Below are 72089 nucleotides of genomic sequence, written 5' to 3' on the forward strand. Positions count from 1 at the left end.
GGGGGGGGGGGGGGGGGGTTACCTTTTCTCTTCAATTTCATTGTTTATTTCCTTATTTTCAATTCAAATTTTTAACATGGTCCCATAAAAGTGGGGGGGGGGGGACTCAATTCAGTTCATTTTTTTGTATGTAAATTTAAGAAAAATCTTTGCTGCACAAAAAAGTGGGGGGGGGGGGGGGCAGCCCCCCCCCCCTGCCCCCCTCGGATGCTACGTGCATCTACCTTCATGTATTTATACAATCCCTATAAACCATGTGGTTTTGAGCTAATGAACTATATTATACCTATCCCGTGATGCAGTGTCAATTATCTCTTTGATTATGTATTTACTATACTATACTGGTCATGAAACACGACCGCTTTTCTTACAAAACAAATCAAGTAAATACTTCGTTAAAGCAATCATTGTTACAGTACAATGTACCTACTAAAGTATTTTTCTTCTTTGACGATGTTTGAATTTTTTGTTATTACGGGGTCAACTTTATCACAGTTCAGTTCATTTATTCTCTCAAAACCATATCAAACATAGGGACATAAGGACAAATATACATATAACATTAAAATAAACATATAAATTGGATCAAAGGTACAGAAGTATAAACATGTATAATTATAAGTTGGGAAAAGTTATATAAGTTGAAACTCATGGAGGACAGACTACCTCGTATATCTTTGTTATACACATACACAATTTTCTCAACAATTTCAAAATACATGTTGTCATAAGGTAGGAAATTTAAGCACATTTGGTCTAGCCGAAAATGTTTTATGTATAAACTTTTTCCGGACTTGTGATATTGCATCACATTCTAAAATATAAAAAACCTTAAGTAAACTCGTTCAATATTATCAAGTTTTTCAAAACCCATATACTTCGCAACCATATAGAAATACAGGTACAACCATTTTATCAAAGAGTTCTAACTGACATGTAACTGGCAGATTAAATTGTGTAATTTTTTTAAGACACCATACATTGCCTTTTTGGCTTACATAAATGTTTTTTGGCTTTTAAAAAAGAGCCAGATCTTAAAAATATAATGCCAAGGTACTTAAATTCTTTAACAATTTCTAAAACTCTGTTGTTAAAATAAAAAAAACCCAACTCTTTTACACATAGGTCCTTTGGAAAAAATCAATACTTTTGTTTTATCTCTATTAACATTTAATTTCCACTCTTTACAATAAATTTCAAACTCATTCAGTGCGTACTGCAAATCATCGCCAGACTCCGCAAAGATAACAGTATCGTCTGCATATAGAACTACAAGCAGTTATATATATATACACACAAAATTCATTTTCTATTGATGTGAAAAGCTTTGCAGACCAGTAACATTTTTTTCAACAAGGCTACTTTCTAAGTCCTTGATGTACAATAAAAACAACAATGGTGATAAATTTTCTCCTTGGCGGACTCCAACATTACAAGAAAAAAAGTCGGATACCGTGCCCTTCATCTTGATGAGTGATTTTAAAATTCCTTTACGCAGAAACATTATTGGTAGATATTTCCCTGTACTATTATAATAACCTATAAAATATTTTTAACGTCAATTGCCTGTTATTATTACAGCTTGATTCGTGTTTTGTAATTATGTAATTCGTTTATATATTAAAAATGAGCAAAAATGTTATGTTATGATTAATGTATTAAAAAAAATAAAAGATTAGAAGGAAAACTGAATTATCAATTATTTTAATTTACCATATCTCTTTTATCACGTACAAAGATAATAAAAAAGGAATATATTAACAGCCACTACGTATTTCCTCCTCTATTTCTATAAAAATCGATTGTAATATTTGCATATATTAGGCTATATAGAAATTGACAAGACTGAAATCTTCACGATTTAGTAAAACGATTTTTCCACGTATAAATAAAACACATTCCTTAAACGGATGAAAACTGCTCTCAGCTGCTTTGAACTTTTTTCGAACCTAAAGACATTAATCTTATACTGTAGGTAAAGCTGTGCATAAAAATAAAGACCATGAGACAGTCACATGTGCATCCCACTCGTATTAATTATGGTAAACAGAAAAATTATGAATTCCTTACCACATAACTTTCAAGGTTGTATCAATTAATATCCATTGGGGCAAAAGGAAAAGTCATTGTTATAACCCAACGTTGTATTAGACATTTATGTACATATATGTATTGAAACTCTTATAAATCAACAAAAGATACAAATGATTACTTGCCTTTGTATAGTCATATTTGAGATAGAACATTTTCAATATTTCTATCAATTACAGCTGGAAATCTTCATAATTTACAATAAATCATATGATAACAAGTGCTGTGTCGAACCTACATATGCGATATGATTTCACCTTACAACACACCGCAATGAAAAAAAACACGATTTGACAATACTGCAGTTATGTATATTGATTTCTATTTGCGTATGTACTACATGTATTTTATAGCAATTCAAATAATTTTACCTTCATACCTTGTTGAATTAATTTATAGCAAACTATATCAATTCAATTTACACAATCAAATGCTTTCTGATAGCTATTTAAACTTTCTTTCATCTTTCAATATGATATTGTAAGTCAATGTAGACCCAAAATGGAATGAGCTGTATTGGCGTATAATTTGAAACCAGTTTGTGCATCATTATAATAATGTTGATGTTATCCTAACGATATCGTGTTTATCTATTACCCAAATACTAGTTGAAACTTTGGCCAAATACCTTTAAAAAAATTATAATATAATACCTTGTCATTAGAGTTCATTTTTGTCAAGACTTACATGTAGTTTGGACAACACCGCCGTTTAGCTTTCTTTGGAATAAAAAAAGTTTTTGAAAAGATTTAAAAAAAAAACCCCCACAATTCTTTATAAGTTAAACCATTTATCTTACTAATACTTTCTTGCTTACACTTTACCATATAATGAGAACATTAGGAGAGGGCCAGAACAGGCTATGCCTGCTGCCCAATCCCATTTAATATGTTATGCTGAATAAGATATTGTTAAAATTAATAAAAATAAAGTAAACATGGTAATGTGATATAACTGACACACACAAAGCCTTTTATAGTTAAAACCAAAAGCGAAATTAACAAATACAAAATAAATCTTTAAAAAAAAAATGTTATGAAAATTAGCTGCAGGTCTGTAGCTCCCGGTCTGAAAAAGTCGGATGGACGACAATGGAGCTACAGTGCCGCCCATTGAAAAAAAAATGTATATTTTTTGCGCACAAAAACGTGCACTAGTTTTGGACTGATTAACCTTATTTATACGCAAATTCCAGGTCGTCCATCCGAATTTTTTTTCAGACCGGGAGCTAAAGACCTGCAGCTATTTGAAAATGTGATTTATTGCTTCACTTCATGAGCTCTATTGAGTTTTTAGAAATTCACGCGACGAAAACAAAAACACATGAGAATGACGTCATTTCTCACCTGACAAGACAGCCCAAGCAGCCCCGGCCGTTGTGAATCCCGGGGGTCGGGAGCACTGTGCGCCTACAGCCCTCGTGTAGATCGTGTCGTTAAAAGTCTTTTCAAGGCTTTGATTGTCTTGTTCTTTCATATCTAGGAATAAGTTAGTGCGTCTTTATATATAAATACAACGCACATCTTCGTCGACTTCCTGTAAAAATAAAACTTAATAAAATGATTTATTTTGATTTTTGATTTAATCTTACTTTTGTGAAATTTATTGATAAGGTACATTTCACGTAACTTCTTTTTACGTGTTTATATAACACTGAATAAGCAGCAGTCGCTGTACACTGTGTATCAATCGCTAAAGTCGCCTGATTATGATTATTTTAAAATCATTTCCATGAAATGATAATAAATGTGTTTTAAAACGTACTACCAGTAAGAAAAATATCACAACCTTTTAAAATGAAGGCAAAACTGCCTGGTTTTTTTAGGCCTTTATTATTCTGTTATGAAATTTATTTTTATCTGGAAAGAAGCTCTTTTCAGGAAAGCAATGATTTGTAAACTAACACAACTTACTAGAACAAAATAAAATGATAGTCCAATTTTATTATTATTTTAAGCATTTCTTTGCATTGAATGCTTTACCACAAAAATGTCACATTACATTTCGTGGGTAAACACTGTAATAAAACTATTTTAAATTCCTAGTGCTAAACGTGTACTTTAAAACTAACCATGCATATCGAACATGTACTTTTGAAATAGAAAACAACAAAATAAAATGCAAAACAATTAAAACGTAAATGTTACACAAACAAAATGTTGTATTTTTTTGGCGGATAAAATGCGCGGGTAATCGATTGTCTTTTTCCCTATATCCTACAGATTATGTGATTATGAAGAGGCCCAGCAAACTGCTTAATCCTATTTCTACTACATGATGTATTTATCAAATGTTTAGATTTGATACTATGCGGGCAAAATTAGTGTACATCAACATGGTGTCACATAGCAAGTGGTTTATGTCCTCTGTATATTTGTTGGAAGTTAAAAGAAAATGGGCGAATGAAATGCAACAGACGCCTTTTAAATCATTTCCATTTATGGTAGGTCTGACACTACATGTGCCAAAGTGGACGCTGACATATTTGAAGGCGTTAACCACAGACGTAATGTACGCTACTAACTACATTTCCGGAATAGGCCAGCGGTCTACACGGCTCGTATGATAAAATTCCTTAAGGATAGAGAAATATCCGTTTCCTTGTGTGTTTTTTTAAAAAACCTAAACGCGAAGGGGCACAACGGAACGCTAAAATCAACGTAGCTCTGAGAGATGCGTGTACAATATTTTATTGAGTCCGAAAACTTCTGGCCTAAAGGGATCTCCTGCAGACCCTGGCGTAGCAACAAACAGTGGCAGGACAGAATTGCGCGTTCGGACGATGCCGAACCTGTCAACGAAGACAAGGGTTGATTAAAGAACATTTTTAAGTCTGTTTTTCTGTGTATTTTATCAACTGTTTTACCCATGTCTCATAACCCCAGCATCTTCGCACGGAATGTAAGAGGGACTATGTTCTCTTCATTATGTTTGCCAAATATGCTTGAATATATTAAATGTGATATTGCTATAGTGTCTGAGCATAATCTTAAGTACATCAATGTTTCATATTTGGACTCCGTCTACCCTGACTATCTTAGTTGTAGAACCTAATGGTACCAACACATCTATACAGTGCTTATGCTATTTGGACTCCGTCTACCCTGACTATATTAGTTGTAGAACCTACTGGTACCAACACATCTATACAGTGCTTATGCTATTTGGGTAAAGAGGGCATTGCTATTATGTTAAAAAGGAGCTTGAACTGTCTATATGTTTGTAAATAAAATTAGATTCTACTCGCATCATCGGAATAGAACTCAGACAGTCATGTGACCGATCTGTGTTCATTTTTGGGACTTTTCCCCCTCTGATAATATTATTTAGCCATTTGTATCAGAACTGAATATTGGGGGTGATTTTAACGCTAGCTTTTATGAAGAGGACCTTCAACGTACAAAATTGTACAAATCAAAATTGTGACATTGAAATTTTTTTTCTGATCTTCATTTTATGTTAAATGACGCTGCATCCACAACAAATCCAATTTCAAAATATAAACTATACTTGAAAACCGAACAGACACTAGAAGTTAAGCATTTCCACGATTTCAAACGTCAGTACGTCAAAAACGCAGAATGTGGATAAGCGAAGGACGGCCCCGTGGAATGTGTCATGAACCGTATAAAAACTACCAGCGTGCTTGAACAGATTTTAGGAATTAATTTCAATCTGCACACGACTAATTCATGACCAAAGTCTTCAAGGACATGGACGAAGCTTCTGAATGCAACGTTAGACTCTTCTGGAAGTTGATCAAGCGCCAGGTAGAGATATAATTCGCTGGTGACACATTTACATATTCTAGTGATATTGCTAACGCATTTGCACAACATTTTAAAGATGTTTACAACCCCAAGAACAACGACTCATTCAACCCTATTTCCCCCAATCTGTTGAAACATCGTACAAATCCTTAAAAACCGAAATGATGCTAAGTAACTGTTTTCAGGAGGTGACATCAGTATGGACGAAATATTCACACTTAATTGAGATCTGCAACGCAGAAAAGCTCCTGGATTTTTTAAAATCCAAAATGAACACATCATTTAGGGCGTCTAAGAACTAAAACTCTGTCTCCTTCATTTATTTAACTCTACTATATCAAAATTGGCAAGATCCAAGATTCTTAGAAAAAAGGACATTATTGTTCCCATACACAAAGGAAGCAACAAACCAAAGAAATCATCAGACAGCTATAAACCGATAGCTTTACTCCCTTGTCTTTTAAAACTGTTTAGAAAGAATTTGCTTACTAGAATCCAAACCCATGTTCTATCCTCAACCGACTTTTCTAACACTTAACAACAGCGATTTCAACCCAAACTCGGCTGTCTCACTGCCTGTTTTAACCTAAAACAAACTGTTTTTCACAACGGTATACGTTGCATTTCGCGATACTCAAAAGGCATTTGATACTGTCCGGGAGCACCATGACGGTCTTATGTACAAGCTTCATCGTCTTGGACGGTTATGGATTAGAATTGACGACCGCCATACTGGTACATCATGTTCTGTCGTGGTAAACTACACCAACTCTGTTTGGTTCCCAGTCTCATGGGGAGTTCGCCAAGGAGGTAAACTCTTAACTTCTCTCTACCTTGTGTCGTCAATGTCCTGCTCTAAGAAATCCAAAGTCAATGTTCAAGTACGCGAATCTACAACATCGTAAACTCCAACCCTACACCTGCAGACGATATATCATGCATCGCTTTGACTCATGTAGCCATCCAAATCATCTTTACTACCGCCTTATGGGTACTCAACAATTTGGAGATACAAATTCAATGAAAATAATCCAAGCGTTCCTGGATTCTCCTCTTTATCAATGCGAAACATATCAAATCCCTTAATGACTTTTTGGAAATGAACCTATCGTGTTATCGAAATCATACAATCCCTCAGGAATTCTCCTGCAATTTGTCCAATATCAAAAAATTCGAAAAGACAATCGTATTTCGGTATCAAAATACAGGAACATCTCAATCCCGACACTATATCTCGACTATATAAAAAAGTTGTCACTCTATCTATTCTATACGGATGCGAACTCTGGTGTGACCTACAGCAACGAGATCTCCAAGCACTCAGCACGCTCCAACACTTCATTTGCAAAACCGTTATGGACCTCCACAGACTACAAGATCCGACATTTGTGAATCTCTCTTCGAACTTCTTCCCATATCATCCGAAAAAGAAAAACTGCTCTACTTCGATCGGTTACGTGATCTTGATACTAAAACCCTTACCATACAGATATTTCTACATCGGCTGCTTTCCTACGTACAGTCCCCCAAAAGCAAATAACTTTGCTCTATTCACGACATCATTACTCTCATGCTTAAGTACAATCTCCTTCCCCATCTCACACCTTCAAGCTGGCAACTTTTCCCCGAAACTTCTTAGGATCTTCCACATTGACCAGAGACGCCAGCGAATGCTTTTTTACCAAGATTTTTACGTTTTCAGTAAAATAAACGCAAGTAGGCCACCTTCTGCTATCAAGAAAATCCCATCCAATATTTTCAAAATAAAACTTAATAAATTTAATGTTGAATTATTCGTGTGTAGCAACCACCTTAGCGACGTCTTTGATCACATCTCTAACGCTTGTCCAGGGATGGCTGCATTCCGAGAAGCTTAGTGGGTTACAGTCATCGAAGACTTTGACATCTGTCTTAGTGCTGAACTCAGTGGTCTCTCTCCATGTGACATCTACCTTTTTCTGCTCGGGCCGATGCTTATCTTAAACGTTACAGCTAACTTTGATTTACGCACCTTGCCCATCCTCAACTTCCGCTTCCTGAGGGACACTGCAGCATGGTATAACAGATACCTGCGTTCTATTCAAAACACCATGTAAAAATACCCGTACAATAGTCAAGAAATTTGCTACACTGCGCACGTTGTTATAGCTGTACGTTATATCAATGTATCCTCAAATGGAGACACCTATAAATGTATATATGTTTTTGTTTGATTCCCCCCTCTCTTTTCTTTGGGCCCCTTTTCCCTTCTCCATTTATTGTAATTTTTCATCTGCCAAGTAACGATAGGGTAATATAGCTTTTGTGTATTGATGTTTATATTTTTTCGTTGTAAAATTTCATACTACAATCTTCTATGTGGGAAATAAATAAAGAATGAATGAATGTCAACGAGTATACAGATTATGACCATTACAACATTAAAAACAAGACAACACAACAAAATAGTATTTCATAAAAACAGCACAAGAGTCTATCTAACGTTACATGACTTGTTTTAAAAATAAAATCAAACAAAATCATCTTGGAAGATTCTGCAAGGTATCACTATATACGTGCCTTGGTTGTTGTGTTATCGACAATACAGCCATGTAAAAGACTTTAAGTTTGGCAATATTTTGCTTGCAGGGACGCACTGGGTCCGGGAAATCGTGTCCATGTTGCTCCGAGGGAAAGCCGAGTACTCTGGCGATCCCCTACACTCTATCGACTTCTACGACTCCAGTTACATAGAAAAACTACAATCCCCAAGAATTCTACAGGTTTGATAGAAAAACTACAGGTGTCATACTTACATCTCATCTGAAGACGCAAAAGGTATTTTAGTTTTGTTGAAGATTTGACTCGATTTTTCTTAACTTGCAGTCGCACCTACCGTTTCGCTACCTTCCGAACGAGATCAAACGACAAGGGCGGATAATTCACGTGTCGAGGAATCCGAAGGACACGGCGGTGTCACTTTACTGCATGCTGAAGAAACTCACCTACATGTCCGGTAGTTTCTCGGGATCCTTCCATGCCCTATTACAATGTATATTCTACAGCGACAAATGTAAGCTTTTCCATTTGCGATTAAATATTTTTGAAAAATTGAAATTGGATTTTTTTAAAAAGAGAAACACTCCAGTCGTCTGATTTATAAAGAAAATTTATTTTTTAGTTTCGTATGGAAATTGGTTCGACTTTGTCAAAGAGTGGGATAAAGTTATGCGCCAAGAAAACAGAGGTTGTAAAATACTTCACTTGGAGTTTGAGGAAATGAAAAAGGTAACTTCAATCCCAAGAAGGTGTTGTAATACACAAACTCCCTGCAAGGAAAGGAAATAAATCAATAACATAATTGAAGAAAAAAGAAAAGTATAAAGTAAATAATTTCATCGACAATGGATTAAAATGGAACAACGACTGCATGTAATTCTAGAGAATAAAAAATAATCGGGTGGATTTTTCAAGTGTTACAATTTGAAACTAAAATTAACTTTAACACACAAATTGAAATTCATGAGTTGGGTGTGACATCCTTTTAACATAAATTGAGACTTAAAAGAGCAACATAAGCAATATTAAGACTTTTAAAGCGCTTTCATGAAGCAGACTTATCGGCTTTGCGTAGAATTCTGTACAGTCGTTGATCTTTGTTAATTCTCGACTTCTGCTTAGAACTCGGTGAAGAACACTTGCACTAGCCTCTAAAATACCACATCTACAGACATCTCAACCTGTCGATGAACTCATGTTTACAACTCCCCGATTTAAATTACTTACTTTTGCAAAGGTTTTGTACCAAGCTTCCGGGGTTATGTGCATAAATGTTTATTTTACATTTCATTATTTAGGACTTAAAATCCAACGTGAGAAAGGTAGCGGACTTTTTGAGCGTCGACTGCGATGAAGAATTTATTAATATGGTAGCTGAGAAGTGTACTTTTAAAAACATGAAAAATGGCAAAGAGGCAAATCCCCAACCTTACTGGAAAGACTGCACCTTTGATGGAAGGATGCCCATATTCAGGAGAGGTACGGCAACAGGTTTAATATTTAGCTAAAATTAGTTAAATATATGATACTCAAGTATGTACCTCAACAAAATTTCCCTAATAAATAGTAGACTGAAAGCTGTTTTACAATCAATTTAAACTGTTATACGGATATTTTCCAAGAAAGCAAAATCTGCGTCATATCCTTTTTTTTAAAACGATGAAAGTTTCAAAGAAGTCTCTGATCACATCCAATGCAACACTAAGTAGATAATGAATACCTATGTCTATTACCTGCGCAGGTGATGTGGGTGACTGGAGGTCCTGGTTCTCCGACAAAGAGAACGACAGGTTCGACAAGGAGTACGCTCGCCAGATGAAGGACCAACAGATTAGCTTCCGCTATTACATTTGACGGACGAGCTTCCGGTATTTCATTTGACCCCCCTCCCCTGGTCACACTAGTTGACTATATTTGACTATATTAATTATTGTTTGCAGAAGACTTCCTGAATTCTGTTCAGAAGTAGAAATTTTATTTTGTTTGACGGTAGAGCTTCTGGAATTCTATCTGACTTTCAAAATACTGCAGTCTGTTTCTAGCAGGTTTACAGGTCTATTGTGTTAAATGAAGATTTGTCAGACTAGGTCACTATTATATGTACCTTGTGAATTGTAATTTATTTATGTATATCAATTACCGAATATACATGTATATTTTTTAACATTTTCTAAAAACTGTTTGTAACCTTTTCAAACTGGGAGTGGCCTGTACTTCAGGAGGAGGCATTGTTTGGGTTTTGAATAGACTTCATATTTATTATAGAAACCCTTTTCCTAACATCTGTTCTGTCCAAATCTAATCATTCATACCTCGGTTTAATTTCCTTTGATGTTAATGTAAATCATCAATGTTAATTAAATCCAGTTGAATAAGAATGACTCCGGTGACAGATTCCGTAATGATATGGTTATATTTGCGTTGAGCCCTCCGCACTAGGTGTTGTGATCTAAAGTCTTCAGTGGATTGTTGTTACTCTGAATAAATATTTTTTTTTTTTAGCATTTACCTTAAATCTACGTAGAAAACGATTTTTTTAACCTTGCAATTACTATTAATTACTTGATTTATGAGGTAAAATACGTCAATTTCCTGACAGAAATACAATATTACATCACAGAGTAACACCTTTTGATTATATTTCATCTCTATGAAAGCTAATGTTTTGTCCAGTCGCGTATATTCACTGCGAAAGATTATAAACATGATCATGTTTCATATTGTTATACATGCACACACTTATCATAACAGAGATATGGACATCTAGACAATCAAATGCATTCATGAAGATTTGTTATGTTGATTTGTTGAATAGATTTTATTACATGTACTGCGTTACTTTATAGTGACCTTATTAAATGTTATTGGTTATTTGTGACGGTAATATGAGATTTTGTGCAATATTAAATAAATCGAGAATATTTTTCTCTGTGACTTTTTTTTAGATTGATATATGTTATATCAGGAACTATTTTTCATAATCATCAAAATATCAATAGCCGAAAGTTTACTGCATGCCCCAGTATTCATGGAATCGTGAGATTTTGATTGTTTACGAAAAAAGTTTTGGATTTCTTGGATTTCTTGGTCAAGTGCATTGTAATAGTAAAGTCATACCTTTTCAAATTTGGGTGGCGATAAAGCACCATGAGAATAGGGAAACCACGCCCCCTTTTTAATAATAAAAAAATAAAATCTGGTTGAACAATTTGCAAAAATGTTTTTTAAAAGCAGAGTTTGGATCATTGTCTTCTGATCAATCAAAAAGGTTTAAACGAGTTTGACATCTAATCCAAAGACTGGTACGTATATTTATAATTTGCTAAATATAAGGTTTCACATATTTTTAGTGCAGAAACCATCAGAAATTTTACTCTGGTATTGAAAATTATAATAAATATTCCAGAGAGAGAGAGAGAGAGAGAGAGAGAGAGATGGAGAAGTTTATACTTACCACAGGCAGCTAGCAAGTTGTAGGAATAAATTAGACGATTGTTTATATCTAGATATGACAAAAATACGACTTGCGTTTGCCTCCTTGAAATCTTTCAAGACAGCTTTCTGTAAAACAAACCGTGAATAGAAGATCCATGTAAGTAATCATTGAGAGATGAAATGCTTTTGTTCTTTGCTTCTTAACGTAAAGTTATATTTTCTTCGAAAGATTAAAAATATCGATGAGGACCCGGAAAATAACTACGAATGTGACAATGTTCTTCAAGCTACTTCAGTCGTATTATTGAGTCTGAGTTTTTTGTTTTCTGTCAACTCACACGAGGTGAAACAAACTTACGGAGATATAAAAAGGAAAAATGTTTAATTCTTTTGGCATTCAACCTAATAAAAGAGAGGAAAAATATTAAGATATTTTTTATTCTATCCAAAAAATATTGTTTTATATAAGACATCATTCTAGATCAGATTATCACAAGACCCCAACCGTCATACATCAACTAAAAGATTCACCGAATGCAGTATACTATCCAGCAGGACCTTCCAATGTGAAATATCGACCAGAGAAACCTTCAGTGTCAAAAATCGACCAGCAAAGCATTCAGTGTCAGATATCGACCAGAAAAGCCTACAGAGTCAGATATCGACCAGAGAAACCTACAGGCTCAGATATCGACCATAGAAGCCTACAGTGTCAGATATCGACCAGAGAAGCCTTCAGTGTCAGATATCGACCAGAGAAGCCTTCAGTGTCAGATATCAAACTCCCCGCAAGCGGCCTCCCGAAAGGAATAGATCAGTAACATAATTTAAGAAAAAAGAAAAGTAAAAAGTAAATAATTTCATCGACAATTGATTAAACTGAAATGAAGACTACCTGTAATTATAGTGAATAAAAAAATAATCGGGTGGAAATTTGAAACTAAAATGAACTTTAACACAAATTGAAATTCATGAGCTGGGTGCGACTTCCTTTTAACATAAACTGAGATTTAAAAGAGCAACATAAGCAATATTAAGACTTTTAAAGCTCTTTCGTGAAGCAGACCTATCGGCTTTGCGTAGAATTCTGTACAGTCGTTGATCTTTGTTAATTCTCGACTTCTGCTTAGAACTCGGTGAAGAACACTTGCACTAGCCTCTAAAATACCACATCTACAGACATCTCAACCTGTCGATGAACTCATGTTTACAACTCCCCGATCTAAATTACTTACTTTTGCAAAGGTTTTGTACCAAGCTTCCGGGGTTATGTGCATTATTGGTTTTTTTTTTTACATTTCATTATTTAGGACTTAAAATCCAACGTGAGAAAGGTAGCGGACTTTTTGAGCGTCGACTGCGATGAAGAATTTATTAATATGGTAGCAGAAAAGTGTACTTTTAAAAACATGAAAAATGGCAAAGAGGCAAATCCCCAACCTTACTGGAAAGACTGCACCTTTGATGGAAGGATGCCCATATTCAGGAGAGGTACGGCAACAGGTTTAATATTTAGCTAAAATTAGTTAAATATATGATACTCAAGTATGTACCTCAACAAAATTTCCCTAATAAATAGTAGACTGAAAGCTGTTTTACAATCAATTTAAACTGTTATACGGATATTTTCCAAGAAAGCAAAATCTGCGTCATATCCTTTTTTTTAAAACGATGAAAGTTTCAAAGAAGTCTCTGATCACATCCAATGCAACACTAAGTAGATAATGAATACCTATGTCTATTACCTGCGCAGGTGATGTGGGTGACTGGAGGTCCTGGTTCTCCGACAAAGAGAACGACAGGTTCGACAAGGAGTACGCTCGCCAGATGAAGGACCAACAGATTAGCTTCCGCTATTACATTTGACGGACGAGCTTCCGGTATTTCATTTGACCCCCCTCCCCTGGTCACACTAGTTGACTTTATTTGACTATATTAATTATTGTTTGCAGAAGACTTCCTGAATTCTGTTCAGAAGTAGAAATTTTATTTTGTTTGACGGTAGAGCTTCTGGAATTCTATCTGACTTTCAAAATACTGCAGTCTGTTTCTAGCAGGTTTACAGGTCTATTGTGTTAAATGAAGATTTGTCAGACTAGGTCACTATTATATGTACCTTGTTAATTGTAATTTATTTATGTATATCAATTACCGAATATACATGTATATTTTTTTGACATTTTCTAAAAACTGTTTGTAACCTTTTCAAACTTGGAGTGGCCTGTACTTCAGGAGGAGGCATTGTTTTGGTTTTGAATAGACTTCATATTTATTATAGAAACCCTTTTCCTAACATCTGTTCTGTCCAAATCTAATCATTCATACCTCGGTTTAATTTCCTTTGATGTTAATGTAAATCATCAATGTTAATTAAATCCAGTTGAATAAGAATGACTCCGGTGACAGATTCCGTAATGATATGGTTATATTTGCGTTGAGCCCTCCGCACTAGGTGTTGTGATCTAAAGTCTTCAGTGGATTGTTGTTACTCTGAATAAATATTTTTTTTTTAGCATTTACCTTAAATCTACGTAGAAAACGATTTTTTTAACCTTTCAATTACTATTAATTACTTGATTTATGAGGTAAAATACGTCAATTTCCTGACAGAAATACAATATTACATCACAGAGTAACACCTTTTGATTATATTTCATCTCTATGAAAGCTAATGTTTTGTCCAGTCGCGTATATTCACTGCGAAAGATTATAAACATGATCATGTTTCATATTGTTATACATGCACACACTTATCATAACAGAGAGATGGACAACTAGACAATCAAATGCATTCATGAAGATTTGTTATGTGGATTTGTTGAATAGATTTTATTACATGTACTGCGTTACTTTATAGTGACCTTATTAAATGTTATTGGTTATTTGTGACGGTAATATGAGATTTTGTGCAATATTAAATAAATCGAGAATATTTTTTTCTGTGATTTTTTTTAGATTGATATATGTTATATCAGGAAATATTTTTCATAATCATCAAAATATCAATAGCCGAAAGTTTACTGCATGCCCCAGTATTCATGGAATCGTGAGATTTTGATTGTTTACGAAAAAAGTTTTGGATTTCTTGGATTTCTTGGTCAAGTGCATTGTAATAGTAAAGTCATACCTTTTCAAATTTGGGTGGCGATAAAGCACCATGAGAATAGGGAAACCACGCCCCCTTTTTAATAATAAAAAAAATAAAATCTGGTTGAACAATTTGCAAAAATGTTTTTTGAAAGCAGAGTTTGGATCATTGTCTTCTGATCAATCAAAAAGGTTTAAACGAGTTTGACATCTAATCCAAAGACTGGTACGTATATTTATAATTTGCTAAATATAAGGTTTCACATATTTTTAGTGCAGAAACCATCAGAAATTTTACTCTGGTATTGAAAATTATAATAAATATTCCAGAGAGAGAGAGAGAGAGAGAGAGAGGTGGAGAAGTTTATACTTACCACAGGCAGCTAGCAAGTTGTAGGAATAAATTAGACGATTGTTTATATCTAGATATGACAAAAATACGACTTGCGTTTGCCTCCTTGAAATCTTTCAAGACAGCTTTCTGTAAAACAAACCGTGAATAGAAGATCCATGTAAGTAATCATTGAGAGATGAAATGCTTTTGTTCTTTGCTTCTTAACGTAAAGTTATATTTTCTTCGAAAGATTAAAAATATCGATGAGGACCCGGAAAATAACTACGAATGTGACAATGTTCTTCAAGCTACTTCAGTCGTATTATTGAGTCTGAGTTTTTTGTTTTCTGTCAACTCACACGAGGTGAAACAAACTTACGGAGATATAAAAAGGAAAAATGTTTAATTCTTTTGGCATTCAACCTAATAAAAGAGAGGAAAAATATTAAGATATTTTTTATTCTATCCAAAAAATATTGTTTTATATAAGACATCATTCTAGATCAGATTATCACAAGACCCCAACCGTCATACATCAACTAAAAGATTCACCGAATGCAGTATACTATCCAGCAGGACCTTCCAATGTGAAATATCGACCAGAGAAACTTTCAGTGTCAAAAATCGACCAGCAAAGCATTCAGTGTCAGATATCGACCAGAAAAGCCTACAGAGTCAGATATCGACCAGAGAAACCTACAGGCTCAGATATCGACCAGAGAAGCCTACAGTGTTAGATATCGACCAGAGAAGCCTTCAGTGTCAGATATCGACCAGAGAAGCCTTCAGTGTCAGATATCAAACTCCCCGCAAGCGGCCTCCCGAAAGGAATAGATCAGTAACATAATTTAAGAAAAAAGAAAAGTAAAAAGTAAATAATTTCATCAACAATTGATTAAACTGAAATGGAGACTACCTGTAATTATAGTGAATAAAAAAATAATCGGGTGGAAATTTGAAACTAAAATGAACTTTAACACAAATTGAAATTCATGAGCTGGGTGCGACTTCCTTTTAACATAAACTGAGACTTAAAACAGCAACATAAGCAATATTCAAGCTTTTAAAGCGCTTTCGTGAAGCAGACCTATCGGCTTTGCGTAGAATTCTGTACAGTCGTTGATCTTTATTAATTCTCGACTTCTGCTGAGAACTCGGTGAAGAAAATTTGCACTAGCCTCTATAATACTGCATCTACAGACATCTCAACCTGTCGATGAACTCATGTTTACAACTCCCCGATCTAAATTACTTACTTTTGCAAAGGTTTTGTACCAAGCTTCCGGGGTTATGTGCATTATTGGGTTTTTTTTACATTTCATTATTTAGGACTTAAAATCCAACGTGAGAAAGGTAGCGGACTTTTTGAGCGTCGACTGCGATGAAGAATTTATTAATATGGTAGCTGAGAAGTGTACTTTTAAAAACATGAAAAATGGCAAAGAGGCAAATCCCCAACCTTACTGGAAAGACTGCACCTTTGATGGAAGGATGCCCATATTCAGGAGAGGTACGGCAACGGGTTTAATATTTAGTTAAGATTAATAAAATATATGATACTCAAGCGTGTACCTCATGAAAATTTCCCTAATTAATAATAGACTGAAAGCTGTTTTACAATCAATTTTAACTTTTATAAGGATATTTTCCAAGAAAGCAAACTTCCTCTGCGTCATATTCTTTTTTAAAACGATAAAAGTTTCAAAGAAGTCTTTGATCAACTCCAATGCAACACTAAGTAGATAATGAATACCTATGTCTATTACCTGCGCAGGTGATGTGGGTGACTGGAGGTCCTGGTTCTTCGACAAAGAGAACGACAGGTTCGACAAGGAGTACGCTCGCCAGATGAAGGACCACCAGATTAGCTTCCGCTATTACATTTGACGGACGAGCTTTCGGTATTTCATTTGATCCCCCCCCCTCCCCTGGTCACGCTAATTGACTTTATTTGACTATTTTAATTATTGTTTACAGAAGACTTCCTGAATTGTTTGATTGTAGAGCTTCTGGAATTCTATCTGACTTTCAAAATACTGCAGTCGTTTCTAGCAGGTTTACAGGTCCATTGTGTTAAATGAAGATTTGTCAGACTAGGTCACTATTATACGTACCTTGTTAACTGTAATTTATTTATGTATATCAATTACCGAATATACATGTATATTTTTTAACATTTTTTTAAAAACTGTTTGTAACCTTGTCAAACTTGGAGTGGCCTGTACTTCAGGAGAGGGCATTGTTTTGGTTTTGAATAGACTTCATAATTATTATAGAAACCCTTTTCCTAACATCTGTTCTGTCCAAATCTTATCATTCATACCTCGGTTTAATTTCCTGTGATGTTAATGTAAATCATCAATGTTAATTAAATCCAGTTGAATTAGAATGACTTCGGTGACAGATTCCGTAATGATATGGTTATATTTGCGTTGAGCCCTCCGCACTAGGTGTTGTGATCTAAAGTCTTCAGTGGATTGTTGTTACTCGGAATAAATATTTTGTTAGCATTTACATTAAATCTACGAAGAAAACGATGTTTTTAACTTTGCAGTTACTATTAAAAGGTTATCTTGATTGATGAGGTAAACTACGTAAATTTCCTCAGAGAGATACCATATTACATCGCAGAGTGACACCTGTTGATTGTATTATATCTCTATGAAAGCTGTTGTTTTGTCCAGTCGCGTCTAATTCACCGCGAAAGATTATAAACATGATCATATTTTATATTGTTATTCATGCACACACTTATCATAACAGAGAGATGGACAACCAGACAATCAAATGCATATATGAAGATTTGTTTTGTTGATTTGTTGAATAGATTATATTACATGTACTGTGTTACTTATAGGGACCTTATTAAATGTTATTGGTTATTTGTGACGGTAATATGAGATTTTGTGCAATATTAAATAAATTTGAGAGCATTTTTCTATGTGGCTTCTTTTTAGTTTAATATATGTTATATCAAGAAATATTTTTCATACTCCTGAAAATATAAATTGCCAAAAATTTACTGTATGCCCCAGTATATATGGAGTCGTGACATTTTGATTGTCCACGAAACAAAGTTTTGGATTTTTTTGTCAAGTACATTGAAATAGTAAAGTCATACCTTTTCAAATTTGGGTGACGATATAGCACCGTGAGAAGAGGGAAACCACGCCCCCTTTTTAATAATAAATAATATAATAGATTGACTTACATGTAACAAGTATGTTCGATGTCATCAGAAACCAATTTTTATAATCTTTATCAAATCTAAATAGAATTTTCCTTTTAATTATTTGTCAATAAATATTTGCTTTTTATCCAATATTAAATATTTTTTAAAAAATGTCTTCCTAAAAAAACAGGATTGAATAATTCAATGAAGGGGGCACGTAAAAAAATCATACATCATAAGTTGCTGATTTGATAAAAAAAAAAAAGTTTTTAAATGCTCTACATTTGTATTAAATTGGTTGAACAATTTGTAAAAATGTTTTTGAAAGTGGAGTTCATTTGATCATTGTCTTCTGATCAATCAAAAAGGTTAAAACGAGTTTGACATCTAATCCAAAGGCTAGTACATGTATTTGAAATTTGCGAAATATAATGTCTAACATATTTTCAGTGCAGAACCCATCAGAAATTTTACTCTGGTATTGGAATTTGTAATAAATATTTCAGAGAGAGAGAGAGAGAGAGAGAGAGAGAGAGAGAGAGAGAGAGAGAAGGGGGGGTTATACTTACCACAGACGGCAAGCAAGTTGTAGGATTGAATTAGACAAATGTTTATATCTAGATATACGTTTGCCTCCTTGTAATATTCCAAGACAGCTCAGTGGAAAACAAACCTTGAATGGGAGACGATGTAAGTAATCATTAATAGATTAAATACTTTCGTTCTTTGCTTCTTATCGCAAAGTTATATTTTCTTTGAAAGGAAAAAATATTGACGAAGACCCGGAAAAATAACTATAAAGATAACAATGTTCTCCAAACTACTTCAGTCGTATAATTGAGTCTGAGTTTTTTTGTTTTCTGTCAATTCACACGAGCCGAAACAAACTTGCGGAGATATAAAAAGGAAAAATGTTGAATTCTTTTGGTATTCAACCTAATAAGAGAGAGAAACTATAACACTGTGCCAGATAATTATGTCAGTGCCAAGGTGGCATTTTTGCACCTGTTTAAGCTGCATCTATCAAAAAATTTAAATATGCCATATGATAGACCATTGCTTACAGAGTTAACAACCACCTTTGTAAACATTGTATCTCACCTTTCAAAAACAAAATAATTGTTCCCATAGGAAAAACAATATTCCTATAGGTTATTTGAAATTTCCTATCGGAATACAAGAACTTCCTATAGAAATTTTACTTCCTATAGGATTTGATAAACTCCGATAGGAAAACTTAATATCCTATAGGAAAACTATATGTCTGAATCAAATTCCTACAGGAAATACCATTCTCCTACAGGAAATATAATTCCTATAGGACTTTTTAAAAATCCTATAGGATTGTCAATATTTCCTGTAGGAGAATCAATTCTCCTATGAGAATTTTCAATTCCTATGGAATATTAATTTTTAAATCTTATAATAATTAATGTTAACATCTTACCTGTCAGGTGAAATACACTAAAAACAAAAGTTGTTATATACTCTCTAGACAATGGTCTTTCATTTGGTATAAATGGATTTTTCCAAAACTGCATCTTAAGCGGGTGCAAATATGCCACCTTGGCACTGGTATAATTATCCGGCACAGTGTTCTATACAAAGGAGAAATATTTAGGTTCTATCCAAAAAATATTGTTTTTATCCAAAGATATCTTTGTATATCAGATTATTACAAAACCCCCACCGTCATATATCAACTAAAAGATGCATCGAATGCAGTATATTATCCAACAGGACCTTCCAATGTCAAATATCGACCAGCAAAGCCTTTAGTGTCAGATATCGACCAGAGAAGCCTTCAGTGTCAGATATCGACCAGAGAAGCCTTCAGTGTCAGATATCGACCAGAGAAGCGTTCAGTCTTAGATAACGACCAACAAAACCTTCCAATGTCAGATATCATCCAAAATGACTTCGAATGCCAGATATCAAAGTGACATCATATCTTATTTCTGCAATAAGATCAGTACATATCATTTTTAATAAAAAAAATTCTTAATCTTTCAGAAATATCTCTTAATGTAAAAGATGCATTTCTGAAAAAGAAGTATTTTTAAATCAAAGAAATAAACATTGAATTATTGTGAGGATATTGATTTAATTTAAAATAATTCATGTACTTTGAGATATGCAGAGGTATTTCATTATCTTTATAAGTGATTTTTATTACGTATTTTCTGACTGAATTCTTAAAAAGAGTATTCCTCGAATGTTATATCAAAATTTAATATACTTTAGTAGCAGAAATATAGATATAACAGATTCAGCACAATCAACGAAACATTGCAAAAAAATTGCGAGAGATTTTCATTTTGACAAACAATTGAACCCTAGAATCTGGACATGTACTTATTCACTTATGACGTGGTTTCCTGGTTTCCAGACTCATTTTGAGGTCACTGAGTTAATGGTTACCGACCTCGTTGGTATTATGATCAGCATTGATTATTTTGTAATGTAAAAAAAAAATACTCCATCATTTAGTACGTTCCTTATTTAACTCGAAAATTTGATTAAATTTGGAATAAAGAACTAATTTGGGTGAATTAGTAATGTGACAGCTTTGTTAAATTCATGTCGTTATATTTACATCCACTCAGTATGTGTTTCGCTCTATAGTCCAATCCACACTTTGCAAAAGTTGTTCCCCTTTACGGGGTCAACCCAAAGGTCAAAAGGGAAAAAGCAACTTTTCCCTTCTTTAAGCAACTAAATATTTGGGCGTCCTATGAAGAAATCTCTTGGAATTTGATTTATTTCTTCGATGTGTGGGTTGCCCTAACTTGGGGCAATTAAAATTCACAGCGGAAACGGATTTTTAATGTCAATGACGAAGTAACAACCCTCTAAACTACAAAGGCTACAGTGAGAAATATATGGGTTTTTCCCCAAAGATGGTGGCCAAGGGACATAACTTTTGTAAAGTGTAGATTGGTCTATTTCTCACGTAAACTTCATTGTAATTCAAGTACGCATGACAAGACAGAAGTCCACGAAATCCAAAAACACGATCTATAGTTGTCGGCGTAAAAATATAAGTATTCTTCTAATTAAAAAAAAGAAAACCCTGTTATATATAGATGCGTTGTTTAGCTTTTAAAATTTCAACTTTAATTCAAGTAGCTATAATTGATAATTTTGATAATTTTTGCATCGTTCATTTATATCTTCTCTATACATTTGCAGCTTATTTGCGATGACTGTATAACGAAAGTTTTATTGAGATGACGAACTTTACAGACATGCACGGACTGACTTTCAGTAGCCTGTAGTGGTCATAGCAACCTTTACACACATGGAAAACTGGTTGTTCCTTTTTATAAACGTTTTTAAAGGACAATAATAATAATTAACCTACTTTTACTCATTTTCTATGGATAATTGTCAAAAGGCAAATTTAAGTATAACAAAAAAATGCTTTCATTGGTGCTTCGTTCGGGTTATGTATTTGTTTCTGCAATGCACAGGCACGAAGCATCGTTTTTAAAAGGAAGGGGGGGGGGGCAGACTCATCAAAAAAATCTTGACAAGCAAAGTGGGGGGGGGGGGGGGGGGGGGGCTGGTGTTATACAGTAGTATATCTGTAAATTCAATTTCACCCTCCATTTCTTAAATTTCCTAAATTTTTTACATGCTCCCAAAAAGGGGGGGGGGGCAACTCCATAATAATTCAATTTTTAAGAAAATTCGAGAAAAAGTGATGGTACGTGCCTGATGCAAGCTACCTTCATGCCCGCATGGAGCACAAACAAGAATTTTATTGTTTAAACATGGATGATACACAGCTATCTAGTCATGATGATGAATGGTTGACCACAAACTAGGGTCACAGTGGCAATGCCCCAATATTTACATCCCAATAATTGTAAGGTAACTTAAATTAATTGATTGACACAGATAGATTCATTTGTTTTTTTTTACAATACTGCAGGATGACACCAGACGAAAATAAATTTTACAGCAACAAATTCTTGGGCTGGTCTCATTCCACTATCATAAAATTATGGCTTTAACACTTTATTATTAGTTGACCTATGGTATAAAGTAACTTGCTTGAAATTGAAATTTTGCGCAAATTAACACCTTTTTTTTTAAATAACGCCTTTTTTTCTGAACATGTGAGTGGTTCATAAACCAAAAGATGTCCCAAATTGTGTTACAGCGTATAACACAAATAGGATTTAAATTCATTCCTTAAAAATCGTGTTGAGAGTACATGTAAACAACTGACGACTTGATGGAATAATAAGAGAAGTCAAAAACAAAATATCATTAACAAAACGAACTCTTTTCGCTTATATTGAAAAAAAGTTTAACATTTGTACATTAGACGTATTATTCAGTGGAACCCTAGATTCAGGAATCATCCAACAAAACCTCTCATGTCAGTTATCATCCGGTAGATTCTTTATCTAAAAGAAACTTCCAATGTCAGATATTATTCAGCAGGATCTTCAGTTGTCAGATAATGATTAACGGAACCTTTTAATGTCAGATATCATTCAGCAGGATCTTCAGTTGTCAGATATTAGTCAACAGAACATTTTTAAACCTTTTTAATACCTGATATCATTCAGTAGGACCCCATAATATCAGGTAATATTCAAAACGACCTTTTAATGTCAGATATTATTCAGCAGGACCCTGAATTATCAGACATTCATCAACGGAACCTTTCTATGCCATATAAGTAGGACCTAACATTATCAGATATCATTCATCAGGACCTTGCAATACTAGATATCATTCAGCAGAACCTTCCAATGTCAGATATCATTAAGTAGAAATTTACAATGTCAGATATCATTCAGCTGGATCTTCGTATATCAGAAATCATTCATTAGAACCTTACAATTGCAGATATCATTCAGTTGGACAGAACAATATCAGGACCTTCCAATGTCAGTTATCACTCAGTAACAGATATCAAGCAGGACCTACTTTTGTCAGATATTATAAACCACGGTCTCCCAATGTCAGATATTATCCAGAAAAAAAGCAAATGCTTTGATAGATCTCTTTCAGCAAAACTTGCCAATTTCAGATATTTTCTGAAGTACTTGCTAATTTAGATTTTTAAGTGACAACACCACTTGGTGCTGCATTCACATATTACTTTCTTTAAAAAAACATCTTTCAGATATATATTTAAATTAAAGCGATGCATCTTTATTATATCAATGTATCTCTATAGCTGTATTTGATAATACATCTTTCTTAAACTCTGAGACCTGCAGATTCAAATATGTTTTAGTACTTATAAGTTATTATGATTAGTATTATTTATGAGAATGTTTTCTGTATTTTATAACTTTTCGATAAATCCGTCTTTGGCGGGAGTGAGTTCCAAATAAGAATGCAATATAAACTATTTTTTCTTTTAAGTCAGTGCGATTTTTTCTGGCTCAGCAGGTAAAAAAGCGCAAATAATTATGGTTTGTAAATGTGTTTACATGGTTTATCGTGACAAAGATTCCTGTTTTCTAGAAAATTGTTTATACTGTACTTGCCGAACGTTATGTAATGTAAATAATGTTTTATTATTGCGTTAATTACTGGAATATTTCTACAAATATATTTGTAGAGCAAACATCATGTGACTGCTTTGTTTAATTTATGTCGTTACATTGATTATAAATAGCTAGCCCCAATAATGTATGGGTTACCACAAAATAAAGTTACAGCGCTCCAATATTCACATCACACAATATTTGTAAGGTTACTGAAATGTGATTGGCACAAATAGTTTTGTACTTTCTTACAATACGGAAGCGTGATACGAAACAAATATATGATACAGCAAGAAATACCTGAAGTGATCCCTGCGTCCCAGTGCCGACATGATGGAATAATTGCAGACATTGCGAGATTTCAAGCTGCATGTTGGTTACCCTTTTAATGATCCCCCCTGTCAGCTACAGGAACAGCCACACTGAGTATCTGGTATCCATGATATGCTTTAAACATTTAGAATTTTAACGGATTGCATATTTTTAGTTGCGGAAAGAAAAAACAAACTGAAAAAAATAAAACTGATTGGTAAAAGGACTACATGTAGTTGTTATTGCCTATTTTATTGCCTCTTTATTCTATAAATAGAACCATTTTAACAAGACCTTGGAATTTCAGTAGGACGTAGCTATGCTATCTATTTCTTGCGTCAAAACAAGCTAAAAATGACGCTGTTTCAAGCGAAATATACACAGATTGCGTAGTCTTAGCTTAAAAGCCAGACAAATCTTGTTGATTTCAAAGAGCCATGGCTGAGTCATCTTCGCTAGCCAAGGGTTTTCGGTCCACTTTGCTCCCCATAAACCCTTGGCGGATTTCATTACGAAAACTCGGTGATGTGGTGGCGCTATCTAGCGAGCAACTTGAGTTGCGCCCCTTGCATATTTATATTTTAATCGAATTAAACAACAGGTTATATACACACTACGGCATTAATACAACTTGAAAACATGTTGACTACCGAATATCGGAACATAATTAACGATGCTAATAAATACCAATTAAGTTATAACCTAGGGAAAGCACGAATTGTTTTATTCATAGTGTTTTGTAAGGACCTGTACCGGGAGTGAAAAAGTCGCCGATTTATATGAAAGCTTTCATGCCATAAAATCAGGTATCGTTGTCGTGAATATTGCGGACCAAAGAAATTAAATAAAACAGAGCTCACTGAATTTTTAAAAGCAATAACCATAAGCATGAACGTATATACTAACGGGATAGGCAACTTCTACATTCGCCATGTTTACTTCCCGTGCTATCACGCGAGCCTTGACAAGTTTGTAGAACTATGGTCAATCCCAGTAAAATATATAGGTTTTTAAAGCGATCTGGTTAGACCATCGTTGGGGAGGCACTGTACTCGAGAACTTGTGTCTCAACTTGTTAAAAGCACCGAATGTTTACCAAAGATCACACATGTGTTTTCTTTTAAGTTTATATTTACAAGCACTGCGATTGGATCAGCTACTCGCAGCTGCATCCAATCATAAAACGGAGCTTGTCACCGAGTTTTCGTAATGAAATCCGCCAAGGGTTTATGGGGAGCAAAGTGGACCGAAAACCCTTGGCTAGCGAAGATGTGGCTGAGTGGTCTACAATGAAACAGACAGGCTTACGTCACAATGCTGTTTGACACAACTACCCAAAGTCCAAGCTCTTGTTAAAATGGCTCTATCAGTAAAACCCAGTAAACAAAGAAGTTATTGATACTGTGAAAGGTTGGAATAGAAGCGGTATTAGAGGTGACCTGTTATTGTCAACAAACTTGACATCTGACGTCAGATAACTCAGACCAAACCTCGTTCTGAACGACGTCAAAAAAGATTTATCATTTAAAAGAAAGAACAACCACTCTAAGCTTAAAACAGGAGGCTTAGTGCCACTTCGCTCACCTGAACAACAGTGCATGTATCATTCTTTTTTGAAATTAAGGGAAAAAATTGTAAAGCTCACAGCAATTCTCATATATTCCAAGAATTGACAATACATTAAACAATGCATAAAAAGTGGTATAATTGTTTGGACATCACATCCTTAGATCTAAATTGCAGCAACTGACCTATCTCATTATCCTCTGCCTCAACGTATCAAAGAAAACAAATCGAAAACTGTAAAATAAACTATGAATGATTATTAAAAGTGTGGGAAAATCACTATGAGGATATGAAAATAACTAAGCATGTATTTCTTGAGAAGATGATTTTAAAACCCTTTTCCTCTATAATTCTGTATTCAACTTTGAACCATCTTGGGATCCCAGTATTGATTCAGGGGTCATGGATTTTACAATTTAGAATGTTCACTTTATACACAAGCTTTGGTGTGTATTTGGCATTTTTAGAGCATTGATTCTTGAGAAGAAGATTTTTAAAGACACACCCTATTTTCACTGTTTCGAGATTATCTCCATTTTAAAATGGCTTTCGTCCTTTACATCAATCACCATAACATAAGGATGTTGTCTACTAAAGAAGTATGTCTGTCAAAAATGTGAACAGTTTACAAACAGACGGACGAACGACGGACAACAGATACCTTGAACCTTCGGTTCAGGCCAGCTAATAAATCAAAATTGAAATAGAACAATTTTTGATCGCTGAGAGGATCTCACGTGAACATTTTCACCGTGACACTAAAATGCACCTGCAATTTATGTGTAAAATCATGTTAAACTTTAACATGAAATCATGTGATAAAATATCATTACTGTCTGCATTATTAGTAAATAATATTTATTACTGGACGGCCGCATAACCTTATCCTTTAACAGGTTTGGGTTTATTTTTCTTTGCTTTCAATGCAATAAAAGCTATAAAACATCTTGACATCACAGTGTAATAAAATACTATTGAATAAATATAAAATTCTGAATAAAGAATTTTGAAAGAGCTGCACCGCCAAACTTTTTTTTGGGGGGGGGGGGGGGGGGGGGCAAATTGTAGTGAGAAAAACAAAAGGAATGTTCACGTAGAATTTTATTTTATAAGTTCTAACCCCCTCTTCTCCCCCGGAATTAGTTTTTTTTCCTTACTTTACTTTTTGTTTTTCTTTTGCTCGTTAAGATTTACAGATTTTGTGTAAGTTTGAAACTTACCTCCCAGATTTAAAAAAAAGCGATGTTATGTGCCTGTATGATAATTTTGCATGTCTACATTAACAACAATAGTTTAATGCTGTTCGCTGGCATGCTCACATAGATTTAAAAATTCTGGGAAACATTAAAACAAGAGGCCCAGGGGCCACATCGCTCACCTGAGCAACAATTGCCTTAAATCTGATCAAATTAGCATTACAGTATCAAAATATCTTGACAACTAAGTACAGTAGATCTTGCTAAAAAAAGAATCGGCCAATTTTTATCCATCTCTTTTTTTTGTGGTAAATACCAAGCCCCTTTTGTTGTGGTAAATGTAAGAAGATTTTTCTATATTCCTATATACCCCCCCCCCCCTCCCCCATTTCGTGGCCCCACTTTTCTCTATGGAATCATGGTTTCATCAAACTTAAATCTGCATAATCTGTGCTTTCACACTAAGTACTGAGTTTATGACCAAAAACTTTCCCAGAATATTTTTAAAGATTTTCTCTATATATTCCTATGTAAAAATTCAAACCGCCATCACGGCCCCGCCCTACCACTAAGGACTGTGATTTTGCAAACTTGAATTTACACTACCCAAGGATGCCTCTACACAAGTTTAAGCTTTTCTGGCCAAATAGTCTTTAAAAGAAGATTTTTAAAGATTTTCTCTATATATTCCTATGTAAAAATTCATCCCCTGGAAGATTATTTAAAAAACTTGAATCTATACGATCTGGGGGTGCTTCCACTCAAATTTGGGCTTTCCTGGCCTAATAGTTTTGAGAAAAAGATTTTTAAAGATTTTCTCTATATATAAAAATTTATCCCCCATTGTAGCCCCGCCCTACCCCCAGGGACTATGATTTGAACAAACTTGAATCTACACTACCTGAGGATGCTTCCATTTTAATTTGGGCTTTCCTGGCCTAATAGTTTTTGAGAAGAAGATTTTTAAAGATTTTCTCTATATATTCCTATGTAAAACTTGATCCCCCTATTGTGGCCCACCCTACCCACAGGATCCATGATTTGAACAAAATTAAATCTACACTACCTGAGGATGCTTCCATTTTAATTGGAGCTTTCCAGGCCTAATTGTTTTTGAGAAGAAGATCTTTAAAGATTTTCTCTTTATATTCCTATGTAAAACTTGATCTTCCAATTGTGGCCCCACCATACCCCCAGGGACTATGATTTAAACAAACTTGAATCTACACTACCTGGGGATGCTTCCATTTTTTTTTTTAGCTTTTCTGGCCTAATAGTTTTTGAGAAGAAGATTTTAAAAGATTTTCTCTATATATTCCTATGTAAGGCCTTTGGCTCAGGTGAGCTAAAAACAACTTTTGTACAACATTCGAATGGGTCAGGTCCCAGTAGACATTTCATGGCATCACACGGCATTGACTAATTAAATGTACTCTTTAATTTAGTCAAGTGTAGTTAGAGTTTTTAATTCAACAATTTACTCTTTTCACTCAAGTCAAATGGTTTATTAAATTTCCCTTTTATATTTTACTTTGTGTACTTCTGACAATGATGTTCCATATTTATACTTTATATTCAAAATTAAATATTATTTCATTTAATGGACAAAAAAAAATCCTTTTTAGATTCTTGCATCGAAAGAAAACGGCTTTTAGTATTTTTTTCTTACAACAAATAGATAAATTTTATTTTTCCGGAAGGTTTGTCCAATTCAAACAAACTTGTATAAATTTATAGATATCGTTTGTTTCCTTGTTTTTGTTTTAAAGTTTATGAATGAATAAAAAATCAATCAAATAAAGCGGTATTCAGTAGAGAGACACTGGTTCACGTTCATGTATGCAACATTGAGACTCAGGAAAGCTAACTCGACTTTCTCCTTTTTCATTATGTACAGTGATATGAATGATCACTAGCCATATTGACAAAACGATCTGAAACAGTTTAATTGTGCTATGTCATTTCTTCAGAGAAAGCAATGCAAGATCACAGGTCAGGTCCACTTATTTATAAGAACTATTTGCACTGGTTGATAACCACGTGTATTCTAAAACTGACTAAGAGTTATTGGTCTTTCTACGTATGGCCAAATTGAATTGAGCTTAATGCATTAAGAACCTGGGGGAATAAGCCGAGGAATATGCCCACTAGTGGCCACAACCCAATCACTACTATGTTTCAAATGACGATCACGCATTTAGCAGAATAAGTGTATTAATTTCAAATATTTTTATTTCTGTGCCTACATATTTTCAGAGAATTTATTTGTGCGTGTACATAGATTAAAGAATTCCAATCTTTTGTCCTAAAGTCCATAATTTGTACCCCTTCAATTAAAAAAAATAATACCAAAGAAAACTTATTTAGCAGTTAACTAAAAAACCATAAAATGATCAAGTGCATGTGTTTAATTCATAATAACGCAATTTTTACTTTCTTTACGTCAAATGAATTTTTCGAATTTAAACAAAGTAAACAAAAACATAAAAATATTACGATACATTGAAATCGAACACCTATTTCATCATACTTATGTTACATGAACTCCTCGCTAACCTCGCTCTACATCAATGAATCACATGTTTGAATCCATTTAAATAACAAACTCAATTTATTATTGTGCAAACATAATTTTGTTATATTTATTAAGCATTTGCATTCAATATTGCCTAAAACTTCAAAAATTGACTTCAAATTTAATAATTATTTAAAAAATAAGCATTCAGTACTTATATTTATATTCATACTGATGTCTGTTTGTAAGAAATATATGTTTATCGGAATTGTAAAGCCAATATTTACGCGCTTAGCCAGGCATATGAAACATACATGGAACAGCCAATTAACATGTTATTTAGTTCGCTTCCGCGACTAAAAATATAGCGCCGGAAACCGGCTTGATGGAGAAAAATATTTTTTATTAACGACCGGACATGATTTAATGATTATTTTTCATAAGTACTTATCAAACTGTTTATGTAAGATTGAAAATTTTATTTAATCTTACAAAAATAAATATACTCAAACGCGGGATGACGTCTACATTTGTGCTCATGGCGCATGAATTAGCTAAGTGCATTCAAAGAAAATCAATTGTCGCAGATTTCCAATGCAAACATAAGGAGAAATATACACACTAGACAAAATCGATAATGCACCATTTAAAATAAAATACTTACATCCTAAAATTTCTTAAAGATGTATCTAATATTTAAATAAGTGACCTTGATGCCCAAACGGATAAATGGATACAATGTTAACTGAAGCGTAACTGTTCTTTAGAAATGCTCAAATCGTGCTCACACTTTTTTTGGAAAAATAAATCTTTACTTTCTTTTTGTGTTCTTATTATTGATGCATGCATTACTAAAACCCCACAAAAAGCCGACGGGGTATGCCGCGTTTGACCACAGAAGAGCGGGACAGGGCAGTTGGTATGGTCTCTGCAGGGTGCTCCTTTAGAGAGGCTAACAAAAAAATTAATAATTCAACAAATACCGGTGATTTTGGCTAAAAAATGATGCAGCATGCTTCTCTAGTAAAACGATTGCAAGGTTTTACCGGAAATATGTACAAACCGGAAGTGTGAGGGACACAGCAAGAATTCCAAAGCTTCGCGTAACTACTAGGCGACAAGACAGACACATCGCATTTACCCGAGCAAATGGAAGCCACGCCCGATCTTGATATGTGAATCACATAATGGTACCAATGTTTCATAAACAGGGTTCAAAGCAACTGGTCAATACGTTTGCAACAAATGATGTATTTCCCTATTATGATTAACTAAAATAATATACTAATCAGTCTTTTTGCATTCAGATCTAAAACAATCAAAGAAATAGTAAGTGGTGCGTTAGGAATTTTGCCTAGTATACACTGAATGTAAATATATAATATTGAAATTTAGTTCAGTTATAGTCTGCCCGAAGTTATTGCTTCCGCGCCCTTGATGATTTTAAAATAAACATACCTGTCAATGGAGTACATTTCAAATCGATAAAAGGGGGAAAATCCAAGATTTCTTCAGTGATACATCATCTGGTTTTACCCAGCGAATTTTACAGGAATGAAAACAAGCATCGTTCAGAGACTCAAAAGAGGAAATGTTTACATCTTTTCTCCATTCGGAAGTACTCGGGGCACCTCACACAATTTTTAACGTTATCATCCGGGAAACTATCTTGTCATTTGCAATACAAAATCCCCGTAGATTTCATTTTTGGAAAATGTACATCTGCATCTATTCCTTCTTAAATGAACCCACCTTCAGAATAGCAAGAACGTTCAATTTTGTGTTACTGTAAACGTAAAAACACAGTTATATGAACGATTTGCCTTTACCAAACCTAAGTATACGTAATTAACAGCAATTTAAAAATTTCATCGGGATATGAAGTTATTTGGTACGTGACCAAATCTCCTAAGAAGCCCTCGTGCTTCACAGGATTTGATCACGCCACCAAACAAGTTCATATCCCAGTGAATTTTCTAACATTGCTGTGTACGTTATTTCTAAACTGTGTCATCAAACCTATATAATAAAGCAGTAGAGGGAGCGTTTCAAAACAGATGATCTAGACTTTTTTTCATTCTAGTGAATGGATGTTTTTTGAGCACAAAGGTATTCATGATAGTCAAAATATTAACAAAAATAGGTGGAGGCAGAAACTTGGGACAGCTAGAGTATAGTCGATGCTTTCTGTCTGAAATGACGTCATTTTGCCATAGTGACGTTGAAAAATAACGTCATTATTTCGTTCAGTTGTTTTATACATCGAAGTCTAACCATGTGGTAAGTCGTGACTGAAGTTTAAAATTTTAATATATATTGTTCATTATAAAGATAAAATGTACCGAAAACTGATATTTCATTTCATTGTACGGCGCATTAAATCCGATAAATAAGATTTTCCCGATCCTTGAGCGCTCTGTTATCTCAATACACTACACACACACATGCATTACTTTCCGCTATATAGCAGAGACTTGGGGATGAAGAAGATTGTATTGACCGTGCTGACTGGGGAGTTATGAGGGACACACGCACTGGTCATCTCACGTAAGTTCTTACTAACCGTAGGTAGTAGATTGTACACATCACGTGGTCTGATACTGCGTTTGTATGACGTGGCTGGTACATCCTAATCAGAATACCGCTGGAATGGTTTCAGTAGAACGGATAATGACCCTCTAGACTGTAAGTCTATGGCCAGTCTATGAACATTGTATTGAGTATCTGTATAGATCAACCTCTCACCGCTGTGTGTGTGTGTGATTGGATACACAAGCAATAACGATCGGCTGCTGATTGATGTGTTGGCGCTAACCGTGATAAATTCAGTGTCTGTAAACAATTAGCAAAATAACAGAGCTAGTGTGTGCCAATGCAGACCATACTATTTGATCGGTTCAAAACTCGAATACTTTGTAATATATTCAGATATACAATGCAAGGTCAATTCAATAACATTGTCTAAATCTCATTATTTTTATCCCTTTTTCAAGAATTTGAAATGATTCTTGTTTATGACTCAATAAGCTTAAAAGTTCATAAAATTGGAGAAAACACCATTTAGTCGATAATTATGCGGCTCTATACGTGTACTCGACTTCTTCCTTAGCTCACTATAAACGCATCTCTAAGCATTCACATATACATGTAGCTTGTAAATACATTATGTAGTATTTGTAACAGCTGAAATTTCAGCAAGCGGTAAATAGTTTACCAACCGGAATTGGAGTCAATTCAAATCTAAGACACACAGCTGTTTTCAGTGAACATGAATAGCTTTCTTACTGCATTCAGACGTGGCAGAAATTGTTTGTATCGAGAGACCAACTTTTGGTGTATGTTCAATATCATAGAATGATGCAATTTATTCTTGTAGACCGGGAATAAAACTTTGTTCCAGCCATTATATTCCATCGTCGATTTAATTCATAATTACGACAAAAATGGTCGATGGATTTGTTACTTAGATGTTATTCATGCAGTGTCTGCTCTGTACGGAAATCAATATGCTGCTGGAACCGAAAGGTTTCCGAACGAGGAGCGATACAAAGGAAGGAAAAGTTCTAATTGCCGCAAGGTCTCTCGATTAAAGTACCTTGTAGCATAATTGTCTACAAGCTTTGTTGACACAAGTGTAATTCAAACAAAGGAAATTAATATAATAAAAATAGGTTGACAACTGAAAGCGAATTATAGAATTATTTGCTGAGTAATAATCTAAACTAATACAATATTATATACATTCAATGTGACCCTCTCAATATGGTGTGTATCGATCCAATTGTTTTATCAAAATCCGATTCAGGTGTTTTTAACAAGCTCAGCATACTTCTACAGCAACATAATGTGCTTTGCAACATCTGTTGTTTTTATACTTTCAATTATCGAATGGACCAAGAGAAGCTGATTTATAATTGTCGAATGTTATTTGTGTGGCTTTCTTCTGATCCCCTCGTTACAAGTAAACCGACACGACTTGAACGTTCATCATTTTTTCCCCGTATGTCGATTTTAGGGTATATCATCCTGGCTTAAAAAGCTTTCATTTATTAGTTTACTTCCCTGGTGAATTTTAAAGAATTCGGTTTTAGACATTAAATCAGCACGTGTGTGGTATATCTGATTAAATTACCCATTGATGCCTGCTGTAGCTAGCGTAACACATACAATACGTTTGTTAATTTCTTCCTGTAAAGAGAGATTGAAATAATAGCTGTAGTTATTTGGAAAATGACGGGAAAAGGCCCTTGAAACACTATACGACCATCATGATTTGACAATATAAGTTTTTGTATGACGTCTGGGGCACCACGACAGAACAGAAACAATGTATGTTGCTTTCCTAAAAGTTTCTAAAAATATTTACTCGTTTTATTTTTTAAAGAGTTGTAAGTTGTATTTGTAAAAATGCAAGTACTTGATGGTTAACATATAAACGTACAAACTCGTACGCTTTAGTTTCATTTCAATCTCCCCCCCCCCCCCCAAAAAAAAAAAAACTCAAAAGGCGTGAAGTGAACCAATAAGCCCATGGTTATCATGTACTTTCTGTATGTATATATAAGTATACCAAAGTCTGTAAGAGTGAGGGATATGCAATTGGATGAATATTGTAAATTGGGAGATTTTCTATTACTTGAACTGGACATGCAATGACAATTTAATATTTGGTTGGTGAAATCACAGTTTCCTTTTTGCAGGTGGTGCTTCTAGAGTAGCCTTCACCTTTGAGCACTGGGTGGGGTTACATGGATGTGGGAACAGTTTAGCGGTATGCCGATACTCTTAGCTGTTATATAAGAGACACAGCATTGTTGCCAAGCACTGTCGTCATCAGCCGAAGCAACTCGAACACTGTCTTACGTGAGTACTATATATACTTTAGTAATAATGTTTGAACTTTAGTTAATGTATGAACGGATGACGGTGTCAATGATAATGAACTTTATAAACTGTTTGAATAAAAGCATAGTTTAAGGTATAACGATGATAATTTTTCTCATCAACTGTTCTCGTATGAAGAGAGTGCTTAGAAATGGATGTACACCATTCACTAATGTCTATGGCGCTGATGATATATAGGATTTGTCTTCTTCTAATCTTTTTCACTTAATTATTGATGTGTCAGAGTTGTATTACAAAAGATAATTTCTCTCTTTATTCGATATTTTATGAGAAAGTTACATAAGAAATGATGTACTCAACACACCATGACAATTTTTTACAATGGTTTTATCGCCAAATAATTAGTGTATGACTGAGAAATATCGATTAAAGTTTTTTTCTGTTCTATGTGAGTTGGGAGGTAATGAGCAGAAAAGATTTATTTGTCTGCAATGGATATGAAGCAAAGATTTGTTCAACCAAGTGAATGCATGATCAGCAATAAACATTTCGGGATTTTTTAAGGAACGTTTTTACAAGTGGCCGCTCTGTTCGTATCCTGTGAGATCAGATCGCCTCCATTACGATATCTCCATCGTACATGTACATGCAACATATCGTACATTGAGCAGTGTTTGGCACCAGGCACGCTAATCTTTTCTTTTTTACTTGGCGTATAAAGTTATCGTGATTTTCGAAGTTTTATCTGGGTTAATATTAATGGTGAAGTGCACGGTTACTGAACGTTGCGTTTGGAAACTGTGCATTGAACTTGTGTTAACCTATCAGTTTTTTACTACAATCATTTCTTCATCCCATGTTAGCCTTCCATCTTTACGGCTTATTACGGAGTTAATGCGAGAGTAATCTCCCGTGATGTGCTTATCGCCACTTCATAAAATACATATTCACTTGCTCTCCAGGCAGAGATCCTTCAAACTAAGTGTTTAACTCGAATTACGAACTCGAGCTTTTCATTTCTAGAGAAGATCCGGCCCCACGTATTCCTTTAAACTCTCTATTAAATTATTCTAGATTAATTAATGTTACATGTAAAAGTTTAATGATATTATGTATGCATCTAAATAGAAATGTCTCTAGTTACATGTAATCTGGATGCGGTCGTATATTGCAGCGTAAACTATGTGTGTTTATACTGTTAAATTTTCATTTGATGCAAAGAAGAAGTTGTATAGATATCGTAATGGAGGCGATCTAATCTCACAGCATACGAACAGAGCGGCCGGCACTTGTAAAACATTAGTTAAAAAATCACAAAATGTTTATTGCTGAGCATGCATTCACTTGGTTGAACAAATCTTTGCTTCATATCCATTGCAGACAAATACTAGTAAATCTTTTCTGCTCACTACCTTCCAACTCACATAGAACAGAGTTTTTTAAATCGATCTTTCCTACTGATACATCAATTAATAATGTATATAATGATAGAATATTGATTGAAGAGAAAAATAATCTTGGTAATCGACATATAAAATATAAAAGAAACCGATTATTTAATTCAAAATAAGAAAATTTATGAAAAAAATGATAATATGGTCCAATCTGCCAGGAGCATATTCGTTGTTTGAATTCCTTTATAAAGAACTTCCGGTCCCCAAATATTTGAAAAAAAAAATGTACAGAAAAAAAAATAAAATTATGGAGCATTGAGATTATTTCTGTTTGGCGGTTAAAAGTTAGCTGCTGTCCAGTAGGCTGATCCTAGGACACGCGGTGACCGTGAGTCTGTGGGTGTACACGTAAAGAGTGGGCTTTGTACGGGTGTTAGACACAGCCAGGATCAATACAGGGTGATACCTGCTCTCTACCCTAGTCTGCCAACATGTCAGTGTTGACCTGAGACGACCGGTCACGGCACTGACCCAGTGACCCAGTGACACTGATAAAGACCATATGACGGGACAGACTGCAGTGTATTGGGGGTTTATGGGTGAATGTTGATGATGTGAGAGAATATAGTAATTCAGTATACGTGGAGTACTGTACAGAAGTATCGGTATTCATATTACGTGATAAATTTTAACAGTCATCGACGAATTATGTTTGGCTAAAGCTCCTTTGAAATGAACGAAAATGGTCAAACTAAGACACCATGCATTTGCATAGCCAAGGACGTAAGCTTGCTGTTATATTATATATATACTGATAAAAGCGCAAAGGTACTAAAAATCCTGTCATTTCCAAATTACGTACCCCACCATATACAATCTTGTCATTTCCAAATTACGAACCCCACCACATATATATATATATGTATTTAACACAGAAGCAGAACAAATTAAATCTTTAAACGACACCCCGCCAAACAATCGGAAAGAACTCAATGCAATACAGATTAAACTTGTTTAAAGGTGAACAATACAGGATAAGGTACCACGGCTATCTCAAAAACACGGGGGGATACCGCGGGATATATATTTCATGTAATTAAAGATTCACATCATCTAGTAACCTTGAGTGGCGATAACATACCCAAGGTCAAATGATTAAGTATGTGCATTGTGTCTTTATACCGACGCCGGATATAGGATAGGAGTAACGACCTAATTACAATTACTTGCACAAGGCCGTGAAAATAATATGGCAGTGCTACTGGTCCCATTTATGGACTGCAAGCTTGCAGAAACAGTGGTTTAACTCTAGAAAGAGTAGGATTCACCGATTGTATTCAAGATCTGCACTTTCATCGTAAGACTGACTGCCTTGATCTTAAATGGTCTTTTATTTACAATAGGTCATAAATCATTTTTTAAGGAACAAAGTAAACCGGCTTTACTCTCTTCCTTTTCTCATATAAAGATAAAAAGTATACGTTCTTACAGAGTGAAAAATAGCCTATCTGTGGATAAGAGAAGTATTTTGATAGACAGACATGATGTAACCTTTAGTCCCATTCGTTTGACATTCAGACAGGAGTTGGATTGAACAGTTTGACTGTTGCGAAGAGCAAGGATAAGATGCTTGGAATTTTACAATTGTTCTGTCGTAAATCTTGTCACAGTGGGCTATATACTTGTAACGCCCTGTCGGGGTGGTTTTAGAGGGTTTAATGGCGCCCTCTTGCTGTGTGCACCAATCTGACAATGGCGGTTATCCGGCAGCCTGCGATGTAAGCACTCTTGTACGTATAGCAATGACACTTCTAATCTACAAAAAAGTAGTCTCTGTTTTAAACAGAGTCGACGATACACGGCAGTTTTTTGCACTTCCTACACTTGAAGTTGAACTGGAAGTTCTTGCAGAATTGAGCAATCAGCGATAAATTATCACAAACGACGTCTACTGAATATATACACTCTAAGCCCGCAAACAAATATTTAGTTTATTCAAAGTTTCAGTTACAAAATTTCTTTGAGATGCGATGGTTTTGTTTGTGTTATCATTCTAGGACCAGTAAATACATTTGCTTTATTAGGATGCAGCCAGAAGGTTCAAACACGTGCGTAGCTAATTTTAACAACAACCTAGACTAGCCGAAGAAAGGTATAGTGTGAGTCATTGCCAGGGAACAATATCCAATTAAAGGAACTAGTTTAAGTATGTCAATTAACGATGTGTGCCAAGACTGGCTACTTATTTTTTTGTAGTAGTCATTACCTTTGATAAACTGCAGCAATCTGATTGGGTTATTGATCTTGCTAACCATTTATTCAATTTTTGATTACGATCGTTTTCTTTTAACATTTAAGCGTTACAACATTAGGATTTCAAGGGGTATTCTGCACATCCCTATTACAAAATTTCTTTTAAAGATCTATGCTTTTAATAGTGGATTCCTACAGTTAGAAACAATTATCAAGTAACAAATATCACTGATATCTCTAAATAAATTATGGATACTTTTTTCAAGTTTTGGGTAGTATTTATTTTCCTGGATTTTCCCTGGATTTTGCCAGCCTTACTTTGACTTATATAGAACACCCAAAGCTATGTCAGATTAATCATAGTTGAAGACAGGAAGCACTAAAGCTGAGTTGAATGATTTTAGACATCTTTTCATTGCGTTTTGGTAGCGTTTGGCACTGACTTACAAATCCAACCCTTGTTAAATGACGGAAGGGGGGGGGGGAGTGTTGGTGTTGGTAGTCTTCTCCAGAAGTGGATGATACACAATTTTTACTGACTGAATTTGTTAAAACTTTAATGAGGCCCCATAAATAGAATATGTCATTTCAATTTAATATTTAATATTTAATATCTATCTTTTTAGACAGCGACAATACAAGAATAATACGTAACTATGTATTACGGTGCTAAAACCACATTTGAGACATTACGTAATTCTTTGCAATGAATTACTGGCGCTCTTCAAAATCTCTTTTATTTCTGGTAATGAATTACAGGGGCTCTCAAAATCTGCTTAACGTAATTCTGTGTAATGATTTTGAAGTATTCAAATATTTACCTTGATGTAAAAGTGTGAGAAAGAAAACTTTATCCTGATTTGATCGAAGAATACATTATTTATATCCGTATAAGGGGGTGTAATAGTCCATGTTATGCGTTTTAAAATAACCATCAGTCAATATCATACAGGGCTCAAAATCATCTTGAAAGCATTTTAAGTCTGTAAAAGTCTTATCAGTATTTCTATGGTACCGCCACGTTGCAGTTTTTTGAGTGCGCCGTTTATCCGAGGTCTCATTTCGTCGCTGTGGGTCGTACGGGGTTCATCAGTGATACTCAGGTCAATGACGTCACTCCCTACATCCGGGCCTATCTTAGATTAAAGAGTTTTGAATTCAAATAGAAATTTGACCTAGCGTAAATCAAATGTAATGCATTAAAATTGTATATATGTTGAACGTCTGTCTGCATAACCTGAGGGCTATCAAATAAATGCTAATCAAGTGGAAAACTACGAAACTTCAATTAATTTTTCTCCTATCTGTGCATAAATGTTCAAATTACGTGGCTCTCTTCCTTATAACATGCATAGCATTGACATTTAATGTCTGCGCATGCATATAGAATGGATTAAACTGTCGACGTTCTATAGTAGCAATCATTCTTGAAAAAACTCACAATGCTCGAAAATTCACGTTTTGTTTTGTGCGACTATAATCATAATATTTCAAAGATTTACTTTTATTGCAAAATGGTTCAACGCAGTCTTAATCTGATGATTAAGTTAATATATACTTATGCAGGCATGTTTGATTTCCTCATGCTTGTGTTGAACTATCTCAGTACCTGAGACGCCTTTACAAATGTTATCAATATAATAATAACTTTATGATCACTTTAATCTCAAACACTTTCTCGTCAGTTTTAGTACTTGCTGTTCTTGTTTATGAAAGATAAAATATGAAATCAAAACACCCCATAAATATATATATATACGGCTGATATGGTTACGATACTGCTACAATGAAGACCGTTAGTTTTCAATTGCGATCTCGTCATTTTGTCAAAACAACCAACCAGAATTATGCAATCGGTATAAATGGACAGGTAGATGTAGATGGCGCATCAGTTGTGGCCACGGCGGGATTTAATGTCACTCACCAGTACTGCAATGTTCCGTGCGCTACTGGGCATTGCAGCAAACACGGGACGAGTTGTGTGTCTTGTTGATGGAACAGCCAGAGCCACTGCCGTCCACTACACTGTGAACCAGACCGGTAAGACAAGCTTTTGTTGCTGACCCTCCTCACGGACACACTCAAACCCCGGTAGAACGCCTTGCCCACGTAATCTCACTGTTATGAAAGTTTAGGAAGTTATGAGAAAGAATAAATTGTAGGTGTGATCACTGTATTATTTTTTGTTTACTTTTAATTAATCTACAGATGGTTTTTTTTTTCAAACAAAATATTTTTCGCGAAGAACAAATCATTATTAGATCATCGGTGATTGGTTCAATTTTTATTAAGATTTCGTCAACAGTTGAATATACTTAATACATACGAGTTCTCAAGTTACATTATTCTTGAGCGTAGTTTTGGCATAACATTTTGACTCAGAATTTAAAAATGAGTATGGTAAAGTTTCTTGTTTTTTAAATGTTTGAAAAGTTGCAAGTTTTTATAATTTTAAATAAAAGTAAATAAATAAAAATTATTTTACCAAAGGATGTTTCTTTTTAGAAAAATAAAAATTTTAAAAAGACAGTCAAGTATATTCTCAGTTTAAAGTCAATGTGCTATGATTTTTTTTCGGCTAATTATATATGCCATTTGTATATCGCGCCTTAACCCTGTCCTGACGAGGAGCACTTGAGCAGACGTTGTAAAAACTTGCACTCATCCTAATTGTTCACGGACATTCTAAATTTCTAATGGTGACAGAGTTACAATGCAATTACACTCAGCGCCCCGACTTAAACAGCCAAATTATGAGAAGTCTCAATTTGTCAGATCTACAGAGAATACTTTATATGTCAGAGCCTTATTCTTTCTCTATCCACGCTGTCGTTTGTTGATTTTGATAGTGTGTCGATTTTAAAACAATTTTGACAATATCCTATTCAAATACAGTATGAAAGCGTCTATAGGTTTGCCACCTAGTGTCGGTAATCAGAAGATTGCAGGTAGCAATCGAATGAGGCGATGAATTAATTGAGTGTCAAATCCACGCACGGACCCATGAAGTGCTGATTAAACATATCGCTCTCCCTAACGAGGAGATAACGGAGATTTTGTAACAAGATAACCCAAGTATACAGAGTATAACCGTCACATTGTGTGTGTTAAGACTTCATGTGTTAAGACTTCTTTTTGGTAGTCCTTTTAGGATGTCATTGCAAGTTTCTACCAAAAAGAAAAATCCAAAACCAAAACAAAAACCACAAAACATAAATCAGAACCAAAATACCATATATATAGGTACATGTATCGGTGATAGCTCCGAGAAAGACGTCATACAAATGTACATAACTACGAGTACTTATAGTTAGGTTAAGATGACCATTACAGTGTGTATTCATTAGTACCCCCCCCCCCTTTCTGTTTGCTGAGGTTACTGAGGTATTGTCATTGGTTCTGTTGTCCGAAGCTGAGTAAACTCACGTCCACAGATTGGTTCCATAGCTTCGTTTCTGTTTTACTAATGATATTGACAAGTTCTATGTATTGAGTGTAGAAATGTAACTTGGTCCGAGCGAGTGTTTTATCTCAGTATTTGGAGAGTCAATACTAGCAGGCACGGCGGGGTCAGGTCAAGGTGAGAATTGTAAACTTTATCAACGTCTGGCCCCCTCCTTACCGAAAGCAAGGTAAATACCCGCCGGCCCCTCGCAATACACTAGTCCTCATTTGTCTGCCGGAAGCTATTTACTCAGGTAAGGGAGGGCTAATATACTAGGGTTTTAATACTTAATTTAAAGTGTTCTTTTTTTTTTTAACTTTAATGTTTTGGGATTATACCGTTTGAATATTTCATTTGAATATTTCCTAAATCATGATAAATGATTTTCATAATATTCATCATGCTTTACACCTTTATTAAAAACGTTTTCCCCTAATGCCTTTTTTAAAGAAAAAAAACCACACGCACAAACAAAACAAATAGAAAAAAAACCCAAACGACGATAAAGATAAAAGAAAAATTCTATTATTGATTTATATAAAGACAAGTTTAGTATCACAACCCGTACATCGGATAGTATGTAAATCTGTTATGCTTGCTAAAATCAGACAAAGGTTCAAATAAAGGGTGAAACGTTCAGGAAATATTTTTAGATGTAGATGTGAATACTAAACCCCTTATTTGTCCTCTAAATGCAGCAGATGTCTGAAATTGAGTTCATTACTGGAGCCGATTTCATTTTGCCAATTCAGTGTCAAACACCAGGTTTGTGTAGGAAACATCATTGCTAAAAACGTAATTTGGGACTTTTTGTACCTATATCTTCTGAAATCGGAAGTATCAAATATCGCCATTATTGTGAAAGACACCATCGTTATTATCATTCAGAATTCTTTATCAATATAACTTAACCTGTTCAGGCCAAGTACTCGTGGCTTATACATAACAGTCAACGACCTACGAAACGTCTATACTAGCAAGAAATCTAAAACTTTTAATTGTTGCGAATTTTTTATGTCATTTGTGAATATGCAGATATATTCCTAAGTGTCAAATTTGTGCATGCGATTAGGTACAGGTTCTGTCTGTATATATTGCGAAAGGTTTGTCAAAACGCATTATACGGCGATGAGTATACGTCTTGCAAAAAGCTGTCAGCGACGGCCGCATACAACTGTTGTTTCCGTCTCTGGCTTTAATTAACAGCAGATAATGACAGAATGTGCGTTACAAAAGCATGCAACACTTTTTTTTTTATAAATTTAAATCCAGGTTAAAGAATCAGGGGAAATCAGAAACACAAGAACACATCACATTGAACTTGATAGCGCAAGCTGTTTTAAACTTTTGTTTAAATTTCAAAGGCAGATATTTTTAGGTAATGCTGACTAGGTGACCGTCAAAAAGGCAACAAGATGTTTTTTCATAATGTGTGTTTTGCTGAATCAGATGACAGGTACCCGGTCCATTTGACCCCTGTCTCTTTAAACACCGTGGTTAACCCTTCACCGTAAGATAAAGGTGACACCAGGGGTTCCATTCAAATTGGTCTCAATGTCTTGATTCTCCCAGACTCCTTCAAATGACTTTTTATGTAAATTACGTTTTATACCCTTTAGTTCAAACAATGACGTTTCTCCCATTCAGGCTTTGGTTTAAAAATTCATTTATAACTATCATAATTTTCAATGTGTAATCGCGAGGTGCTAGCTGATTGGTTGGCTCCGATCTTGTAAGAGGTTTAAAACATCCCTCGTATAGCGCCCTTGTACTGCCACTGCTTCGACAGCTTGCATTTCATCTCCTCGGGTAAGCACAACACGCTTTTTTCATCGCTAACTTGTATTTATTACTTCATCGTGTGAAAAATAATATATTAATTTTCGTGTAAAAAGTAAATGAAAACAACATCTAAAGAAACAATAATAAAAAAATGTAAAACATATCAAAATGGTTAGATATTCATTTTTTTTAAATTCCTAATTTTAAAAAAGTATTTTAATAGCATTTAATAACTAATTTTATTTACATGATTTTTAATTTTAAAGATTTTTTTTCAATTTTTTAATGTGTATCATTAAGATTTATCGAGCAAAATTAAACAGTTTAACATCAGTTTAAACTTTGAATATACTTGGCTGTATGCAGCTGTTTGTGCCTGTGCAAAACGTTTTGTACAGTGTTTAGGGTACAAAGACAATAAAGTTTTTAAAACACCGCAATGGTAAATGACCTCGTAGATCAGGGGGAACCCGATAACTAAAGTCTCTTTAAAAACCAAAATAAATCAGCTGATAAAGAATTTAAAAAAAAAATGGATATCCTTGCTTGTTTCGAGATTTGCAGGTAAGTTTAAATGTTTATCTCTAAAATTAAAAAGATTCTAAAGCTACCACATGGTCCAGTGATATATAATTTTCGAAAAGAAATAATTCTTTGCCAAAAAAAAAAAAATATGAAAATTTTTCTCTGGATGCCCAAAGCGAACTTCCTGTTGCGCATGTGCAGCAATTGTTGTACTTATTGAAACCTTTTGTAAAAATTGCCGAAGTTAGACTGAGTCAAATAAAAATAATGGCGTGATTCACATTGTAACGGTCTTTGGCGTTTCAGTCAAGAAGCTAATCACACATATGTGTGTGCAATTTCTTGTGTCGAAACAATTTCGAATTCGTGTCAAACACGCCGGTTTGTTTGTTAATGTTTTCAAAGTGGCGAAGTCCTTGTACTAAATTAGAGGACATCAGTTTCGTCCGCTCTCAGACACAAGAGGCGCACACAAGGTACACACAATATCGGCAATATGGGTTGAACAACATATCGCGCTTGTATACCATACTTCTGAACTACAGGGGCTTTCTTTTTAAAGTAAAAAAGTATGTATATTTAATAGTTCAATGAGGGTTTCTTATCAGCCTAATATTTTTGCGGTGTGCTCAAGTCGAAAAGAATTAGATTTTATCTTTCTTATTCTTCCAGGTCCGCAGTCAGTAAGCAAAGATAAATTAGAAATAGATTTACCTTACTAGAACTGCTTTATTCGAGAACTTCAGACTTGAAAGCAGTGGTTTTACCACCGATAAAATGTTTAAAATTACACTTATATTTCCGTTAAAAAATTGTCATTACCTGTCTGAACACTTTTGAAGCATAATTTATTGTCGTGAATGATTGAAAAATTGCTTCTTAATTTTTTTACTCTAAAAACGCAATAATTTCTATTTCGCGCATGTTTTCTGCGCATTAATTAAGAGAGAGCCAACGAAAAGACGACAGAGGCGTGGCTGATGATATTACAATGCTAGACTCGTCTCTTAATTAAATAATGCTTCTCCTGCACATTTTCCTTTGACATTTTCGTTCATTTGCATGTTAATTTGGATTACATTAGCATTTCTGTCAAGTTTCTTAGACTTGATAGACATCACAGAGTGCTCAGTGAGTCACCGACATGCTTGTTCTATACATGTAGCTGTAAGAAGAAAGCTTTAAATTGTGTCATTTGCATAAATGGCCACAGCACTACGCAAGTTTTGGGGTCTCCTTCAAACGGACATGTTACATAGTAACCTACATCATTTACATAACTTCACATTAGAATTTGTTTAATGCAAGTCATTCCAAACAAAGTTTATTGATTGTTTTGAGAACAAGAAATATTTTATAAAGATTGACCCATTTATTGATAAATTTAAAGTACAGCCTCTATTTGTGTGTCATGATTCCAGTAAATAGCCATTGGGTTCTTCTTGGGTGGTGGTCGCAATTTTCATTGACAGAAATATATGTTTTAACATTTTTTTGAATTTGTGCAATAGGTTGTACCTTTCTAATTTACTTGAAGACAGATGGTAGAGGGAGTTGAACACTCACGATATACAATATAGAACAATAGCCCTCCATATTCATTCTACACTTCATATACCACTTTTACTATGTATTTTTTTCTGGTTCTTTGCAAATCAGCATCGCTTAAAAAAGATCATAGCCTATTGTTTGTACATGGATATGAGGTGCATGAGTTATCTTTCATGGACGCTATTGTATATACTGAAATAGTATTTGTAGTTTAGGAGTGAACATTTTTAAATTGCTGTCTGATTAAAATAGTACACGCGATGACTTAAAGACACCTGTAGACCGATATGTTCTCGCCCTGCAGACATAGGTCATCGACCTCTCCCCCGCGTCTATGGATGGAACAGTCTGAGTTAATTATGGCTATCTAAATATACAGCAGCATGTACATTTTTTTAATCATTTACACATGTCACCTTAACTGCTCTTATTGTATGTGGAAGTGTGTAGGAGGGTTGATTGGGGGGTGGGGTGTTGATCAAACTGGTTCTTTTTCAACATCAAGAATTCTAGATACGTGTATAAAGTATACTTCAATGAATTTTTGGTGCACTACCGGTCGTTAAGGATCGAGTCTTTTCCATTCATTTCATGTTTAGTGTTTAGTTTCAATCAAAATCAAAGCATATAATGACACAGTTTATAAAAGATTAAAGAATCAATAATATAAATCTTTCATAAGATAATGCAAAGTGCAAGGTTAGGTCCATTGACTTCATAATGATAATATTAAATGTTTAAACATAAAGGATAGTAAAGGTTAGTATTTGGTTGGTAGACAGCTTCTGTCGATCCACTCTGGAGTTTTCTACACATGTACATAATGTACATGTATGTGGTAACTTCATTCAGATGTTGACAACCAGGGCTGACCCACCGTGGGAACTATTCAAACACGTGAACTTTTGTACAATGGTCGAAACCTAGGTCAAACCAGACGTGGGGGGGGGGGGTGGGGCATGATACCCCAACCTCCCAGGGCGCTATCAGGTAAGGTACACGAAGGTTATGATCATGGTCTTGGGGATTTTCGAGTGTTTCCTGACCCTTGCATGTCCTATTGTCTGCAATTGGAAATGAATTACTTCTCAGTCCACTGCATGATAAATGAGAGAAAGATGACTAAGATGTGCGGTTTATTTTTTTTTTTACAAACTTTATCTTCAGTTTTAATGCTTAGGTATAATTTGGAAACCGCATTTACACTTCATCAAAATTATTATACAGAATACCCAAATCATATTATGAACATTTTTAGTTGACATTACTTGATTTGTATGTCTATAATTCCATAAAAAATGAAGACTTTTGCACGTGCAAGTGCACGAATGCAAATTACGCATTACGCATGTTTCTAAAAAAAGTTTAAAAGTCACTGCGTGAACACGACAGTCAATGCTTTGGGCAATATATCTCCCCCCGTGACGTTTGACGGGACCTTTTAGAGTACCGAAAATTTGATATGTACATTTTTTACGTCCATCTTGTTATGAATTTGTCGATCAACAAATGTCGTCGGTCCATCTTCCCTCCTAGCCCAATTCACTGTCCTGGTAAAACGGAATTCATTAAGCGTTTCTAATTAGTGTTATGCGATGACGTTTTATTGATGCAATCGTTTATGCATATGAATCATTTGTATTAAATGTTAATGCATTTACGGAATGTCTATATTGATTAAAAAAGATGTGTCTAGCATAAGACATAACTCCTGCAGATTCTGTTTGTGTTCCTAATTTCAAAGATATAATATATTTCATTTAATTTATAGAGGAAACAACTTTTGAAATTTAGCTTCACCTTCACAATATGTCAAACTGCGCTCTCAATATGTATTTATATGGAATTATTAATTAACCAAGCACACCACGGCAAATACACAACCCTAAATTAATCCATGCTCTTTTGACAAATTAGCAAGTGACAGTAGCCTGTCAACTTTTGTCAGCGTGCACACTTAATGAGACAGCATTATTGCTCAGCTCATGAGAACTCTTAGAAGAAGAAGAAGATATATAGCTTGTTAATTATTCACACTCATCCCTCTCATTATAGTTCTAATCTGCAATAAATCCCCCAACTCGGAATGTTGACCATTTCGGATTTCCTTCAATTCTCTCTTTTATTTTTACATTTGACATTCTATGTACAGTATCTTGTTAAAGTATATATAAATATAATATATCTGCTATTTTACGATTAATTGCTAAATTCTATGGCACTCACAGACTGTTCCTTGCTTTAAGTCCTCACAGAAGATTAACCCTATTGGGGAACACCCTCGTCTCCAAGGTTTCGAGTGCAAGAAGGATTAGATTTACGCGTCAGTGACATCTTGACTGATGTCACCATTTCTTTTTGTGTCGATCAAATGTCAAGTAGTCATAAATAAGATCTCTTTTTTATATGCCAAATTGGGGAAGTTATGGAATAAATTATCAGAGCAGTTAATATCACTAATTAAATATCAAGTTGCTGCTGGGGAGCAGCTTTTGATGAAATTTTAAAAAAAAAAGTCGTACCTAGTGACATCATTATTTGACAAAGCATTTGCATTTGAGTCTAAAATTGACACCTAGCATTTATTTAGGCTACAGTGCCATCATACTGACAATACAATGAATAAGCTAATTTCGTCATGAATAAAAAAATTAATAGTTTAAATTCCATACCTTGAGGTTAGAAAGGTGTCGTAATTCAATGATATTGAAAGGAAAATTAAAACCTGTATTTAACCCTTCACAAACACGAATGTGTGTTTGGTAACATTCTGGTCTGATGAAGAAAAATGTTGGCGTCAGAAAATGTATATACAGGAAAAATTATAATCTGAGAAAGCATACTCGAGTCTTTATTATAGGACAAAATCAATCCATTACCACACACTAGAGGACAGATATTTCAGGAGGGGGATATGAATCAACTGAGACACAAATACGGAAATAAAAAATATATCATTAACTTCTCAAACTTCTTTTCACTAAGACAACAAGTAACGGATCGAAATAAACAAACAAATGAGTCACAGAGTTACAGCGGTATAAACCGCTTCTTGTTAATTAATAGATGAAACAGTTCAAATAGAGCGATTTCTCTGGGTCAGTTAGAGATTTCCAGTCAAAAAATTGCCAAAAAAATATTGTGAATGAAAACAATCGTTTTGTAAAAGAAAAAAAAAAATTACGTACGAGTTCATTACAGTCAGTTAACAAACATCTCCTTTCTACAGTGTATACGTCCTAAATTATGAAAAAAAAATATCACTTGTTGAGATCTTTTTAAAACGCCATGTTGACTGACCAAATTTTAAATTTATTTTTGCAAAGCACTTGTTACCTTCACCGCCGGTGGTGAAAAAACATCTCTCTCTCTCTGTATAATTAGAACTCATGGCTGATTGTGATTGGTCAAAAGTTCTAAAGTCCCTGTCAATCAAAGCAGCGACGTTTTGTTGGTTGATCTGAACTAGTGCTCACCTTTAAATATGAGTAGTTTTCTCACTTGACCTTCAATCGATACCTGGACAACTGACCGACTGGACGCTTATCCCTGCATTCTACTTTTTTCTTCGTCTTTGGTGACTCTGTCAATTCGTCAAGATGGGAATCGGAAATAAGAACGAAAAATACACCATGGTGGTGGATATTAAAGGTAGATATAAGAAAATTTAGCTATAAGCTGATGTCTGTCAAAATTTGAATATGCGCTGAAATGCCATTTCTTCTAAAACCCATTATTTCCTCAAAATTAAAGGTCATTTCTATATAATTGCATATCTGTATCAGAAATGTGTATATCAGTTTCTATAAAAAGCACTGCAAATGAAGAATTGTTCTATTTCTTTGAAAAAATGTTTCAAATCTGTATATTACCTAAATCTTGAAAGCATGGACTTTGAATGTAAAGAAATTACCGAATAAACTTGTAGAATCGCTATCGATCAAAGATTTCTAAGAATCATATCTCTTAAAATGCGTAATAATTTTCCTGTATGATTTTATAGGATCGATCGCTTTGTAAATTTATATTATAATTTTTACCCAAAGAAGTGCTTATTCTAAGCTTTCAAATGAATGCAACTTTAGAACACATCTGTCTGCACTTAAATATTCGACATTGAAGCGCATGATAAAGCGATCTAATATAAAAACGATTCAAAATTGATCATAGAATGATCTTTTTATCTTTTGTCGGTAATTTTAAAATCCAAATTTCTTTTATTATGAAATTACAATAATGCCACGAAAAAGACGTAAATTTTAGATTATTTATTTTTACGCAGTGCAGTTCTCATCTATCTCGGAACTTAAACTCATTAGTAACTGTCAAATGGCATTAAAAACATGCATGAGCGCATTAATTATCTCTTGTTATTCAGATTAAGAATCATCCGTAACATTCTATCACTAAATCGGGGATTAGTTGTGATGGGCTCTATTATTTCAAATATTTCAAGATTAAGACTGCTAGAGTTCCCCTTAAAAATAAATGTCGTTATTTTGTACCCCTACTCCTTTTGCGGGATGAACTAGGATTATCACAATAGGAAATAATCCGCTAACGATAATCCCTACAAAAAATATAATATTTCATAAAATTATGCAATACCTTGAATCTGCAATTGATTAATTTGAATTGGTGTAAATACAAATTAATTGTGACTATAGAAGTAGTTAATATTCCTTTAATTAGCATGCTATTAATGTATTTTAATTCATTACAAACTCCGGAAGTAATTGCTCTAGGCGATGTTAATATCATGTAAAATTCGATAGCGGCGACCGCGCTCTGCAGACAGCGTTTGCAACATAAATTTGTGTTTTGCTGTTGTCACCGTATTTAATGTCAAAGAAAACTTAAAAAAAAAAACACCGACACAAAAGCTTCATCGTCACACATAGAGCACAATATGATCCAAATATCTTCAGAATACGTCAATCTCACGTCTTTTTAAAAAAAAAAACGGGATAACCAAATAAAAGATTTTTTTTTAACTTTTTTAATTAAAACACATTTCTCATCATTTTTTGTTGGCTTCAGAAAATAAACAAAAACTGGTTTGGCTAGTCCACTATTAAGATAAAGAAATTATTCCTGAATATTAATTTTATTTAATTTATTGATGTATTTCCTTTACACAGCAAAAATTCAATATTTATTTTAAACTTCGCATTATAAAAAAGAATTTGATCTGTTTCGCACTTCATACAAAAGTTATAATAATACACATAAATGTATTAATCTGCAAAGGCTTAAGAATTTAAATACTCCAAGACCAAGTACCGATCTCTCAGTGTGATTGTGAATCGATCAGACGTTCCACTGTCGATTTTAAAACATGGAGAGGTACAACTATGAAGTAGGTAAAATATCAGCAAAAAACCTTCAAACTGCAACGTTATGCAACAATAACTTCTTACAAACATCCGTATTCCGATACGTGTGTGTAATGGCTGGAATTTCGACATTGAAAACTCTAAAAGTGTACTTTCCAAAGGTGTGCGTCTCTGCACCCGGCGTGGGTCGATGTGGCCTCGGAGTAGAGCTATGGAGTCCGATGTGTTTTCCATGTGTCTCATCGTTATCTTTTCCTGTTTTTTGTAGAACGGCGGAACTTCGGAAGTATCCGCAAACTCATCGACCAATTTCAGAGGTACTCTGTGTCGGAACCCACCCCTCAACCAACCAAAATGAGCTGGGGATACGAGAAGAACAACGGTACGGTATTTCAGCCTGACCCCCACATCTTACCCCACCCCAACGCTCACTCTCACTTGTATCTCTGGTAGCTGTGAGGAGTCAATACAACTAACTTTCTATCAAAAGATGCTTTGTAATACATTTAACATGTATCATATATTACTGTATACTGGAATTGAGGACAGTCAAAATTTAACTATACAGTAAAGGGAGGGGGTATCACTTCTTACAATTAACTTTTCGTGTAAATCTGCTTCAAAAATGAATGACTGGAAAATCTATAAAAGCTTCACGCATGACATTGAAGAAGTCAAATATGGATTTAAAAATGAAAAATGTATATTCATAACATGGCCGTTTAAGGTGAACAATTTGTTTACTATAGGAATCGCTGGTTATTTAAATTCTGAATACACGGCTTTCAGTTCAGTCAGTAGGCTAATGTGAACTGTTACCCAACCATAACGCAACTGTGTAATTTACTAAGAATAACATTGAGATCATATTGAGATACGCACAATCTGTGTGGCAAAGACATCGATTATATACAGGCACGTAGCATCAGGGGGGGCCAGGGGGGGCCTGCCCCCCCCCCCCCCCCCCCCCACTTTTTCTCGCAGCAACGAATTTTTTAAAATTTACATATAAAAAAATGAATTATAATGGAGTTGGCCCCCCCACTTTTTTGGAAGTTAGTAAAAAATTGATATGAAAATTAGGAAATGAGTACTCAAATTGAAGGTACTCCCCCCCCCCCCCCCCCCACGGATTAGGAATTTCATGATTTGGAGAGAAAAAGTTTTTGGTAGGGAAAAATTTTTTTTTGGAAGTATAGTTGAGTCTACCCCCCCCCCCCCCCCCCCCCCGGATTAGGATTTTGAAGATTTTTGGAAACTTTAAATTTCCCTTATTTTTTTTTTTTTTTTTTTGCTTGTCAAGATTTTTTGGATGGGTCTGGCCCCCCCACTTTCAAAAACGATGCTACGTGCCTGATATATGCACATTTACATGTAATAAATCGGTCAGATCAAGATAGGTGCTTTTTTCTTTCGAAATTATCCTCAGCCAATGTAAGTAAACATAAAACAACACACAACGTAAAATTCATCGTTTTAGTATTCATATATGAGATATGCGTTAAAGGGAGACAGTACATGAATTTATGGTACAATGTCTTATGAGATACACAAAAGAATTGAAGTGAAATATGGACCTCTTAAAATATCTAACAAGAGTTGTTTAGCGGAAAAAAGTAAATTTTACATAAGGAAAGAGGATTGTACATGGAAGAAATGCAGCGCAGCATAAACCCCTGCTGGGGAATCCCCGCTCACATTTCGTCTATATATGTATAAAGGGACCAAATTTATGGTAATTTATGGCAATTGTGATTGATTTTTAAGAGAATTTGATTTAATTATCAACATTGGCTGTTGTTTACTATGCAAGACAAATTGGGTCCTTTGATGAATGACACATGGAGAACCTGCATGTGGATCTAACGGAAGTGATTGAAAGCTTTTAGTTTTGGACTTGTATATTAATTCAAGAATGCTCTTCTTAGAAAAAAAAAAGTGTTAACCTTAGTTGATGTATTTTAGCTCTTTTTAGAAAATCAACTTTATAAAAAGTAAATTCTTATCAATTAGCCTCTACCCTTCAATGATCTCGCATTGACTTTGGTTGCTTTTTATCCCACAGGACCCGCCCTCTGGCACGAGAACTTCCCCGTCGCCAAGGGAAACCGCCAGTCGCCTATCGACATCAGTACCAAGGCCTGTCAAGTGGACAACCAGCTCTGCTCCAAGCCTTTCCAGATTAACTACTCCACCGAGAAAAACGCAGAGGTGTCCAACACCGGCAGTTCCATCAAGGTGCAGATCAAGGAAGTCTCAGGTAAACAAAGCCCCTTAATCCATACTTCTTAATGTGACTCTGTAGTTAAAAAGTCAATTCATTGATAAATTACGAACGATAATGTACATAAAATGGTAAGTTCAAATTATATGAACAATTTGAGTCACGTATTCTATTGGTTGGATTACAGAGATTAAAGGGGGTCCCCTGGAGGGCACCTGGCGCCTGGAACAGTTTCATCTGCACTGGGGCTCCAGCAACGACCGCGGCTCCGAGCACACTATTGACGGCAAGACTTATGCTGCCGAGGTAAGCAACGCTTTGTCTGCAACGATCGAGAACCTGACATCGACGGAAACCCATGACCAGTCTCGCCTATTAATTCTGTGGGACAACTCACTGAACTTTTCTCGTTCTACTGAATAATTCAAGTCCCATCCCATTGGCTCGTTCACAATATTATGAAGGGAAACCCACCAATCGCGGTAATGCTTATGCATACATTTATTAATAGCATCATGTTTTCAAAACAAGATTTTTTTAGCCTCCAAAAACTAGTTATGTTCATTGGAAGATTGAAAATTTTTTAATGAGTTGGCACTCTGCAAATAAGCTTAAGGGAAACTGGCCATGGGTTTCCGACGATGACATTACTTAATTCAATACAAGTAAACTTACTCCTAACGTTCAGCACTCCCAAATGACGTGTATATTTATACTCATACATGTAAGTTTTTCTCTTTCCTCAGCTTCACTTGGTTCACTGGAATGCCAAGAAATACGCAAGCTTTGGCGAGGCAGCGGACAAACCCGACGGTTTGGCCGTTCTCGGCTTCATGGTCAATGTAAGAACCGCCATTTTTCTCGCACTATATGAAATGTTGGAATCATAGACACACAAACCTTGTTGTTATTGTTTGTTCTTATCTCATGGTTTTATTCTGACAGGTAGGAAAAGAGCACGCAGGATTCAAAACCATCACCGATGTCTGCTCTAAAATCCAGGAGGCTGGTTCATCAGTCAAACTAGACAAGGACTTCAACCCGTCCTGCATGCTTGGGAGTAAGCAATTTTAACACTTTTAAACTCAATTTCAATTTTGTTTTTATATATACATTGATTTTAATCTTTGGAACATTGAATTTTTACAGAGCTTGACCATTACTGGACCTATCTCGGTTCATTGACCACACCCCCTCTCTTTGAAAGTGTGACGTGGACACTCTTTAGTGACGTCATCGAAATCTCACAAGCTCAGGTGCGTGATTTCACACAGTCAACTAAATTGGTTAAAATACTAATAATAATAGCACTTTTAAGTACAGTTACGCAATTATATCATTACATTGTTGATAGTATTTTAATGTGTTTTGCTTTTAGATGGACGCACTTAGATCACTCAAATTCAACAATGGGAAATGTATGATGGACAACTATCGACCCCCATGTGCTCTGTGTGGCCGTTCCGTCAAAGCCTCCAAGTAAACGGCGGCAGCTCTCTCCTCCCTCATCACCCCGTATTCATCGAGTAGTGCAATTATTACTGACTTGCCTTTAGCAATTCCAACTACTGAAACATCAGTACCATGGGAAGATATTGGTTTTAAGATTTTCTACATATATATCTATATTTTTTTTCTATTTATAAATGAATAATTTTTAACACATTATTTTTAATGATATCATATAATTTATTATGATAAGATTAATGTATATTAACATCCTACTATGGTTATATTATACCGTCTTTGAGGTGTCCTATTGCACTAAACACTGTTATTCTTTTTTGTTTGAAATGTATTTGGTCTAAAATATTTAAACTTTATTCAATATTACATAGTTGGTAGCGTGCAATGAAACTTTCTTACTGAAAAATTAAAAACTGAGCTTATTGAAAATAAAATTAATTTCACCAGATTTTTAAAAGTAACATCAGAAAGTTGGATTCATGTCATTTAATTCGTCACTCCTCGAATGAAGTCATCACCATGATCATCATCATCATCGTTGTATTTTTAGTATTACAAAGTGATCTAGAAAACCAGATTTTTAAAAAAAGTTTTATGTATATTATGTTGTAAATCCTCATTTGTATCTTACAAAGACTTCAGTGTGACTTTTGACAAATTTGTATATACATATATAATTGCTTCACTTAGTGCTAATGACGTCAACACACCGTCAGCGGAAGTGTTGATTGTTTTTTAACATGCATTGCGCATGCTTAGCTTTATCAGCACTTAAATGACACGACTTCTTGCTGTTGGTTAGAAATGATCACAGAGTGTAAAGATGAAGATTTTCGTCCCGAATTCTGTTAGTATTTTGTATATATCACCTTTGTTGTCACAAGTTTGATAGAACAAATAAAATGTTTTAGTTTCAATAAACTCTTTGTGATTCTTTCAATCTGCTTATTCCCGAATACGGCAACCAAACCAAAATCCAACGCCTTCCAGAAAGAGTTAATCTGCCAAGGTATTGCAGAACTGGATTTTCTTGGACATCGTTCCAATGCTGTATGTATACATGTACCGGCGGACCGAAAGGTCGTTAGGATACAGCCCTATCAACGCCTGCAGTTTGCGGCGCACTTAACATTTTTTAAATATAGTTTTAATTTTTTATTTCCCAGCAAAATCTGTGAAAATATCTGATACCAAATTTAAGATACCAATACTTTTTTTGACATTTTATCCATGTGTCGTATATCTTATTGCTAAAGTTCTTTAAAACAACCTCACAAACGAACTGAATTGGGGTTGGTTTTGTTTACAATTAGAACAAATGCGCAAAGTCAAATTTTTATTAGATAGAAACTGCTTACAAAAAATATACTTCTCTTTTATTAGACCAGCCTTAGAATACGCTGATGTAATATGGGATAATTTACTGGAATATCTTAGTCTAAAAAATAGAAAATATTCAGTTAGAAGCGGCACGAATAGTGACGGGGGGGGGGGGGGGTAATAGAATGGCGTCCAATGCATTTTTATACAGAGAAACAGGTTGGGTGTTACTTTCAAAGCGTATGGAAAACCATCGACTCGTTCAGTTCTTTAAAATGTTCCATGGCAAAACTCCAGAATATCTTTCCAATATTTTAGAAACACAAACTTCTAAAGATGGAAAAGATAATACAAGAAGTAATGTTTCCGTACGAGAAATTTTTTTACGAACAAAACTATATTATGAGTCATTCTTTCCAAGTACAATAACTTAAAGGCTCTGGAATATACTACAGGTCTAATGAAATACAAAACAAGCCTTCTTTAAGCAATTTCAAAAAATATTCAAATCGTAGCAATATAAACATTCCCGAATATTATAATTTTGGATCCAGAAAAGGACAAATTCTACATACCCAGTTAAGATTAGAGTGCAGCGGCCTGAAACTTTATATGTTCCGCAGAAACCTCTGCCCCTCCCCATTATGTACATGTGGTTCAATTGAAAGTAATGACCACTATCTTTTATATTGCCCAAATTATAATGTAATACGTAGTGAAACAATTAACAAACTTTCGAGATTCAACAAATGTCAACCTATTACTCTTTGGGTCTCCCAATCTTAGCGATAATGACAATAAATACATTTTTTATATGGTTCAAAAATTTATCATCGACAGTAAACGATTTTAGGGTACCTAGTGTAACCTCGACACTTTTTGTACTTAATTATATTCTCTAAATATGTAAAAGCATCTAGGATATATTTATACAGGGATGTATTTCATACATTTATTTCCTTTGGTGTTTTACTTCAAATTGTTCTGAACATAATTGTATTGTTTTCCTTATAGTATAACATGTAGTTATACGTTCGTGGGTCGATTAGCTCACTAGTTTAAAAATAAATGCACTTGTAATTCCAACTCTCAAACTCATGCATATGTCAAAATGTATACTCTTGATTGTTATGTATATTGGATGTCTTTTTCTCCTCTTTCATATAAGCTTTCTGATTCTTCATTTAATCATACATACATGTAATTTGCACCTCTCACATTTTTTCTTATCTAAGAGAGGGATTTGTATAAGCCTTTTGGCTTGTTTCCCAATCTTATAGTACTTTATGCCAAATACATGTACCTACTATTGTAAAATATCAATAAATTTTGTTTAAACTACAATTAGAATAAACTGATGTAGATGGCGACAGCCGACGCGAAAACTTTCCGAGATTGATGGGGGTATTTTATAGTATAAATCAGATGATGACATCGGTACACAGTCTAGAATACAATATTTGAATTTTCGTAAACAAACATATGTTAAAGATGCTGAATAGTATACTAAAAAATATGTCATCACACATTTAGTTTGAACTACATCAAGGAGATAGCTTTCTATATATATCATAAGTGAGAACCTTAATTTTTAGAATATTTTTTTGAATAATATACGATGCATTGTGGCTAAATGTAAAAGTAGATAAATCGCACTAGGTTGTCACCACTATAAAACAATGGAGAATATATAGCAAGTTAGCACGTCAGAACCAGTTTAGGAAGGCTTAAACTTTGACATACGATATTTTTGGCAATGATTTAACATTGAATCTAATAAAAAAAAAATCTAAAAATCTAAATATTTTTTCTCAAAAATGATAAGTATTTTCCTATATTTTGATATATATTTTCTTCATAAGAAGGTAAATAATAACAAAAAAATGGCAACTTCGAATTCCATCCAACGCTCTTAAAATCTAAAGTATAGAATGTATTAATTTTACAACAATTGATTAAAAAGCCCTCAATTTCTATTAAATTTCGACTGTTAGCACGGGTGTCGGGGGGGGGGGGGTCACTGAAGTGGGGGAACAAATTTGAAATTAAAACAAAAAAATGATTCTTGACTGATGGATTTTTTTCATTGGACGCGTCAAAAAGGTCCATTAAAAAGCCACGGTTCATTCTTCAAAATGTCAAAAAGCCGCGAAAGCGATACCGTGGACTGATGTGTCTGGCCGGGGGTCGGGCATCGAAAGGACTCCCCCGGTCCTCTCCTCGTCCCCTGACAGACAAGCGTGAAGCACACATGATGGGAGGGGTGGTAATACTTTATAATCCTTGAAATAAACCCAGTTCCCTTTGAAGATGCGACTAAGTTCGTGTTTTAATTAATAGCAGTTGTCTCCAGTTGAGGTTTTAGGAAAAACTGAACAATATTTAACCCATTCATAAACTGTCAAAATCTTTTCAGCCAGCATTTCCTTATACATAATTTATAGCAAACGAGCAAAAGACGTGCATGTATATATACGTACAGTTATATTCAATGGTCCATTTAAAAAAAAAAAACAACCCTTTTCTGAATTCGCTATTTTAAGGATGGAGTGACCAAACCTACGGCCGTGATTGTGTGCCGCTCTGACAATCCGTTGTCATGGAATTTAAGCTATGGCTGGAGAATGTTCGGACATAATGTAAAGAGAGAGGACAATCTAAAGTGTTGAAGGATGAAGTTGAGGACACCGTTTTACAAAATGTATGTGGCCAAACGTCGAATACGTTCTAATTCTATATAAAATATACGAACAAATAAATTGTAAAATTTGCATTTACTTGGTGGGTGTAAATACAAATTTTACAAAATGTAACAGTAAAATCAACATTTAAAATGTGAAAATGATCAAATTGTTCATAAAAATTGAAAATTTGTTTTCATTCCATTAACAGTACTATATCAGAGTCTGAAATAATGTTGAAATTAATTGTTTCATATAAATAAAATTGGCAAATGAGATTCCGCAAATGCCTTTTGGTATAATCCTTTTGATAATATACAATTTCAAATTAAAATACAATTCCATGCATTTTAACATAACAAAAACAAAATCACCCCCCCACCCCCCTCCCAAAACAAAAAAATAAAAAATAAAATAAAAAAAATGAAAAAAAATCCAACTTTCATAAATTGAAAATATAATTTAAAAAAAACAACAACATTCACACTGTATAATTTGCAATGCTCTAAAGCAAGCGAGATTGACTCGAGACTAATTGTATTCAGAAGGAATTTTCGGTCAACTATGAAAATTTACGGACTCTTCCAAACACTAAATACGGAAAAGTTTCGATAACATTCTAAAATCAAATTAATTTCGCATCTTTAAAAAATCAGCAAGAGTTAAATCTGATTTGTGTTGAGGGTGTTGGTGAGGCGTTCCTCTCGTGTGACGGACACAGGGTCCAGCCCCCATGTGACAGACTGGACTTAATACGGATCAAGTAACTGTTACCCTGCAAAGTCATGCCCGCTACTGAACCAAGGAATGACCGCCACACGTCTCCAGCCATCCACACAGGGAGCACATTTATCTCACCTCGGACGACGTCCCTCAAGCCCCATTCATAAATTGCACAAAGTATTCTTGTGTATAAACATTTCAATAAACATGTACATTTCTAACCCTTACATTTATATGATATGGAGCTCTTAACGTTTTGTTGAAACATTTGAAAAGAAAAGGGTTAAGAGGTTATAAAATATCATATAAAGTAAAATAAATCGTAATATTGATAAAAGAAAATTCTATAAAATAATCATTCAACATTTAATTTATCGTAGAATATTTACTTTTACCTCCAGCATTTCTCCCTATGTTCATATTGGGACTAAATTGAGAAATAAGAAGAGCTAGAAGCCTCAATTCGAACGGACATTGAACAACTCTAGGTATAAAAATATAGAAATACTTGAAGATATGGATTTCTATTTCAGTATAGCATTTATAGCATGTTCAACTTGAAAATGACAGAAAAATGCAATTTTGGGGGGAAATCAGTTTCTTAAATTGTGCTACTATTCATGAGAATAAAAGTCCATGTGGTATTCGAACTCGGGACCTGCAGATTGGTAAAAAATTGTTAAAAATAAATAAATTTAAAAAAAATGTTGCCACCAAAACAGAGAACATGTTTTGGCGATATAAACTGTTCACAATGCGTTCAAATGTTGTGACCTACTGTGATAAAAAGTAGAAGTCAAAAGGCAACTTCTCAAAATCATGAAAATCCTTATCGGGGGGGGGGGGGGGGGGGGGTATTTAACTTTCTTTTCAATTCAATATTTTACATGCTCCCAAAAAAGTGCGGGGGGGGGGGGACTCCATGCTGATTTACTTTTTTATATGTTCAATTTAAAAAAAAAAAAATGTTTGCTGTGAGAAAAAGTAGGGGGGGGGGATGACCCGGATCCCCCTGATGCTACGTGCCATGTAATGTTTTCGGTCAACTCCAGAGTAGACTGGGTAGACTGATTCCCCTTTAAAAATGCTCTTCTCAAAAAGGAGATACGTTACAACACTTAGAGCTACAGAACGGCTCAGAAGTCGTGTCAAAATTGTGTTCCAACGTGCAGAAATTTTTTGAAGCGGTAACAAAAAGTCCGCAATGAGGAAATTAGGATCCAGTCTTTTGAATGCAGTTGCATCGTTATCAATCCATAGTCCAAAATGCCATTCCAGGAGGTTAACAAGTAAGATCCTTTGACAGGAAGAGTGTGACTATAAAGCTGTATTCCAATGTTTTCTGATATAATGGCGGTACCATAAGACTTTCAGTAGAAGGTCACCATCAACTTTATGCATTGTACCAACACAAATAAACTGCACCGTGCAGGGCAAGCATTTCTCTATAAATTTAGATCTGTTTGCTTGCTCCATTAGTTAATTTAATTAAATAGGACTGTTAAATAGCATTTTATACTGTTTAAAATATCAGTGACGTGTTGCATACGTCCCTCATACATGTAATATGCAGACGATGCATGGACATGATCCATAAAAATGCAAAGAAAAAGAGGACCGCAATATGTATTGAATTTATATTTAAAGTTTATTACATAAACTTTTGCGTGGTTTTTTCTTTTTAGGTAAAAACTTGATTGTTTTTGCGCGCTGTATTCATGATTCTGGCAACAATCAAAAGCGACCACCATGGAATTATGATAAACTGTCCAATTGGGGATATGATAACAAAAGAGGTACATATATCAAAACATAGTCACAGGTGCCTGACCTATGGATTTCTATCAATAGGTTGCTTTATATTTTATATTTAATTTAAACGATTAAGTATGTATTATATGTTCTGCATAAGGTATTAAGCTATGATGGATTCTGAAGACTGTGCATCTTATTAAAAACTTTGAACCAAATTCTTTTATTACCAGAATTGGCTATGACCCTTTATTACTTAACATGTAAGACTTGAGTTGCACCTGTTTTCTTTTATTTTATTTTCCCAAACTTGTAAACTACCAAATTCCTATATTCAGCATATACATGATAATAATGTGCAGACAATTTGTCATTATATATCTACAGTTAAAGCTTACCAAACAGTCAGAGTTAGATGGCCCAGGTCCTCAGTCCCAAAGAAACAAGTCTGTACGGCTCCAGAACTAGGGTATAAAGGTGCTGATGAGTGTTCACTGTAATTGAGCTGTATTGATAAGTGGCACTGAGCCGGGCGTAAATACCACGTTCCCCCCCCCCCCCCCCCCCCCCCCCCCAGTCGTGTTGGAGAAAATTATTATTTTGTTGAAAAAGTAATGCCAAAATTTATAATATTTTGTATTTTCATGTATATAGTGATATATAGGTCTGATGGGTCGTAAGTTTATTTCTTTTGATATTATAAAGATAACTCTGTAATTGTTTATGAAACACATGACATTATAATTTATCAATTACTTACTTAATTACTTATACATGTAATACAATTGTCATTTTTTTATTTTAAAGAGGCATGGTCACGATTTTGGTCAAATTTTATTTTTCTGTTCTTATTATTTACAATGCTTTATGAATGCATTTCTAATGATCAAATTAAATTTGGGTGCAAGTTGATGAGTTTTAAGCAAGATACAGGGCTCACAATTCTTCGTCATGTAAACAAGGCTCGTGCCCTGTTTTTGTTTACATAGGTTCAATATACCAATAAAAAATCTTTTTCAAGCTGATTTGTGTATATTTTAATTCATTTTAAGCATAAATGAACAGTTCCTAAGGATTAACACATTCACTTTAGGTCTAAAACTGGAATTTTCATTTCAACATTCAAAATGTGAACAAAAGCTTTGTTTACATAGCGAGAAATTGTAAGCTCTGTAACTCGCTTATAACTTAACAAATGACACTCAAATTTTGTTTGCCTATTAAAAATGCCTGACTGAAGCATTGTAAACATTAAAATCGAAAAAATAATTTTTGACAAAATCGTGACCATGCTTCTTTAATTGCAAATGAGTAAATTTGTCATTTTGATGGATTATTGGAAATCAAAAGCACACATATATATTACATGAAAGTTTGATTGAATTGATAATATTAGATAGACATTACCATAGATTGTACTTTTCTAAAATTTGATTTTAATGCAAAGATCATAACTCAACCTTTATTGCAATTTGCTGATAAGGGCCAGATACATGGCATAAGAATTTTCCTGAGGGACTCGGACGCCAACAGTCTCCAATTGACATCCAGACAGACAACGTCTGCTATGACCAAGAACTTGCCAGCAATCCTCTGCAGTTCAGCTATGGTGTGTGTCAGGGAGCCAAGGTACACAACACAGGGCGGTCCCTGAAAATTGACATCAACCAGCAGTCAGGTATGAGGGAGGAGATTCCAGTAATAGAAATATTACATACCAAAATTTAAACAACTATTTGCTTACCATGAAAAAATTTTCATTCTAAGGTTTTTACTATTGTTTGGTAAAAATTCATAGCAATGTTTTAGTGTTTAGTAAAATGAAGTTTTACAAATAATTGCTTTTCTTCTTGTCAGAAGTAACTGGAGGTCCACTGAGGGATAGGTTTCATTTTGAACAGTTTCATCTTCACTGGGGCTCCACTAATGACAAGGGATCGGAACATACAATAAATGGTCAACTGTATGCAGCAGAGGTAAGAAAGATGGCCGATTTCACACAGCAAAACGGGCTTTGTGTTGAAAGAGCTTCCCCAGTTATAGACATGTAACATAATGCCTGTTTTCAGTAGATATGAATGGGTGTCTGCATTAAGTGTGATTTCGCCAACATAGCTCAAACAAGAGTGTACACAATACTGACTCACTGAGCATAGTTCAGTTTGCAAGTTAGATGCATAAGATGAACGAAATTGTAGCCGATAAAACCAATACATACAAGAAGGCAATCCAAGGACAATGATAAGAATATGGCTTTCATTCACTGCATTTGGATAATAAAATCTGCTCATCATTTGTCTTTTGTATCAATTATTGATTATTAATGCTTAATTGTGAAGATTAAATCTCGACTAGATTACCAGGGACTATGAAGTATTGTATAAAACTGTCTTGCATGCAGTAGCCTTTATGTTAAAGTTTTCTTTTGTCTGTCATTTGATTTCATTTTGATTGTATGCCAACATGGTGATGTCAATAAACCATTGAATTGAATTATTGACAGTGGCACTTGGTCCACTGGAATCTGAAGTACGGCAATTTTTTGGAGGCGGCGTATCACCCTGATGGTCTCTCCGTTGTGACCTACATGGTGAAAGTAAGTACATTTCCCTGTATTTCACTGTAAAACTGTATTTGTATTGATATATAATCTTGCATGTTTTATAAATACAATTAGAATTTTTAAAAAATGTAATGCTTGCTTGCATTTGCTTAATTTTTATAATGTATATGCACTATTACTAGAGTTAGAGCCATTTTTAAACTAAATTTTACATCTATGAAAGATTATGAATTGTTCTGTGAAATTTATCAATGATAATGAATGATGGTGAAAATGAATTATCTTTCCTTGCCTGAATGTTTCATCATTTTCATTATTGATCATTTTCTTTCTTAATGATACATAATATGTAAAACCATACAGTCAAATGGTAGGCGTCATATTTTATCCAAATATTTAATCATAATTTCCATTCATGTTCAGTAAGCCCATATTTGTAAATAACCATCAGATTTTTTCAGGAATCTTCAAGAGGTATATTTCAAAATTATTTCAATTCTTGGAAGTTTCTGCATCTTGTTTAGCATAAAATGATTAATTATCATTCAATTATTATTTGTTTGATAAAGGCTAGACAAGATTTGGACAAGACATGAGTGTATAGCAAGTAAAGTCAAATTATAATTATGGAGGCTGATATTGTTCTTTTTTTTTTCCGAAAAAACTAAAAAAGCAAAACCCTTTATTTTTTAACCATATTTAAGATACACAAAAATTTGCTAATAATTTGGTGCATTACAAACGTAGATTTGTAAAATTGATTCATTAAAAAATTAAGAAAAATAATCCTGAAGATGGCAAAATGCTGTGTGTCTTTTCAAGGCGTACACTTTTATGTTATTTCTTTAAACGTACTCAAACAAAGCTTCTTTAATCATAATGTCACAAAAGCGTAATGGCAATACTCACCAACAAAATGGAAAAACCATTTAAAAAATAAAATTTACCTTAAAACAATATCCATGATTTTATCTTTAGTATGTTCATTGTGTTCAGTGTTCAATATCATATCAAAAAAGTATAAATACACTGTATTTTATGAAAATGTGCAAAAACATGCGCAACGAAAACTAAAGTCAACCACCTTAAAGTGGGTACTGGTTGACTCTAATATAACATAAAGTCTGTCAAGCCAATTTTTTTTATTTGCAAAAAAAAATTTTGAATTCATGTTCCCAAGCACATATTAATCAGAATTTGTAATTGTACAACCTTTATTATAATTTGATATGTTGGGAAAAATTACTGCTTTAGGTTGGTTCTGAACATGCTGAGTTTAAGAAGCTGACAGACGCTTGCTCTCGACTGGTGGAGGCTCATACATCAGTAGCACTAGAGGAGCCATTTGATGCCGCCAAGTTATTGAAAGGTATGTTTGATGTCTAGACATTTTATCTGTATTGAGGGGAATGTCTGGAGTCTAGCCATTGTCTCTGTATTGAGGGGAATGTCTGGAGTCTAGCCATTGTCTCTGTATTGAGGGGCATGTCTGGAGTCTAGCCATTGTCTCTGTATTGAGGGGAATGTCTGGAGTCTAGCCATTGTCTCTGTATTGAGGGGAATGTCTGGAGTCTAGCCATTGTCTCTGTATTGAGGGGAATGTCTGGAGTCTAGCCATTGTCTCTGTATTGAGGGGTATGTCTGGTGTCTAGCTACTGTGTCTGTAATGAGGGGTATGTCTTGTATCAAGACAATATCTGGTGTCTAGCCATTGTCTCTGTATGCAGGAGTATGTCTGGTGTGTAGCTGGTGTGTCTGTACTGAGGGGTATGTCTAGTATCTAGACACTATGTCTAGCCATTGTTTAGGTAATGTTCAAATTAATTGAAGTGTTATGTAGTACAAAAATAAAGGATTAACAATTAAGGGAAATATCTGTATGAAGCAAGTAACTTAGATTTCAATATTTAAAAACTATATACATGTGATATTTGTAGTTACTATGTCACTTCAAAATAAATATATACATGTATCTGCTGTACTTATACTGTCTATTGTAAAGCTGAAATATGTGTACTTATCAATGTTCCTAATGTGATATGAATATGAAACCAATGAGGCGATTCTATTATCATGGTAAGAACTTGTGTATTAGTGAAACATGGTCTTGACGTGGATTATGGTTCCCTTCATTCTCTGTAAACATAGTTTTGTTAAGAGTGATTTAGTGGTTAGGATTTGTTACTTGGCAAAGAAAGATATTTTCAATTGTCAGCAGATAATCTTTTCAATTTATGTAGAAAAATATTCAAAAGTAAGTATTAGAAATATGAAATCCTCCAAGGTACCTGACTAACTAACTCATATCCTGGTAAAAAATGAAAAAATAGATGAAGTATACACATTATAAATGTTTGTATAACAGGAGATAAAATAATATACAATGTGAGTTAAAATAACCATGTTCATCTGGTGAGAACTAACAGACGTAGCTTTCTCCAACAGATGACCTCTCTAGATACTGGACGTACCCGGGATCACTGACCACACCCCCTCTGCTGGAAAGTGTCACTTGGATTATATTCCAAGAGCCGGTGGAAATCTCACAACAACAGGTATTTCTGTACCAACATTGCTATAGGGTGTTGACTATCCTCACTGTGAAGAGAGTTCAATATTGGGAATTAGATTTATATAATTTGTAAATCAAAAATGATTAAAACATACCAGGGACATGATGCATGTGTGAATGAACAAAACTAGGTAGGTGTACAGGGACTTTATGTAACATTGAAATGATGTACAGGTTAGGCATTATTTATAGATTCTAAAGGAGTTTGACAGCTTAGGTTCTGTAGTATTTGATTTATGGATTAAAAGCATAGGTACTGGGGTATTAAACATGTAGTATAAAAATTGATATGGTAGTTTCTTAGATATTCAGCATTTTGCATAAAATAAACAGTGTAAATGTACCTGAGAACACAATAAATAGACAAGACTGAAGACCCTCAGGTTTTATGAATATTCAACCTGTTTTATCATTTTAGCCAATGTAAGTTTGCACTGCCTAATGATAGGCCTTTGATATTTCATGAGTGTTGAATTAGTACTGGAACTTGTGCCTGATCTGTTCATTCATGGACATGTACAGCGTACAAAGTAAACGGAAGATTTCTGTGAAGCTCTTATTATTGCACAGTCTGTCGAGTGTCTATGAGAAGAAATTAAATTATTGGGTATCTAAAAACTAAATTCAGCATATATTAACGATAGAAAAACAATTTGATTAAAATAAGACTTGTAAAATTGCTCCTCTACAATACAAGATGTAACAACATCTCGTACAGGGTCATCTCAGAGTGACCTTTCAAATAGCCAATAAAATTGCTGCTGTCGAAATATTGGTTGGTATTTTTTTATATGTGTTTCTTTATCAATGATGGACCTAAATTCCAATGTGTCTTGGGTAATAAACAAATGGTGAAGTGCATGAGTCAATTCTAAGTTAACTTTTTGGTTTTGTTGTTTGCATGATCTGTGGCAAGTATAGCAGATCAGTTTGATATTATTTAAAATTTTGGCAAGAAAAAAAATTGTATGAAATATAAACCAACCAAACTTGATAATTTAATCTTGAATGTGATATTGGTAAACATATGAATATATATATCTATTCTTACATGTAAGGTTGCTAAGAGATGACCAATTACGCAATGTTTTTAGATCTTGAATAGAGTATACATTACAGAGGAACAGCTTTTTGAAGCATACTTCAGAAGTGCTAATTGTTATGTTATCCTGTATTCCAGATGGATGCTTTGAGGAAGCTGAAATTCCCCGAGGGTCAGTGTATGATGGACAACTACAGACCCCCTACCCCGATCCATCAGCGAACTGTGAGGGCCTCCTTTACAGGGCCATAGACCCCTCTCTACTACATGTGACCTTTTCCACAATCAGTGCAGACACTAGTATTGACCTATTACCTCAGTATGTGATCAACTGCTCAGAAATCCAGTAAAAAACAACACCTCTTTTTTACATATGACAGAACTTTTGTTGTTTTGTGGTGATATGGATACCACTCCTCGATGGTTTGCCTCAGTCTGTCACCATTTTTTATCACCACTAGCCCTGCTCCTACTGATTGTTAAAAAGAATCAAGCCATTTATTATGCACAACTTTCTATTTTGTTTTGGTATTTACACAGACTTACTGGTAAGCATTGGTATTTAGGGTATAGGGTATTGATATTAAGCTTTGCAATGTTTTTAAGTTGATGTTGTTTTTGTCAGTTAGGAAATACTCGCTCATAATTCCTGCTGGGTATGTTGTAACAAGCACTTTGCAATATTTATCTACTTGCGGGTATCCTGATGGTGTGTTTGCACCAATGGCGTACAATTATTTAATATGAATTTCACGGGAAATACATTGATATTGCATAATAGGTTCATTATATTTTTAAGGATATCCCTGCATAGCATACATGTTACTTGTTCATCAAATCATTTATCTTTTAATAGGACACATAACCTTTCATTGAATTGTTTTTCGAAGTGTGTTTCGAAGTGTGTTTTTGATATGCTTTATTGTGCTATGTAATTATGCTTTATTGTGTTTTGTAATAAAAACAAACAAGGTATATATCTATATAGATCCAAGTAAAAGTGTACATGTCCAAGTGTGTAGAAATGTCAAAAACAAATACATTGTACTTTCTGACTCTCCCATAAATATTTTTTAAAGAAAATTGTAAAAAAGAATAAATACAATATAATGCAGCTTTCTCATTGTTGTTTAATTTGAGAAACTAAGGATTACGATTTTACACAGATCATAGCATATGGAGACTACAATGTAAATGAAGTTATGGAAAGCGAAACATGACCATGGGATATTGTATAGAAAATATTATTTCATCATAATTTAAGGTGGAAAAAGTGTTCTCCCAATTTCAATTGTGTTTTAAAAAATGATTCTGCTCTTTGTCACGCATATCAGCGATGTCTAGAATGAACAAATAGGACGAGGGTGTAATTGAAAAATAGTGTAGAAATGATCGAGGTTAAGAAACTGGAATACGTATTGCAATAAGAAAACACATTTCTGTGGGCGTTCTGTTTGAGACAGAATAAGCTGGCCTAAATGTTAGCAGGCTAGTTAAAAATTACAAGAAGGCGAGTTATACTTTTAGTCTCTTTTGGCAAAGAATGCGGCAAACATTTTAACAAGCATCTGTAAAAGATTATCGATTAAATTTTTAGGGTTTACTTAGTCTAGAGCTTATATCATAAAAAAGTAGTCCGTCAACATATTTCATTTTATATCAGATCCGTTTCCTACGATGACATGCTATATGTATAAATGATTTTATATGGAACTGTGAATATCATAAGAGATTGCGATTGACCATTAAAGGTCTGCAGGTCTCTATTTACCAAACGTTTACAATTTTTGGCTTCTATCTGAAGATAGACTATAAATAATCCGAGACTCCTCTGACTCTTGCCACCCTTTTCCCATGACCTTTTAATGGATTGCTGTTTGCAAACAACAAGAATAAAAGTGGGTGAAAACAGTCTGAGGAATCTCGAATTAGGGTTTAGACTGTAAAATAAAGCTTTAAATGCAAACAGGTCGACTTAAGGTACCCAGGTGGCCTTCAAGGCCTGTGGGCCTCTTGTTCACAAAACATAATTGTTTGATCATAATTATTTCCGCAAAAATGTAATTCAATGTTTCAGTCAGTTGCATATACTATATTTTGTGTATCAAATTTCAATTTTCCTGAAAAACAGTAATCAATTACAGAAAAAAATGGAGATGTTGTATTTTTTACAAAAATAATCGATTAGCAGAGAGGAGGCGTATTGCTGAGAGGTGAGAATCAAAACGCAAATATTTCTTATGTTCATCTATTTGTTGTGACTTTCACTTTATCATTTGCAATCATTTGTTTTAAAGATCTTGTCCCATAGTGCTATAACCAGGTCCCCTTTAATCTATAAAAATGTTCTTTATTATTATTACTGAATACCCCACCTAGTTTTGAACCTCGAGTTCTTTTTAACTTTTATTTTGTAAACATATTCCCATTTTACTGGTCCATTTCTTAACATGTTGACAAGAACGACGTACGTAAAAATCGTTATCGAAAATTCAAAACGCTATGGATGAAAAATTGAATATTGTTTTTTACAGTGACGTTATTTATTTATCGGACTTGATTGATAATTTTTTTAGTTGCACAATGACACTTCGAGGTGATACAACTTATCCCTATATTATCTTGAATTTGTGACAAACGTAAATTGAGATCATTATGTCTCCCACCCTTTCTGACGTAAATTTGATCAAAAGGTGACGTTAGCAGTGTGAATTTTTTAAAATGGTAAACAAGAATTAGTACCGCACTTGTTAAATTCTGGTTTTTTTTTTTGCTTGTTTTTCTTTTTTCTGCACATTTTGCTTACTAAATTTTGAAGTCTCATTCTGTTAATGTATTTGAACTTTTCCTCATTTTGTATGTAAATATGAAACAAGAATATATATATATATATATATATATATATATATATATATATATATATATATATATATATATATATATATATATATATATATATATATATGTATGTATGTGTGTGTGTGTGTGTGTGTGTGTGTGTGTGTGTGTGTGTGTGTTATAAAAAGTTTTTCTCAACAGCTAGTGCCTATACATATAATGTTAGCGAATGTTTTAAGAAAAATGGGCAAATAGGAAAAGATTTGGATTATGTAAAGATACATTACATTGGAACAAGTCCTTACCGGAAAATAAGAAAAAAAACTGCTTGCCATTTCTATCTTACTAATCTTCATAAAAATGTCATCAGTCAGAGCAGATCACAGTTTTTTCAGTGTGTTTCAGTTTTATTTATTTATACAACACTATTATTTGGTTTTCTTGTTTCTGTTAGCAAGCCATAATACCTAACTAAATGCAGTCTTTGATATAACATGCTTCGTGGTCATTAAACTATCTTCGTCATGTTTTACACACAAAAAAAATAATACACGTACCTATGTGAATCAGCTATTAAGAGAGGAATTCCATCAACAGATTCTCTGGCCTAAAACATTAAACACGTATTGTTCATGTACTGTACTAGTACCTACATACGATATACACTGTAGTTATAACTCAAGAAAAAGTCCTGGGGGGGGGGGGGAGTAAAGAATTCACCTCATAAAAATTTCGTCAGTTTTGTTAGTTTCTTGTATTTTTTCGTAAATCTTGTCGTTACTGTTTTGCCTCTTACTTAAAGGTTGGGTTCAGTCCTGGCAGTTCAAATTATTTTTCTATATGTGAATTTAAATAGATGTCGCCTTTCAACATAAGTTTGGGCCCAGCACCTCCTCCCTTGATACATGCCTTAATAATTTTGGGTTAACAGAAACCAAGTGAAATCATTTATTATAGGAGTTATCTCTCTTATCAAGGGAACATTCAACCTTAACTCAAACTTTAGAAAGTATAAAATTGAAAGCGTATCTATCTGAGAATAATTGAACATATTTTGTTGAAATAAGACACATAAGTGTTCTCCAGAATGCTTGTTCCAGAAAAAGTTGAAGTACATAATTTTCTAACTTCAGTATCTAAATGAGCCATACCTAGACAACAATTTCTCTATCAATGAATGACTTCAATGAAAAAAAGATTGATATTAACAAATGATACAAAACCAATGAAGTACTGCAAATATCTTATTTCCGTTTGATATTTAGCAATAATTGGAAATGCATTTTATAAAATCTTGGTTGAAAATGGTGGAAAGAATTGAAGCTGTGTTTCTTTAAAGACCTTTTAAGGTTATGGCGTTAGTTAAATTAATTCAGAATTTCGCGTGTCGAACCACGTGATAAAATGGTTAAGGTATACATTGTTTTAGTTGCAGAATGCCTATACAGTTAAACACGGTTATAGCGAACACGCTTAAAATGAATTGACGCTTACAGCGAAGTGAATTTCATTCCCCAAGTGTAAACATGACAGATATAACAAATTTCGCTTATATCGAAGTAAAATCATCCCTCCCCGGCACTTCGTTATAAGCGTGTTTTACTGTATAAGTATTATCATCATTTCGTGCTTCGACACGCGATATTCTGTAGACAAAAGCACACCTGTCTAAACATTAGCATGGATAGCACCTGTTGTGGTTGGTACATTGGGCTTTGACAGTTAAAGGTGCTGAATGACACATCATATTTCACTGCCACGTCATCGGTACATTATTCTATTTGAATTGATTTATTTCTCTTCAATCAAATGCTTTACTGACTTTACCTACCTTTATGTTTAAACTTCTTATTGAGAATGATTTAGAAATAATTAAATAAATTTTTACTCAAAAATGGTAAATTGTACATTACGTATGTCATAGTCAGTAGAATGTACTCGGATTTTCCAAGGTCACTGGATCTCAATTCTTTGTGAACAATTCTATTCTGTTCTGTCAACTTTCTGTAGATTAAATATCGCATATAAAGGTGGTAAAGAGAACTCAGTGATGTCTAAAAAGAATTTGCTTTTGCCTTGCACTGTGTATGTAAACCTAGCTGAGTACAATGTGTCCATGTTATCCAGTTAAAATTTCCTTATTAATAAAATACATTATTGATTGATAAATCATGCTGTATATATATAGTTATAGACTTTTGATGTTTGAAGTAGATTGACGCCCCAAATAAAAAAAAAACCTAT

The 72089-nt window shown here is 34.3% G+C and overlaps 3 protein-coding genes and 2 long non-coding RNA genes across 11 annotated transcripts in view; 4 read left to right on the plus strand and 1 right to left on the minus strand.

The window, feature by feature from the left end:
- Positions 1-11326, plus strand: part of LOC105342592 (sulfotransferase 1 family member D1) — a 14459-nt gene extending 3133 nt beyond the window's left edge. For both annotated transcript variants that reach the window (XM_066088508.1, XM_066088507.1), the window contains 5 exons: positions 8490-8623; positions 8727-8913; positions 9022-9128; positions 9698-9878; positions 10141-11326. In XM_066088508.1, the coding sequence (XP_065944580.1) occupies positions 8490-8623; positions 8727-8913; positions 9022-9128; positions 9698-9878; positions 10141-10253 (722 nt within the window). In that variant the 3' untranslated portion in view covers positions 10254-11326. The remainder of the gene's footprint in view (positions 1-8489; positions 8624-8726; positions 8914-9021; positions 9129-9697; positions 9879-10140) is intronic.
- LOC136276464 (uncharacterized) lies at positions 10783-11960 on the minus strand. The gene is made up of 3 exons (XR_010714907.1): positions 11854-11960; positions 11517-11570; positions 10783-10876 (listed from the first exon to the last, which is right to left on the minus strand). It is a non-coding gene; the product is annotated as an uncharacterized lncRNA (long non-coding RNA).
- Positions 11961-13010: 1050 nt separating this feature from the next.
- Positions 13011-14769, plus strand: LOC136276563 (uncharacterized). Its single transcript, XR_010715078.1, has 2 exons — positions 13011-13325; positions 13588-14769. It is a non-coding gene; the product is annotated as an uncharacterized lncRNA (long non-coding RNA).
- Positions 14770-31985: 17216 nt separating this feature from the next.
- On the plus strand, positions 31986-55275 carry LOC105342593 (carbonic anhydrase 2). 6 transcript variants are annotated; one of them, XM_011449593.4, is made up of 9 exons: positions 31986-32079; positions 34233-34395; positions 50932-51045; positions 52729-52923; positions 53075-53193; positions 53634-53729; positions 53833-53947; positions 54037-54143; positions 54266-55275. In XM_011449593.4, the coding sequence occupies exons 3-9, from the start codon at positions 51018-51020 to the stop codon at positions 54368-54370; spliced, it is 765 nt and encodes a 254-aa protein (XP_011447895.2). In that variant the 5' UTR covers positions 31986-32079; positions 34233-34395; positions 50932-51017; the 3' UTR covers positions 54371-55275. The 6 variants fall into 6 exon arrangements, with proteins under 6 accessions (XP_011447895.2, XP_034323024.1, XP_011447892.3 ...); XM_034467133.2 differs by lacking the exon at positions 31986-32079 and adding an exon at positions 33776-33861; XM_011449590.4 differs by lacking the exons at positions 31986-32079; positions 34233-34395 and adding an exon at positions 39890-40064.
- A 4921-nt stretch (positions 55276-60196) lies between these two features.
- LOC105342594 (carbonic anhydrase 2) lies at positions 60197-67404 on the plus strand. Its single transcript, XM_011449596.4, has 8 exons — positions 60197-60367; positions 60764-60874; positions 62314-62508; positions 62688-62806; positions 63334-63426; positions 64648-64762; positions 65839-65948; positions 67146-67404. The coding sequence occupies exons 1-8, from the start codon at positions 60283-60285 to the stop codon at positions 67257-67259; spliced, it is 942 nt and encodes a 313-aa protein (XP_011447898.3). The 5' UTR covers positions 60197-60282; the 3' UTR covers positions 67260-67404.
- The last annotated feature ends 4685 nt before the right edge of the window (positions 67405-72089 follow it).

The sequence above is a fragment of the Magallana gigas genome, chromosome 6 (genome assembly GCF_963853765.1).
Source record: "Magallana gigas chromosome 6, xbMagGiga1.1, whole genome shotgun sequence".
NCBI lineage: Eukaryota > Metazoa > Mollusca > Bivalvia > Ostreida > Ostreidae > Magallana > Magallana gigas.

Coding starts and splice junctions, on each gene's coding strand:
- LOC105342593 (XM_011449590.4), top strand. CDS start 39,905: ATGGCGCATCAGTTGTGGCCACGGCGGGATTTAATGTCACTCACCAGT. Junction 53,948..54,036: donor CCCGTCCTGCATGCTTGGGA/GTAAGCAATTTT, acceptor GAATTTTTACAG/AGCTTGACCATTACTGGACC. Junction 54,144..54,265: donor TCGAAATCTCACAAGCTCAG/GTGCGTGATTTC, acceptor TTTTGCTTTTAG/ATGGACGCACTTAGATCACT.
- LOC105342594 (XM_011449596.4), top strand. CDS start 60,283: ATGAGGAAATTAGGATCCAGTCTTTTGAATGCAGTTGCATCGTTATCA. Junction 63,427..64,647: donor TTGTGACCTACATGGTGAAA/GTAAGTACATTT, acceptor TTACTGCTTTAG/GTTGGTTCTGAACATGCTGA. Junction 65,949..67,145: donor TGGAAATCTCACAACAACAG/GTATTTCTGTAC, acceptor CCTGTATTCCAG/ATGGATGCTTTGAGGAAGCT.